The 72,089-nt window shown below is 40.5% G+C and overlaps 1 protein-coding gene and 4 non-coding genes across 5 annotated transcripts; 2 read left to right on the top strand and 3 right to left on the bottom strand.

Moving 5' to 3' along the window:
- Positions 1 to 5,088: 5,088 nt before the first annotated feature.
- Positions 5,089 to 5,199, top strand: LOC112090079. The gene has a single exon (XR_002901438.1). It is a non-coding gene; the product is annotated as a small nucleolar RNA R71 (small nucleolar RNA).
- Positions 5,200 to 20,923: 15,724 nt separating this feature from the next.
- On the bottom strand, positions 20,924 to 21,030 carry LOC112090026. The gene has a single exon (XR_002901385.1). It is a non-coding gene; the product is annotated as a small nucleolar RNA R71 (small nucleolar RNA).
- Positions 21,031 to 39,918: 18,888 nt separating this feature from the next.
- On the bottom strand, positions 39,919 to 40,025 carry LOC112089979. Its single transcript, XR_002901339.1, has one exon. It is a non-coding gene; the product is annotated as a small nucleolar RNA R71 (small nucleolar RNA).
- A 2,048-nt stretch (positions 40,026 to 42,073) lies between these two features.
- LOC112089855 lies at positions 42,074 to 46,690 on the top strand. The gene is made up of 6 exons (XM_024160608.1): positions 42,074 to 43,567; positions 43,847 to 44,099; positions 44,541 to 45,174; positions 45,307 to 46,079; positions 46,233 to 46,358; positions 46,416 to 46,690. The coding sequence occupies exons 1-6, from the start codon at positions 42,074 to 42,076 to the stop codon at positions 46,688 to 46,690; spliced, it is 3,555 nt and encodes a 1,184-aa protein (XP_024016376.1).
- An 8,941-nt stretch (positions 46,691 to 55,631) lies between these two features.
- LOC112090005 lies at positions 55,632 to 55,738 on the bottom strand. Its single transcript, XR_002901364.1, has one exon. It is a non-coding gene; the product is annotated as a small nucleolar RNA R71 (small nucleolar RNA).
- Positions 55,739 to 72,089: the final 16,351 nt, after the last annotated feature.

The following is a 72,089-nucleotide window of genomic DNA, read 5'->3' as shown; positions in this document are numbered from 1 at the left end:
GAAAAGAAAATGATGATAGAACCGTGATGGTAGTGAAGTGCTGATCAATCACTCATCCTCCGATGTGTCTGCTGCGAACTGGTGTTGCTCCTGTAGGAAGGTGACAACGCGCTCAAAGCGTCGTCCCTGTCTCTCAACTCTGCGCTCCAGATCAGAATGTGTGTGCGATGATGTAGATGATGAGGTGTGGCTGGTCGAAACAGATGGCTGAAAGTGAGCATGGGCTGCAGCTGCATCAGGTTTCGCCTTGGCCACTATGTATTGGCCAATGGTGAATGGTAGGTGAGGTACATATGGCAGAAAATCATCGTGTTCTGGAGTCCATCGCGGACATCCTCCGTTACACAATCTCGGGACAGATGCTGAAGGCAAGCTGACTCAGTGCTCCTCAGTGCCAGTGCAATACTTGTAACCAAACCTGTCTGGATCAAAAGCGGCACGAGAGATAGTGTGATCGCGAGAGAGATAAAGTAGGTCATACCAGACATCGGGAAGTGGATCATCAGATGAAAAATCAAATCCTACAGCCTGTAGTATCGCTGTAATAGCACTCCCGTAAGCTGGAGTAGCGTCCTCGCAACCATGTAAGTCATGCTTCACCTTTACCATGTTCTGTGCTATGATCCAGGCAAAGCAGGCAAGTCGTGGGTTGTCCATAAATGGCATCTGAAGTGTAATGAGCTCTGTCTTCAAAACGCATCCCATATTGGCTCTAGAGAAAATCGTGTGTGCTAAGAGTTTGTGCACAACTCTCACTGCTAGATGAGTAAGAAGGGCTGACTTGGATCTCCCGCTATCATAGACTCCAAGACCCATCTCTCTCCACAAGTTAAAATCCGGTTCATCTTCAAGGTAAATGCCATCGGTGTATGGAAGCTTAAGAGCTTTGCAAAGCTCAGAAATGGTGAGCGAGTAAGGCTGTCCGCAGATAGAGAATGACAGGATGCCATCTGATGCTCTGGGGTTCCTCCTCTTCGTGTGGTGCAGTGTAATAGTTGCTAAGAACTCGCGGACTAGCTCATGATAAGTCGGAAGGTTCAGCTCCATGTAGGGTCTCAGCTTAAGTGCATCGATGTACCAGATTACATCTTCTCTGATTCCAAGCATCTCAAGTGTATGATAATCAATGCAAGGCGTGGGTTTGATGTTCAGCTTCTTGAAACGTCTTGCATAGTCCACTCTTTGATTTATCTCCTTGCCAATGTATCGAATCTGTGGTGGTTCAGGAGCTGCTCGTGTTTCTCTTGAGTGCTGGAGCAATCTCATCACATAGTTTCTCCTTCTCGGTCTGGCTTGGTTCAGCATGTACTCTCCTAGAGTAGCATCATCGGGAATGTCCTCAGAGCTGTCAATAGTGCAACTGCTTCTTCGGGATCTGGTTTGTTCCATTTTTCTGCAAAACGAAATGATTCTTGGAAAAAAAGTGAATATGGATGCTGATTTTAACACATTAAGATCAGTTATACTAACATTAGTATAAAGAGATTAATTAAAACCATGAGCAAGCAGAATTGACATTAAATCAAATAAATCAAGTAGTTCATGACTAGATTCGGATTTTTGATGTTCTCAACATAGAAATATTCTAAAAATCGGTTTTTATGAGCAATTTCCATGTAAAATCTAAAGATTACCCAATACTAATCACTAATCACACAAGACTTAATCAGATTCATCAATTTTGCTGTTCCAAATTCGATTTTTATAAAGCATGTAGAATCCGAGTTTCAAAAATCTCAATTCCTCTTAGGCTAGGTGTTAAAAACGATTTTTAGATAACCTAAAAGGATAATCTATTGTTCTTAAGCTATTTCCACCATCAATAAACAGAGATTTGAGCTTTTTAAGAAAACTCTAAGTTCTGAAATTAATTAAAAATGGCGAGTTTGAGGTTCATACCTTGCTGGAAAGAGAGATTTGATGACATAATTGAAATCAGCTTTGAAAAAGAGTGAGGTTAGGGCCAAGAACCTCTTAAAAAGCTTAAGAATTGAAAAATGTGTTCTATCTCCTAAATCTCTAAGTCTTTTGGAAGAGAAGAGGAAAAGGAGTTTTGATCCAAAAAGTGTGTTTCTTTTCTTAAAAAAAAAACGTTTTTGTAGCAAAAACGGAAAATTTCCAGGAATTTTTAAGTTTACGGGAACTTACCTTTCTTGTTTTGCACGAAAGGAAAGTTTAAAACTTACGGAGAATCTTTACGGGTTTTACCGGGAATACTTCAGAAATCACCGGAAAACTTCAAAAAGCGGCGGAAATCCGGGTCGTCACCTCAACGACCAACGGCCGCGGTCAGGAGACGCGCGACCGCGGTGATTGAGGGCTCGGCCGCGGTCACATTCACGGTGCCGCGGTCGATACACCCTTGGCCGCGGGTTCGTCGGTCGCGACCGCGGCTCCTTCTCCTGCGGCCTTTGCCCATCTTTCTGGTCTTTGCTGGGCCGAGCAGCTAAAAACCTACCCTTTTCTTCTTGGTTTTTCTAATTTTCTGATTTTTTTTTGTATTTTTGTTTTATAAAATACCTGAAACTAAAAAAAAAAAGAAAGCATAAATTGTAAAAAGGAAAAGGAAACTAAAAGAAAGAGTACCTAAATGGGTTGCCTCCCATTAAGCGCTTTTGTTTTAAGTCGTTTAGCTCGACGTAGGCATGAAGAATCAGGCTGATTTGAATGGCACTCCACTTGATGTGCCCTTATCATTTCCGGTCGCTGGAGGTTTTACTTCTTCTCTTTCACGGTTCTGGTGGTTTCTTGGAGGAACCTCACCCTCCTCTCCATCTTGTCGAGCATGATCACCTCCTCTGTGATCATTCTCTTCATTTTCTCCATGTTCGGACCCGTCTTGGTCCATATATAAAGCTCGGTTAATAGGATCTCCAGGCTGGTCGTTGTTGGCCATTCCTTGCGTTTGTCTAAGTCTTCGAAGTTCTCTTTCGTGTCCGTCTATCTCGTCTAGAATTGGAATATTTTCTACAGGTCTGCGCCTGGTATTCATGCAATTCAGAGAAAAACAAAAGAAGGGAAAGATAATTCAGCAAAACTTTAAGAAAGAACTAGAGATCAGGTGTCTAGAACAGAAGTTAAAACAAGAAAAATAGCAAAAGGCAGCGAAACAAATCCCCGGCAACGGCGCCAAAAATTTGATGTCGTGTCAACTGCGTGAGGGAACAAGTTTTACCCTTCACAAAACAAATGAAAGCCGCAAGTGCACAGCTAATCAGTTGTAGTATTTAGGGATCGAATCCACAGAGATTTATGTGTCTGGTATTCTTCTACGATTTCTAACTTTATGTCTAGACTAGATTGGTTTTAGAGGTTGGTTTTTTTTCACGGATTAAATTAAGACTAGAATGGGAAGCATGTAAAGCAAGCAAAATATCGAAGTAAAGCAATTTAAATGCAGATCTGAATAAGCAAGTGAAAATCGATTGGTTTGTAAACTATGGCTAAAAACGCTGAGCTTTTAGGAACTCTACAGGGATCATAATTGGTTTTAACACTAGGGTAGATAGATTGGGATTGACGGATATCGATATATAGGCGGTTCTAGAGCTAGAGTACGGCGGTATGACTATGTCACTGTCGTGATCATAACCAACTGTTTCTCGCAACCCTGACCAGTAGGTTTCCACTCTGGCCCTGGAAGGGAGAGAACGAAAGAGCTGCACAAGACTCGTCAATACTCACGATCTCGCCGCAGGAAGGTTTCCACTCCTACGGAAAAATCGCCTGTTTCATTCTAGGGCTGATACTTAATGAAAAATTTCGCAACACTAACTATCTAGATCAGATACTAGGTGATCAATCAAGCATACATGCAATAAGAACAAGAATAAACAGAGAACAGGTCGAAATCCCAGATATACAAACCTAGATGTCTTAATCAATTATGAGAGCCCCTTTCAGGAACCGTAAGCCCAACTCGGGATCTACTCAGACATGGCTGAGGTCGACATCATCATTGGTTTTAATAAAAGTAATGAAAACCAGTAAAGAAAAGAGATGAAGAAAGCTTCTCTATTGAAGAACTCGGACTTGAACAATCTTCTACAAAAATCACATAAAAACGGCTAAAGGAAAAGGGTTTCTGTAAAGTATGAAGGGTTCTCTCTAAAAACGACCTAAATGACAAGTATTTATAATCTTCAATACTCTATGGTCTCTAGGGTTCCGGAATTGAGGCTGAGAATGACTTTGGGCTTCAGAAATATGGGCTTTAGTTCGGAGCTTGATGGCCGCGGTCGGGAGTGATGTGACCGCGGGGATTTGGTGGTTGGCCACGGTCGGGAGAGTTCTGACAGCGGGAAATAGGCCTCGGTCGCGTGACTTGCTGGCCGTCTTCGAGTGGCTTCCGGGCTGATGGAATATCTTGAGATCCAACCGAATGTCTCCAAACCAAGTGCATTTTAAAGCTGGTTGGATAAGTTGTCCAATTTTGAGGGTGATCAGACGGTGAGAAGGTCTTCGTCTCTCCATGAGAGTTCTGACGGTTTGTATTTATCCAAAAGAGTCTTTTTGTTCCAATTTGTGCCTCTTTATCCCAAATTACCTGAAAAGTCTTTTAAAATCCAGAAACATAGAAATCCTTTGAAAACCTTTGAAAATGGAGTAAAAACACCTGTAAAAGATATTAAAGTGATCAATAAAAATGGTCAAAATCCGGTGTTATCACTAATCTTTGCAGCTTCATAAGAAGTGGTTGCACCATAAGCTCGAGCTTATTGTCTTGAGAGGTTGGAGATGATTTTGGAGCAGATTGGAGATTCATATGGGCGTGGTCTTGTGCTCCAAGTTGATTATTAATCTCAGCTGCATTAACTGCTTCGCAGACATTAACAGAACGCTGCTGATTTTGGAGAAACAATTTCACCATGGCTTTAAGTTCTTCAATTATGATCATGGGAAGTAGAACGTGATTTTCTTCCTTGATCAAGACAATTGTTTCTGCTGCTTGCAGCAAGATTATTAATCAAGATGTAAGCTTCTTCCACAGTCCTTGTCATGAAGTTTCCATCGCTTGCTACATTTAGAGGTGCCTTAGATATGCATTCAAGACCGTCGTAGAAAGTGTTCAAGATGCATGTCTCTGTAAAACCGTGGTTAGGACATTCTCTAATGTAGCCTTTATAACGATCCCAAACTTCATGAAAACGTTCGCCTCCTTTTTGTTGGAACCCAAAAATCTTGTCTCTAAAGAAGTTTGATCTAGAGGTAGTGTCGAAATGGTTAAGGAAGGCGGCCTTGCATTCGTCCCATGATCCGAGTGAACCAGGAGACAAAGACTTAAACCATGCACGTGCCTTATCACAAAGAGAAAATGGAAACAACTTGCACTTTATGAAATCTGCAGGAACTCAGATCGATTGCTTGGTGCTGCAGATTTTTTCAAAATCTTCAAGATGATCCATAGGGTTCTCCGATGCATTGCCATGGAAACGATTCTGCTTGACCAATTTTATGAGCTTCGGACTTATCTCATAGTCTACGTTGATGGGTTGTAGACTAATGGGAGAACGGTTCTCATAGAAAGCATATAGATTGTTATAATCTCTTAAAGTTAAGCAAGGAGCGTTTTGAAACCTAACGTGCTGTTCAACGTTTTGTTGGACGTGGTGGTTATCTCTAAGCCTATCTAAACCTTGGAAGTGTCTATTGTTATCGTCCATCTCTAATTTTTTTTTGTGTGTGTGTGTGTGTTTTTTTTTTTAAAAAATTAATTAATTATTTAATTTATGTATATAGAAATATTTTTTTCTTTTTTTTTGTTTTTTTTGTTTTTTTAGTTTATATATATATAATTTTTTTTTAATTTTTTTTAAAGTCAATATATAGATTTATATATCTATATATTTTATATAATAATAAATATTTTTTTAGTTATATATATATATTTATATTTTTCCGTTTTTTATATTAATTTCTATATATGTATATATATTTTTTATATAAAATAATAAATAGTTTTTTTTTTGTTTTCGAAAATGAACAAGAGAACGTCACAAGTGTAAACCATGTTGCAAGATGCATAAGTGTTGGATTCTTCTTTTTCCTTTGATGCTTGTGCAGTGATTGAGAAGACAACTTGATCAAACAACCTAGGTCTGGTCACATTAGGTCGGTTTTCTGATGAACAGGCTTCAAAAAGAGGTTGAAAACTCTCCAGTCTGAGAAGTAGTGCTCCACGGGTGAGGAGCTCGGAGCCGTGGTGGGAGTGGCTCTGGCCGCGGGTGAGGAGCTCGCAGCCGCAGTCAGCTCCCTCTGGCTCTCCATGCTTGCTTCTGCAATCTCTTCTTCTCCATTGTTGCTCTCTTGTTTCTAGTGGTTGTCAGGCTCGTATTGGGTATCCAAATTATGATTCCAGAGTTCAGATCACACTCCTTATGATCTTTAGAAAGTTTTTCAACTTTCTCTTCTACTTCATCCAAAGCATAGACAACTTTGTCTAAAGTAGCATCAAGCTCTTCTGTCTTGTTTTCAACCTTTGCTACGTCTTGCCACAGCTCCAATGTGTAGTCGTAGGTCTGGTTTTTGCTTTCATTCAGCTCCTTATCCAAGTCATCGATCTTGAAGGTTAGAGTTTGCAGCTCCCTTTCGTTTTGCCGAATGCTAAACTGGTTTTTGTCTTGTTCTTCCTGATGTGCTCAGGTTTTAATCCTAGTTTTCTGCAAGCGCACAGATGTACGTTGTAGTACTTAGGGGTCGTTCCACTGATGACCAAGTAACTGCAATACGAGTTTACTTGAGATGAGAACTGAGCTAAGATGAAAATATGGGTTTTTGGTTGGGGGTTGTGAACAGTGAAGAAAATAGAAAATAATAAATTTAAAAACTAGTAAACAATAAGATCAAATCAATACGAGAAGGTGTTGGGCGTTAGAGAATTCACCGGGAATCATAAACTAGCTAACAAGAGAATTAAACATAGAGTTTTCAATAGATTGTTCCTGAAATCAAACCCAGACTAACCTACTCACGTAGTATTAATCACAAATCAATTCACTCAGATTTACTAAACTCCCATTCAGTTCTTGAGTTTCTAGACAAATTCGTTTGATAATTTCACAAAACGCTTTAGATCGACTCACACCGTCTAACAGAATTTGTTCATCTAAATAGGGTTAATCGATTCAACAACACTTTCGATGAGTAAATCAACCTAATCGCAGTAGCTAGATGATCGATCCAAGCCACATAAACGAAACGCAAATTTAGATGAAGAACTCTAAAGATAAACCCTAATCTAACAAACCAGAAATCAATCCATGAATCCCTTTGAAAAATCCCTTAAATCCCAACAAGGGAACTACTCAATCATAGTGTATAAAAACATCACAGAAGTATTGTAGTTTGCTGGAAATTAAATAAGAGAAAGGTAAAGAACGAAGAACGAGGATGAAGATGGAGATCGATGGTGGCTCCTTCGGCGACTCCTTCTTCTCCCGAAGACGGCAACTCCGAAGTTATGCGGCTCCTCTCTACTCTCTCTCCACGACTTGGTCATTAGAATGACCTAAAACGAGTATATATAGTCTTCTAATTCTTTGGAAACGTCTAGGGTTTGAAGAATAAGTAGTAGCCTGAACTTGGGCTTGAATTAGGTCACTTTCAGACGTCAACATTGTCTGGTCGCGGTTGCGGAGTTCCTGACTGCGGGGAATCATGGTCTGGCCGCGGTTGCGGCCTATGCTCTCCTTCGAGACTGCATTTTCTGTCTTTAGTGCATCGGAAATATATGAAGATCTAACCGTTGAACTGTCTCCAAACCAATTGAATTAGAAAGCTGGTTGTCTCCTCTATGTTGTCTCAAATTTTGGGGATGATCAGACGGTGAGAAGGTCTCCATCGAGTACCATACTTCTAACGTTTGCATTTATCCAAAATTGCTCATTTGTTCCAAATTGCACATCTTTAGTCCAAGTTTCCTGAAAAGTCTTTTAAAACTCTAAAACATAGAAATCACTTAAAAACCATTGAAAACAGAGTTAAAACACCTGCATAAGATATTAAAACGATCCATAAAAATGGTCAAAATCCGGTGTTATCACTTCCCTGACAGACTCTATTCTCTGATCTAACACGTCATTAGCTTTGGTTCTCTGATCCTCTAGTGTCTTCACATGCTCAGAGAGTTCATCAAACCTTTTGTTAAGGCCGATGATCACATCATCTATCCTTGTTCGCAGGGCAGCATCGATGAGGGCTTGGGAGGCAAGGAACTGATTCAGCTTGGCTTCCAATCGATTAATCAGGATGTTAAGTCGATTGTTCTCATAGTTCTGGTGCAGAATCTGATGAGGAAGAGGATAAGATGGTCGACGGTTCACCAGGTGTGGCGAATAGGGCTCATCTCGGTGGTGTGGAGGTCGCGAGTCTCCATGGTGGTGGTTCGGATTAGGGTTCCGAAGATGATGATCAAAATCACGCCTGGAGTGTGATTCACATGCGCAGGGAGCTTCACACAGGTCGCAGGACCTTCGCTCGGGGTTAGGGTTTCTTCTTGGATGATCCATGCTTCAAAGTTTCTGAAACTAGGGCAAACAGAAGAAAGAATAAGCTGAAAAAGAAAAAGTTAGGGTGTTTATGAATTTGGTTTAGTTCCTATGTTGCTTTTGTAGAAACTCGACATATATATAGTCGTCTGCGGCTTCAACCTCCCAGGTTTAGACCTCCAGTGATTTCATGCCTCCCCGGCAACGGCGCCAAAAACTTGGTGGGCTTGAGGGCCTAGGGTTGTTTTTTAACAAGCCCGTTGGTCCTCCATAAGTTTTAAATTTATAAAACCTTAGTGTCTGCAAGTGCACAGATGCACGTTTTAGGACTTAGGGTGTCAATCCACATGGAGGATGTCTAATCTGCAAAAAAAAAAACAAACTGGGAAGTAAGCAAACTCATAAACCAATAAAAGATTTAGGATTTTTGGTTAAGATCCGAAACTAAACATAATCTAGTATTCACAAGAAATACAATGCAGGATGAATTGTAAAAAGAACATCTAAAGCATATCGACTGATATATTCATAAATTGCATCATTTAGTGTACATATTTAAGTCCAAATTATGTCTCATTTGCATACATTTTAGGTCTTTAAGCATTCTTTTAGGACTTAGGAGATTGCATTAGGTCCAAGAGAGTTTTGCATGGTTTGGAGTGTTAAACAAGTGCTTTTGGAGCTTATTCGGAGTGGAGGATGTGATTCAGATGAAGAAATAGAGATGAAATGATCAAAATGGTGAAAAAGAGCAATTTTGGGTTTCTCGGCAAAATGCTGTACTGATGGCCGAAGATTCTCGGCCAAAATCCTTCCCGCGGGTAGATCTCTCGGCCAAAAACACGTACCGCGGTTAAGTTTCTCGGCCAAAAATCTCGAGTGCAGATACATCTCGGAAATCACGTTACCGGAAGGTCTTTCCATCCGATTCAGCTATCGGAGTCTTCATGAAAGTTGTAGATAATGGAGTAAAGAGTTCAGAACAGTTTGAATCAATGCATTTAGATCACGGAGCTGAAAGATATGGTAACCGGAAGACGAACAGGTCTCGCACTCATTCCGGAGAAACCCGATACGCCTCAAAGATTGCGAAAGACGATGCACTTCCAGACCGATTCAGCTTCCAGTGCCTTCATCAAGAATCACGATATTTGAGTCCTCTTTCCAGAACGTTTGAGATAATTCAATTTGGAGCTATGGGCAATAATATGACGTTTCCGGAATGAACGCATGTCTAGAAGCCAATTTGGACCCGTGCAATGCACGTCAAAGATCAATCCTCCAGGAACCCTTCCATTCCTTTGAAGCACTTACACTCTTCATCAACATTCTAGATAATTGAGCTGCCTTGCCACAGGAGTTTGAATCAAGCCATTTGGAGTAGTATTCCAGGAGTTATGATGCATCAAACGCGAAGTGCTCCGAGGAAATGAGAAATGATGCGACTTGGGTATGCGACTTGATTAACTCGCACCCATGAATGTTCATACTATGGAAACAACTTTCGACTTTAGAGATGGGTTTAAGGAGTCTCTGAGAAAGGTAGAGACTTCCAGAATCAAATTTTAGTAAGTCCACAATGCTGTGCGAGATAGACCTGCGAGTTGGACATGAACTGGAGCCATGTAGCACATGTGTTTGCAAATTACACCGACTTGGGCATGCGACTTGGACAAGGAAGTGACCATCTCGCACACATATTATCTCCATAATGCGTCCTGTTTGTGCGAGTTGAAGAGAAGGAAGCCTGAGCAGCACAAACATTCGCTGTTTACACCTAGATAGGCATGCGGCTGAGGCTGAGGGATTTATGGCGCACAAGGCTGCTTCTATGGCTGTGCGACTTGGGCCTGCGACTTGGGAAGCACCTGACCATGTCGCACACTTGAGACATGACCCATTTGAAGCCGGGTCAGTACCCAGTTTGTCCTGGGCTGACCCGGTCCGCAAGAGACACTATATATGCTTTATAGGGTTTTTTCCAAGACTTAAGCTTTGTTTTCTCTTGTTTCTCTTTCCCGTTTTGTTAAAAAACGAGTTTGTTAAGAGATATCTCAAGGATTTAATCAATCTAAGTCTGTTTCCTATCATCTCATCTTCTTATCTTTGCTTCTAATCATGATTAACATCACCACTTGCAAAGGAAATGGTGTGTTCATCATGATTAGTGAGTAGTCTTCTTTTAAGCTTCTAGGTGTGTAGATTAGGGTGCTTTGATGTTTGATTTATGATGTTTAGGTTCTAGATTCTCATTTCCTTTCCTTAGTTAGCTGCTCTTAATGCTTGATCTCTCATTATAAGCTTGATCTAGAACTTAGGCATTTCTCCACCCACAAGGTGTTTGATGAAATGTGTGAATGAGCTAACTTAAGGGTTTATGCCTTTTTCATCATGGGAATGATTGTTAAATGCATGAATGACATTTTAGAACTGTTTTTAATGCTCATTGATTCATATTTCACAAATGATGATTTGGTTTGAAAATGGATTAGTGTAGAGGTTAATGCCTTCATGAGAGGATTAATCTAAATTAAAGTTCTAAGTTAATTGGAATTTGAGATCATGTGATGCTTGCTTTATCTTTCTGTAGAAGATTCAGTCTTTCTTAGCTCTTATTTTGATGCACAAAGAGGCTGTCTGGTCATTTTAGACTTGGAACCTTATGCTTGTTGATTGCTTATTCATCTAATGGGAATTAGTATTGATTTGGTAATTAACAAAGGGATTTTTGTCATGAGAATGAATTAATCTTATTTGGAAGTCTAGACTAAAGAATTGCAAGTGTTGCATTGTTTGCTTAGCATCATGAATTCACATTTAAAGCACCCTAATCAATGATCACATCTAGAGGTTTAGCTTTCTCTTTATTTGAATTTGAGTCTTTGTTTGGTTTGTCTTGTTTGCTTGTTTAATTCTTAATTACTGCTTGTACTTGTTTGTTTTATGTTTATAGATCACCTTGTTACCAACTTATCTGCTTATTATACTTGAATTAAGATAGCTCTTCATAATTCTAGTGTCTAGAATCTCTCCATTTGGATTGATACCTCAAGTGCTACAATGACATGAGTAGTTGAGGAATTGATCAAGGATTGAAAAATTCCTACTATCATCGACTCAAACTAAAGACTCTTAAACTCATAGGTGGCGATTTAGAATTTTCCGGTTTACTCTGATTGATGTATGGTGGCATTTCCAATTAGCTTCTGGGTGATTTATCTTCATCTGTTTCTGGGAATCTGCATTGAACTAGAATAGACACATGTATGATTAACCAAGTGTCGTCACCTTAATCAACTAATCTCTTAGATCTAGCAATTAACTCTCGCTCTCATGCTAAACTTAAGATCATGCATTGAACATTGAATTTGTCTGCTTACATCTTCTCTATAGGTAGCTTTCGACTCCTATAGCGACTATGTTCTTCTGAAGCTAGGTATGGATGATCTGATACAGCACTCTCGTGGCTCTGATCGATCCTAGGCTCAGAGAATAGGTCATGAATCTACTCTCATGCTTTACGAATAACTTAGAAGAGATGAGATACAGAATATGGCTAAGAACAATAGAAATCCTAATCGATATATATATATATATATGCTTTTCAATATCTTCAAACAACTTGACTCTCAGGAACTAATCTACATGATGCAATGAATGATGAAAGACAAAGAAGAATGCAAAAGAATGAAACAGAAAAGTTAATAAGATAAAAAGGAGGAAAAACAATGGATCTGGGGAAGAATTCCCATCTCCATCGCCTAACCCTAGAAAAACAAAGTTTGGTGGCTCAAAATCTCATTACAGGAGCACACACTCGTTTAAGGCTTCTAAACAATGTATTTATAGGTCCTAAGGTCTTCCAGGACTCATTTAGGCCTTCTCTAAAGAGAAATGGCGAAGTGGGCTTTGCTGTTGGGCCTTGTGGCTCGTCCTAAAGTCCACCGGGGGTGAGAGTCTTCCAGGGTAGGTAAAACATGTGTTTCCCGCGGGTGAGAGTCTTCCGGGACTGGTGAACTGGGTCAACTTGTTCTCCATGTATCTTTTGATTGCACCGTTGGATATTTTTGATGTAAAGTGCTATGGAAAGCTGGTTGTCTCCTCTTGATTTTCTCCAAATTTGAGCTGGATCGGACGATGAGAAAGTCTTCATTTGAGACTGAACTTCTGACGGTCTGACTCTGAGTTAAAAATGTGGATTTCTTCCATTTTGCCATCATATTCCATAAGTTTTCCTGAAAAGAGCCTTGAAACTACAAATACATGGAAATCATAATAAAAGTTCCTAAAACTAAGTAAAACCTTTGAAAAAGCATTTGAAATCAATGGTGAAAAGTGGTCAAAATCAGGTGTTTCAATTGTCGAAACAAAAGACGCAGCACATCTTGTGATTTTCGGATGGTCTTTTCTAGCAACTTCCGGAGCCATAATAGACTGGCCAAACCGGAGGATCTCATTTGCTAATATCGACAAAGATGTCTTTACAGAAGCTGTCACATACAACAACAAAGCAGGAAAACGTCCTGCAACAGAAGAGTTTGAAGAAGAGATTTAGAGTGACAAAGAACCTGCCAAGTTAAACAAGGAGATGTTGAAAAATACTTGTCTTAGGACAAGATCTTCTTCATTGGACTAAGTCACGTCCTACACCAAAGTCGAGCTAAACGACTTAAAACAAAAGCGCTTAATGGGAGGCAGCCCATTTAGGTATTGTTTTTTTAGGATTTTTCTTTCTTTTTCTATTGATTGTTTTATTTTTCTGAGTTTCAGGTGTTTCTTATAAATAAAAAAAAACCTCAAAAATAAAAAAACCAAAAAAACCAAAAAGAAGGATGGTCCCTGACTGCTCGGCCCAGCAGGAACAAAGGAGAAGCAGGAAACAGGCCGCAGTTAAGCTCCCGCGGTCGCGAGAGTTCGGATCCCGGCAAAGCCCTATTCGACCATGGCCGCATTTTTCTGACCACGGCCGGCACCAGTTTGCCGTGGTCGCGTGACTCCTGACCGCGGCAGATGGTCGTTGAGATGATACCCAACCCCAAACCACCCACTTCACCTCATTCCACCTCATCAAGCCCCACTCCACCTCATTCATCACATCCTACCACCTTCTATCACCACCTATCACCTTTCCAAACCTCTTCGAATCAATCCGGCTCATCTCCACCAGCATCCCGGATCCAGGTAAGTTCTCTTTGGTCTTACCAATTCGATTATTTATGCATTCTTCTCATCCAATCTCGACCTGTTTCACACTGAGGACAGTGTGATTTAAGTCTGGGGGAGGATTTCATCCCTTTCTAACCACTTTTCTTTCATGAGTCTTGCATTATCTACACTTTTTTCATTTTCCTTAAAGTTTTTCAAAATCGGTTTTCAAAACAAAATACGTTTTAAAGGGAATGGTTAACATGAATCAATGATAGTTGACTGTGTGCTTTTAGACTGTTCGTAGTGACATGCTCATTCATGATTTAGGACTAGACTAGGCGGTAGCTAAGCACATTAGAAACGAAGTACTCCAGAAGAATTTGAATGATTTCAATTTAGTTGAATGAATACACTAGCTCTGTTTTATTTGGACTTAACATGGACTTAATTATCTCATTAAAGCATTAGACCAGGGAAACGAATTACATTCAGGACTCCTTTACCCTTTTACCACTCTCTGTTGATCCTGAATGGCTAGTTCATCTTTAGTTAGTTTCCCACCTTAACCAAGCCTCTTTCAAACCACATGCACTCTTGTTTTCTATTGTCTTATATGCAGATATGTGGAAAAACTTTGGAGAGAAAGAGGAAAAACGTAGTTTTCAGTCACCAAGACGAAGAACTGCTATTTTGCCGGAAACTTTACCGGAAGGATTCAACAAAGGAGAAAACTCAGCTTGTCCTAGAAAAATCGCCTAGCATTGATATATTTTCGCCCCTTAGACTTTCTCTCTATCTCTAAAAGGTTATTTCCCCTTTCAAAATAAAATAAAATAAATAAAATGCAAAAAGAAAAGAAAAAAATGAAAGGAAAGGAAATAAAACCTTAAGAGAGTCTAAGAGGATCGATTTTATCTTTGAAGCAAGCTAAAGTTCAAATTAATAGAGTTTTGGAGATCATTTTTCTGACTCCCGGAAAGAATCTAAGTCTGGGGGAAAAGCTGTTCACAACAAAGGAGGAAAGATTATGCAACAACGTTATACAAGAAGAAGTGACTGAAAATTGCGGTCATCAAAAGGTCCTTATCTCTCTTGCAGTTTTTCATAATATCCTGCATCCTCCAGATTCATCAGGTAACCCGAAACACTTTAACTTCACCACTTAAACAACCTTTTAATCCCAAACGCCATCTACCCTGGATGATGTCTTTGATGAGAACTCACTTTTGCACTTAATCAAGATTTGACTGGAATCAAGATTTGGATTGTTTAAGTTTTGCATGATGGAAAAAGTGGACTAGTATCTTTTGTGTCTTGGTGAGAATTTTCTAGATTAAGTTGTGGATTGATGCATGATCTATGGTCCTATTTTAAGAGTTCATGTCTCTGAGATTTGTGCATTTCTTATTTTTGTTTTCACTTAACCAGGTTAGACTTTTGCTTTGTTAGGGGACAAACAAAGGTTTAAGTCTGGGAAAGTTGATAACACCGTATTTTGACCACTATTATGGATCGTTTTGAAATACCTTTTCTATGTTTTTGTATTGCTTTCAAGTACTTTTATTATGTTTTTTTTTAGTATTTGTAGTTCCAAGACTCTTTTCAGGAAACTTAGGGAAAAGCTTAGCAAAATGGATAGAAGACCAGATTTTCAGCTCAGAGTCAAACCGTCAGAAGTTCACCCTCAAATCCAGGTCAAATTTGGAGACCTCAAAGATGGAACTATCAACTTTCCAGCACACTTTACACCTTGGCAATCCAATGGTTTAATCAAAAGTTACGCGAAGAGCAACATGTCACGTAAACCAGCCGGCAAGCATTTCCACCCGCGGCTAACAGCCATTTCACCACGGTCAGAGGCTACACGACCGTGGCCAAGTATCCATTCACCGCGGCCACGTCCCTTTCGACCGCGGCCAGCCATCTCCGATTTAGAAGGCCCATTTCTGAAGTCCAAAATGATTCCCTCATTTGAAGAAACCCTAAGTGACGCCCAGAAATGTCTTGAGCACTATAAATACATGTTTTAGGAACCCTAATTCGTATCATCTCTTATGGTCTTGAACCCTTTTTGTTTCTTCTTCTATTTCGATTATTGCTCAGCTTTTTAATACTATGTTTTTGCTTTATTTAATCATGTCTGAGTAGTTTTATTGTTGGGTGAAAGGGATTTTTGATGGGGTCATATATGTTAGATGAGGATTCCATTAGCTATTGAAGCCAAATCCTAGAACTTTTTCTTCTGAATTTACTTTTAATGCCTGGGAGTAGCCAGATCTAGTTTGGGAGAGCAAAACAAACATAGGAGTGGAAACCTACCAATGGGAGATTTGTGAATGCTGACGAGTCTTAAGCATATTGCATCTTTCCTCTTCCATGGCCAGAGTGGAAACCTACTGGTCAGGGTTGAGAGACATAGTTTTCTATGATCACGACAGCGGCGTATTCCTACGTACGTAACTCGAGTTCTAATATTTTTAGCTAGGATCTTATTAAATTTACTTTTTAGCTATGTTTTGAATCATTATCCCCTGGAGAGAACATCCCGGAAAACCCAGCGTCTCGTTTCTATAGATTTACATAGATTTTCATTTAAGTTTTAGTCTAGTATTTTTACTCTTTCAGCCGATTTTCACACAAGCAATTAGGTCTAGCCATTTTCTCGTTTTTAGTCGATTTCTTTAAGTTTAGTTATATGGTCATTTTAATTCTCGTATTTTCCGTTAAGATTAGTTTTTACGCTTTAAAGACATCACCAAAACCCCTAAAAAAATTGCATGGTTCTAGACTTCCTTACTTTATATTTCTTTCGAGGGATTCGATCCCTAAGTACTACAATCGATCAGCTGTGCACTTGCTGCTATTGATTTCAATTTAGGGTAAAACTTGACACCCTCACGACGCGACACGTCAACTAGTAACTAGGACCATGAGCTTGAACTCTTTTGATGATCAACTCTCTCTCTTTAAAGAAATGTGAACTCCCGAACTCCAACCATCTCTCTCATTTGTTCTAGTTTGCTTGAGGGCAAACAAAAGATAAGTGTGGGGGAGTTGATATATTCATAAACTAACTCATGTAGTGTGCATTTTAGTCCCAAATCATAGTCCCATGTATGCAATTTACTTAGAGTTTAAGTACTTAGGCATCATTTTAGCATTTAGGAGCTTGCACTAGGTCCAAGTAAGTCTTTCATGTTTAGAGTGTCAATTAGGTACTTTGGAGGTCACTTGGATTGGAAAAGGGTGGAACCAGGTGAAGAAATGGTGAAAGAAGGAGCAAAAAATGATGAATATGGAGTTTTGAGGTTTATCGGCCAAAAAACCTAATCGCAGGAAGACAAGCATATCATTTTAGGTTCAAGAGATGCATCTGGTGCTAAGTGTTTTGTTAGGCCTCAGTGTGAACCCCTCGACATGTCTTGATACCAAGGCCTATTTATGAAACTTTTGGTCATTCCCTCAGTCTGACCCCTCGACCATACAACACCGAGGCATGCTTTGTTGAGAAAACTAGTCTCAAAACGACTAAGTATCCAGCTGGGAGCTTCAAAGAGGTTTTATCTGAATTTTGCTAAGTGTTGGATCCAGCCTCGACATAGACCCCTCGGTATGCATGATACCGAGGCCCTCCTGTACATGACCCCTCGGTGTAGACCCCTTGGCCTCGATATACCGAGGCAGCACCTACACGAAAAAAATGTTCATTCCCTCGGTCTAACCCCTCGACCTGATCCATACATAGCTAGGTCTCCCCTACACGTATGACATGTCCACGACCTCAGTCTGACCCCTCAGTGTGACTGATACCGAGGCCTCTTGTCATGAACCCAGATCAAGAACAGAATGCTCCACATGTTCAAGATCAAAGCAAGATCAAAGCCAAAGTTCATACAAGTTCTTGGTGTGTTCTTCATTTCAACCCAGATTCCAAGATCCCTCGGCATCACCCCTCGGCATCACCCCTCGGCATTGACACCCTTCAGCAAGCCGAGGTCTTCACCCAGCAACCCAAGAAGACCGGGTCAGTACCCGATTTGTCCCGGGTTGACCGGTTTGTTGACCTTATCCTTTTATCTACTTTGAGAACTTGCCTCTTTTGTGAAAAACCCATATTTTGTCAAGAGATATCTTTGAGTTAATCTGATTTAAACCAGTTTCTTACAATCTTATCATCTTTTCTCATCATCTAAAACTTATAATCATGATTACAACACATCTTGCAAAGGATTAAGTGTGTTGATAGTGATTAGTGAGTAGTCTTTTCATAAGGTTCTAGATAGGTAGATTATGGTGCAAAGATGTTAGATTAGGGAGTTTCGGAGTTAGATCATGCATTTTCCTTTCTCTAATTAGCTGTTCTTAAAGCTAGATCTCTGATAATCACTTTGGTCTAGATCATAGGCATTTCACCACCCAAAATGTGTTTGATGAAATGCATGAACCAGCTAGCTAGAGGTTTATGCTTTGTTCATCATGGGAATGATTGTTTAGTGCCTAAATGACATATTAGAGCTGATTACTAATGCTTATTGATACATATTTCACAAATGGGAATTTGGTTTGAAAGTGGATTAGTATAGAGATTAATACCTTCATGAGAGGATTAGTCTACATTTGACTTCTAAGTTGATTGGATTTGTTTGATTGTTTGTCATTAGCTCTCTAGTTTAACAATAATGCAACCTAATCAACTATCCTGTCTAGGACCTTTGTTTCATCATATTCATATCTGATAACACCGGATTTTGACCATTTTTATGGATCATTTTAATATATTTTACAGGTGTTTTTACTCCATTTTCAAAGTTTTTCAAAGGATTTCTATGTTTCCGGATTTTAAAAGACTTTTCAGGTAATTTGGGATAAAGAGGCACAAAATGGAACAAAAAGACTCTTTTGGATAAATGCAGACCGTCAGAACTCTCATGGAGAGACGAAGACCTTCTCACCGTCTGATCACCCTCAAAATTGGACAGCTTATAGAAGAATCAACCAGCTTTCAAATGCACTTGGTTTGGAGAAATTCCAACGGTTGGATCTCAAGATATTCCATTAGCCCCGGAGCCACTCGAAGTCGGTCAGCAACTCACGCGACTGCGGCCAACAAGTTATTTGCCGCGGTCAGAAGCTTCCCGACCGCGGCCAACAAGCCCATTGCCGTGGTCACAACACTCCCGACCGCGGTAATCAATCTACGAGTTAAAGCCCACTTATCTGAAGCCCAAAGTCATTCTCAGCCTCAATTCCGGAACCCTAGAGACCATGGAGTATTGGAGACTATAAATACATGTCATTTAGGTCGTTTTCAGCAACAACCCTTCATACTTTACAGAAACCCTTTTCATTTAGCCGTTTTACGAGATTTTTGTAGAAGATTGTTCAAGTCCGAGTTCTTCAATAGAGAAGCTTTCTTTATCTCTTCTGTTTACTGTTTTTCATTACTTTTATTAAAACCAATGATGATGTCGAACTCAGCCATGTCTGAGTAGATCCCGAGTTGGGCTTAGGGTTCCCGAAAGGGGCTCTCATAATCGATTAAGACATCTAGGTTTATAGATCTGGGATTTTGACCTGTTCTCTGTTTATTCTTGTTCTTATTGCATGTATGCTTGATTGATCACCTAGTATCTGATCTCGATAGTTAGTGTTGCGAAAGTTTTCATTAAGTATCAGCCCTAGAATGAAACAGGCGATTTTTCCGTAGGAGTGGAAACTTACCTGCGGCGAGATCGTGAGTATTGACGAGTCTTGTGCAGCTCTTGCGTTCTCTCCCTTCCAGGGCCAGAGTGGAAACCTACTGGTCAGGGTTGCGAGAAACAGTAAGTTATGATCACGACTGTGACGTAGTCATACCGCCGTACTCTAGCTCTAGAACCTATATATCGTTATCCGTCAATCCCAATCTATCTACCTTAGTGTTAAAACCGATTATGATCCCTTAGAGTTCCCAAAACCTCAGCGTTTTTAGCCATAGTTTACAATTCCATCGATTTTTACTTGCTTTCTTAGACCTGCATTTCAATTTCCTTAGTTCATTATTTACTTGCTTTATTTACCTTTCATGCGATATTTTACTTGCCTTATTAGTCTTTCATTCAATATTTGCTTATTCTAATTGCATTTCATTCGATTTTCTTACCTGCTTTTTAGGATAGATTTATTTGCTTTCTTTTGTTTTAGTTTAATTCGCAAGAAAAACAACCAATCTTTAAAACCAATCTAGTCTAGACATAAAGTTAAAAACCGTAGAAGAATACCAGGCACACAAATCTCTGTGGATTTGATCCCTAAATACTACAACTGATTAGCTGTGCACTTTCGGCTTTCATTTGTTTTGTTAAGGGTAAAACTTGTTCCCTCACGCAGTTGACACAACCATCAAGTTTTTGGCGCCGTTGCCAGGGATTTGTTTCGCTGCCTTTTGCTATTTTTCTTGTTTTAACTTCTGTTCTAGACACCTGATCTCTAGTTCTTTCTTAAAGTTTTTCTGAACTATCTTTCCTTTCTTTTGTTTTTCTCTGAATTGCATGAATACCAGGCGTAGACCTGCAGGAGACATTCCAATTCTAGACGAGATAGACAGACACGAAAGAGAACTTTGAAGACTTAGACGAACGCAAGGAATGGCCAACGACGACCAGCCTGGAGGTCCTATTAATCGAAATTTAAATATGGAACAAGACAGGTCCCAACATGGAGAAAACGAAGAGAATGATCACATAGAAGGTGATCATGCTCGACAAGATGGAGAGGAGGATAAGGTTCTTCCAAGAAACCACCAGAACCGAGAGAGAGAAGGACATGAAGACGTTGATCCACCCATCAATGCAGCCGATGGTGACCACCCAGCAATGCAGCCGAATGAACGGATTCACCGCCCCATTCCGCCAGCAAATCAACACCGAAGACAAGCCAGGAACCATCGCATAGCTGATTTTGATGCACCTACTCAAAATTTTCAGAATCGATCTGCAATTCCAGTACCATTTCCAAACCGGAATGAGTTTGAAGTCAAGCCTCAAATCATCTCATTGCTGAAGCAAAACCAGTTCCATGGAGTTCCTTCTGAGCACCCAATGGACCATATCGAGCTTTTTGAAGAAATTTGCAGCATGATGAGAACAAACCAAGTTCCACCTGACTATTTAAAGTGTAAGTTGTTCCCTTTTTCATTATCAGATAAAGCTCACCGTTGGTTGAAGTCTTTGCCTGCAGGATCGATTACCAATTGGGAAGAATGTAGAACTGCTTTCCTAAACCACTTCTACACTAAGTCAAGGTCGAACAATTTGAGAACGAAGATCTCAACCTTTCAACAAGGGCCAACTGAATCTTTCTATGAAGCTTGGGAACGTTTTAAGGAGTATGAACGTGATTGCCCTCACCATGGATTTCATGGATCAAGCCTGCTGAGCACATTTTACCGAGGTTTGCAACCAAAATACAAACTTCCACTTGATACAGGTAGCAATGGAGATTTTGGACAAAAGACGATAACCCAAGGAAGAGCTCTCATCGAAAATTTGGCTCAAGCCAATAGCAATGACTGTCCTGAATATGATTGATCGATGAAGCAAGCCGGAACAGACAACAAGGAGATAACCGAGTTGAAGAACATGGTGAGCCAGCTTCTGAAGAGCAACAATCGCCCGATCCATGCCTGTGAAACCAACAATGGCGCAGAAGATGAAGGACCTAGTGATATCGATCACATTAATCAAGCATTTCAAGAAGAAGATGTGAACTACGTAGGAGCATTGGGGCCATACCAAAATCGCTCCAACAACAACTTCAACAACAACTTCCGGAATGCAAATTACAACAATCTCTCTTACCGCAATCCAAATGTGGAGAATCCTCAAGATCAGTACTACCCACCTCAGCAAAAATCCTTCCAAAACAAGGTTTAAGGTGGAAACTTTGGGGGAATAGTACCATATCAACCGCGACAGCCATATAACTACCAAGGTACGGGTTTTAACAATCAATTTGTACAACAGCAGAGAGTCACGACGAACCAGCTAGCTTCACAAATCGGTAGACTTGAACAGTCAATCCAACAGCTTGTTATGACGAACGGAAAAACATCTAAAGACGTGAACGTGAAAGTGGACTGCATGTACAATGATCTGAATGGTAAGTTTGAATCTTTATCTTCGCACGTAAAAAAGTTAGATGTGCAAGTCGCCCAAACAGCCGACTCTATGAAGAGGAAAAGTGGAGTTCTTCCAGGAAGAGTTGAAGATAACCCTAAGAAGTTTTGCAACGCCATAACCACATTGCCCGAAGAAGAGGCCGGAACCGATGGAAAGAAAGAAGAAGCCCCAATCTTTGTACCACTGTACAAGGATATCGATCCCAAGCAGCCACCGTTTAAGGTACCTGAACGATCACCGTTTCAAAGGCTTACCAAAGCCGATGATCCGGGACGTTTTGTTTTCCAGTGTTTCATTTCAGGAATCAAGTTTACAGACTGCTTGTGCGATTCCGGAGCCAATGTCAACATCATGTCTAAGGCATTTGCTGAAAAATTGGGCATAAAAACCTTAAGGACATCGACGGTTAAGGTTATCTTTGGAGATTCATCTCAAAAAGATACTGAAGGGGCGATTCATGATCTACAAGTTCTAGTGGGAGATAAGATTGTTCCAGCAGATTTCCAAGTCCTGGAGATGGATAAAGACAAGGAGAGGCCACTCATTTTCGGGAGACCATTCCTAGCTACAGTAGGAGCAATTATCGGTCACGCAAACCGGCATGCTGTTTTCCTCAATGTGGACAGAAAAAGGTACTATCCTACTATCTTAGATGAATTTCCAAGCAAAGGAAACATGCCAAAAGAGAAAGAAAAGGAGAAGCCGAAAGCTTTTGCAAAGATCAAGATCATCATTCCACCAGATGCAACAGAAACTAGTGAGGACCAAATCCAGGAGCTGATCGAAAATACAAAAAGGGTTTTGAATAACATTAAAGTCCAAAAGAAGAATAAAGGGAAGAAGACGGCTCCTCAAGGAGAAGAAGTAAAACCTCCAGCAACCGGAAGTAATAAAGGCACATCAAGTGGAGTGCCATTTAAATCAGCTTGATTCCTAATGCTTACGTCGAGCTAAACGACTTAAAACAAAAGCACTTAATGGGAGGCAACCCATTTAGGTACTCTTTCTTTTAGTTTTCTTTTCCTTTTTACAATTTATGCTTTCTTTTTCTTTTTAAGTTTTACGTATGTTATAAAACAAAAACACAAAAAATCAGAAAATTAGAAAAACCAAGAAGAAAATGTAGGTTTTTAGCTGCTCGGCCCGGCAAAAACGAGAAGATTGGACAATAGGCCGCAGGAGGAAGAGCCGCGGTCGCGACCGTTCGACCCACGGCCAAGGGTTCATCGACCGCGGCACCGTGAACGTGACCGCGGCCAAGCCCTCAATCACCGCGGTCGCGCGTCTCCTGACCGCGGCCGTTGGTCGTTGAGGTGTCGCCGCGGATTTCTGCCGCTTTTCGGTGTTGCCTGGTGTTTACCTGGTGATTCGCGGTGATTCCCGGTGATTCCCGGTGTTTCCCGAAATATTCCCGGTAAAACCCGAAAAGATCCTCCGTAAGTTTTAAACTTTTCTAATGTGCAAACAAGAAAAGGTAAGTTTCCGTAAACTTAAAAATTTCCAGAAATTTTAAGTTTTTGCTTCAAAAACGCTTTTTAAAGAAAGGAAACAAACTTTTTGGATCAAAAATATTTCTTCTCTACTCATCCAAAAGACTTAGAGATTTAGGAGAAAGAACACATTTTTCAATTCTTAAGCTTTCTAAGAGATTTTTGGCTCAAACCTCACTCTTTTTCAAAGCTGATTTCAATTCTGCCATCAATTCTCTCTTTCCAGCAAGGTATGAACCTCAAACTCACCATTCTTACTCGATTTTGAACTTAGGGTTTTCTTTAAAAACCCAAAATCTTGGTCTATTGATGGTGGAGATAGCTTAAGAATGATAGATTATCCATTTAGATTATCTAAAAATTGATTTTAGCACCTAGCTTAAGAGAAATTGAGATTTTCGAAATTTGGATTCTACATGCTTAATAAAAATCAAATTTGGAACAGCAAAATTGATGAATTTGATTTAGTCTTGTGTGATTAGTGATTAGTATTGGGTAATCTTTAAAATTTACATGGAAATTGCTCATCAAAACCGATTTTTAGAAGATTTCTATGTTAAGAACATCAAAAATCCGAATTTAGTCATGAACTACTTGATTTCTCTGATTCAATATAAATTTTGCTTGCTCATGGTTTTAATTAATCTCTTTATACTAGTATTAGTATAACAGATCTTAATGTGTTAAAATCAGCATCCATATTCACTCTTTTTCCAAGAATCATTTCATTTTGCAGAAAATAGACGAAACCAGATCCCGAAGGAGCCGTCGAACTGGTGGCAGCTCCGAGGACATTCCCGATGATGCTACTCTAGGAGAGTACATGCTGAACCAAGCCAGACCGAGAAGAAGAAGCTATGTGATGAGATTGCTCCAGCACTCAAGAGAAACACGAGCAGCTCCTGAGCCACCACAAATTCGATACATTGGGAGGGAGACAAAAAACGAGAGTGGACTATGCAAGGCGTTTCAAGAAGCTGAACATCAAACCCACGCCTTGCATTGATTATCATACACTCGAGATGCTTGGAATCAGAGAGGATGTGATCTGGTACATCGATGCACTTAAGCTGAGACCCTACATGGAGCTGAACCTTCCGACTTATCCTGAGCTAGTCCGTGAGCTTTTAGCGACTATTACACTCCACCACACGAAGAGGAGGAACCCCAGAGCATCAGATGGCATCTTGTCATTCTCTATCCGCGGACAGCCTTATTCTCTCACCATTTCTGAGGTTTGTGAAGCTCTTAAGCTTCCATACACTGATGGCATTTACCTTGAAGATGAACCTGATCTTAACCTGTGGAGAGAGATGGGTCATGGAACCTATGATAGTGGGAGATCGAAGTCAGCCCTTCTTAGCCACCCAGCAGTGAGAGTTGTGCACAAACTCTTAGCACACACGATATTCTCTAGAGCCAACATGGGAAGTGTTTTGAAGACTGAGCTCATCACACTTCAGATTCCGTTTATGGATGATCCACGACTTGCCTGCTTCGCATGGATCATAGTGCAGAATATGGTAAAGGTGAAGCATGATTTACATGGTTGCGAGGACGCTACTCCAGCTTTCGGGAGTGCTATTACAGCGGTACTACAGGCTGTAGGATTCGATTTCTCATCTGATGATCCACTTCCTGATGTCTGGTATGATCTACTTTATCTCTCTCGCGATCAAACTATCTCTCGTGCCGCTTTCGATCCAGACAGGTTTGGTTACAAGTATTGCACTGGCACCGAGGAGCACCGAGTCCGCTTACCTTCAGCATCTATCCCGAGATTGTGCAACGGAGGACGCCCACGATGGACTCCGGTATCCGATGATTTTCTGCCATCTGTACCTCGTCTACCATTCACCATTTGCCAATACATAGTGGCCAAGGCGAAGCGTGATGCAGTTGCGGCCCGTGCTCATTTTCAGCCATCTATTTCGACTGGCCACACCTCATCATCTACATCATCACACACTCATTCCGATCTGGAGCGCAGAGTTGAGAGACAGGGACGACGCTTTGAGCGCGTTGTCACATTCTTACAGGACCACCACCAGTTCGCAGACGACACTTCGGAGGATGAGTGATTGATCAGCACTTCACTACCATCACGGTTCTATCATCATTTTCTTTTCTTTTATCTTATTTTATTTTATTTTGCTTTTATTCACCATCTTCTCACCAACTTTTTCACATTGGGGACAGTGTGATTTAAGTCTGGGGGAGGATGTCTATCCGTACTAATCATTTCCCTGCTTTGCTTTTAAATTTCAAGTACTTTTTAAATTTTAATATGTAACCTATTCGACATTAAGTATTTTTCAGGAATGTTTGACGCAAAACTATGATGATTTAGACCTGCACACTTCTACACTATGCATGATAGCTCATTTGTGGTTAGCACTAGACTAGGCGGTAGCTAGAGTACTTGCACTACGAACTCCCACCAGAGGACTTCTATTCATGGAGATTGTTTCTGACAGGATATACTAGCTCATTTGATTTGGACTTAATATTGATATCTAATTTTCTCATCATTGATTTTAGGCAGGCATCGACATACACATCTAGGACGTCTTTTACCATCACTTTTACCACTATTTGTCGTCCTAGATGACCAGCTTATCTTTATCTGGTACCATACCCTAAACCCAAAACCCTTGTTTTCAATCCTCATGCATTCTCTCTTTAGTTTATATCAGCAGATATGTGCAAAATCGTCGGAGAGAAGAGGAGCGACGCAGTTTTCAGTCACTCACAAAGAAGACTGAATGGAATTGGGAAGGAAGAGTATCAGAGACATCATGAAGCTTTACAAGACAGATATTGACTGGTAAATTCGTGCTCTCTAAGACTCTATATCTAAAGGTGTTTCTTTTCTCTAAAAATATAAAAAAAAAAAAAAAAAAAAACGTGAAAAGAGAAAGGGAAACAAAAAGCCTAATGAGTCTTAGATTGTCGAAATTTGTGGAGCAATGAGCAACCACTATTCGTTTAAGGAGCTATTGTTTTGAAAGATTTACAAAAATCTAAGTTTGGGGGAGTTTGGAGAGAACCTGAGGAAGATGACCATGAATCCATGTCAAGAAGAAAGTGACTGAAAACTGTGGATACCAACATCATCACTCTCTCTTGCGGTTTTGCATAATTTCCTGCATCCTCCAAATCTTCAGGTAACCCGTAAACACTTTAAGCCTTACCCCCCAAAATAATCCTTCTTGACACCTAGCCTAGATCGCCTTGCCTAGATTTTCTTTGATGAGAACCACCGAGATTTTTAATGAATGTTAAGAGCTAGTTGACTGGAAGTTAGATCTTAGTGCATAGATTTCTGCATTACGGATTAACGGACTAGTTATGCCTGTATTTCTAGTGAGAATTTTCTAGGCTATTCCCGATTGATGCATACTGATTGATATTGGTCTAGAAGTTTGGTCTCTGAGTTTTGTTTAGTTCCTGCGTTTTCAAACCTCTCGCTGAGATTTAGCCTTGTTTTGTTTGAGGACAAACAAAAGACTAAGTCTGGGGGAGTTGATAACACCGGATTTTGACCATTTTTATGGATCATTTTAATATCTTTTACATGTGTTTTTACTCCATTTTCAAAGTTTTTCAAAGGATTTCTATGTTTCCGGATTTTAAAAGACTTTTCAGGTAATTTGGGATAAAGAGGCACAAAATGGAACAAAAAGACTCTTTTGGATAAATGCAGACCGTCAGAACTCTCATGGAGAGACGAAGACCTTCTCACCGTCTGATCACCCTCAAAATTGGACAACTTATAGAAGAATCAACCAGCTTTCAAATGCACTTGGTTTGGAGACATTCCAGCGGTTGGATCTCAAGATATTCCATTAGCCCCGGAGACACTCGAAGTCGGTCAGCAACTCACGCGACCGCGGCCAACAAGTTATTTGCCGCGGTCAGAAGCTTCCCAACCGCGGCCAACAAGCCAATTGCCGCGGTCACAACACTCCCGACCGCGGCAATCAATCTCCGAGTTAAAGCCCACTTATCTGAAGCCCAAAGTCATTCTCAGCCTCAATTCCGGAACCCTAGAGACCATGGAGTATTGGAGAATATAAATACATATCATTTAGGTCGTTTTTAGCAACAACCTTTCATACTTTACAGAAACCCTTTTCCTTTAGCCGTTTTTAAGAGATTTTTGTAGAAGATTGTTCAAGTCCGAGTTCTTCAATAGAGAAGCTTTCTTTATCTCTTTTCTTTACTGTTTTTCATTACTTTTATTAAAACCAATGATGATGTCGAACTCAGCCATGTCTGAGTAGATCCCGAGTTGGGCTTAGGGTTCCCGAAAGGGGCTCTCATAATCGATTAAGACATCTAGGTTTATAGATCTGGGATTTCGACCTGTTCTCTGTTTATTCTTGTTCTTATTGCATGTATGCTTGATTGATCACCTAGTATCTGATCTAGATAGTTAGTGTTGCGAAAGTTTTCATTAAGTATTAGCCCTAGAATGAAACAGGCGATTTTTCCGTAGGAGTGGAAACCTACCTGCGGCGAGATCGTGAGTATTGACGAGTCTTGTGCAGCTCTTGCTTTCTCTCCCTTCCAGGGCCAGAGTGGAAACCTACTGGTCAGGGTTGCGAAAAACAGTTAGTTATGTTCACGACAGTGACGTAGTCATACCGCCGTACTCTAGCTCTAGAACCCATATATCGTTATCCGTCAATCCCAATCTATCTACCTTAGTGTTAAAACCGATTATGATCCCTTCGAGTTCCCAAAAGCTCAGCGTTTTTAGCCATAGTTTACAATTCCATCGATTTTTATTTGCTTTCTTAGACCTGCATTTCAATTTCCTTAGTTCATTATTTACTTGCTTTATTTACCTTTCATGCGATATTTTACTTGCTTTATTAGTCTTTCATTCAATATTTGCTTATTCTAATTGCATTTCATTCGATTTTCTTACCTGCTTTTTAGGATAGATTTATTTGCTTTCTTTTGTTTTAGTTTAATTCGCAAGAAAAATACCAGACACACAAATCTCTGTGGATTCGATCCCTAAATACTACAACTGATTAGCAGTGCACTTGCGGCTTTCATTTGTTTTGTTAAGGGTAAAACTTGTTCCCTCACGCAGTTGACACAACCATCAATATCATCATCATCATTTTGCTATTTACTTTTTTTATTTCTTAGTTTAAGTCTTTAATCTTGTTTGAAATTTTTTTAGTGTCTCTTGTTACCAAACCTATCTTTTTTTAGCTTGGATTAAGTCTGAATTCTCATGAACTAGTGTCTCTCTTCACACTTTTGGATTGACTACCTTTTCTGCTCTGCTTAATGGGATTGATACCCACAAGAACCTAAAAACCTTGTTTATCACGTTACCATGCAAGATTTAGTCAAGAAATATTATGCAACTCGGGCCGAACCACCAGGCGACTTGGAAATCACCAACAATGGTAATTTCTCTCGACCAAGTCCCTATTCTAAGACTAATGCACGTGGAATTTTTTTTTTGGGCATAAAGATTCGGAGATGCTTCACAACCCACCAATTGGATCCGATAAAGACCAAGTGGGAAGCAAGACAACACTGGAGCACCAAGAGGGCTTAGAACTTAAAGACGAAGACTCTTCTGGACTTGAAGACCCTTTAGAAGACATCTTCAACGCTTGTCAATGTCAAGACACGACAACAACACCAACGGCCACGCCAGGAGCCAACCTGAACTTGCTGCATCAATGTAAGTGTTTCAATTATTTTATTGTTCTTGCAGGTGGAACCAACTTCTCCAGCGACTAAATATGAAAGTTAAACGACTCAAGTCATGTCGTTTAAGTGTTTGATTTCAACATTTCCATTTCTGTATTAAATGAAACGATGAGCTTTGTCTCGTAGACTAGGTTTTGTTACTTTGTAGTTTTACTTTAAGAGTCATGTCGTTTTGAGTCAAGAGTCGAACCCTAGAAAGTTCAAGCTGACGAACCAATGTATAAGGTTCCCTTGCAGCATTGTAGTCCGCCGACTTTTTTCCCCATATCAATAAAATATCGAACTTTCTTCAAAGTTTACCTGAGAAGCTTATTCTCTTCGTTGCTGGTTTGTTTGTGCGATTCAAGCAAGCTCGGATCCTTCACCGTATCAGAGGTTCACCATCCCTCTGTGTTGTGAACTCACGCCGTCATCACATCCCTACTAAATTCCACACGAGAGGGCGACCGCCTGCGTGTCAGATCACCCACCTTCGATCATCAACCGAGCCAAGGAGAGGACGAACGCCTGTCGTAGTTCCACCTATGTCATCAGTGTGAGAGCCACCACCGGTTCTTACATCACCCTTTGATGTAGTGGGCCTCCATATTTCCGTTTTGTAAACATCTATCCATTAGTTGGGTGTAATTGTTCAGTGCTTGTAATGGATGCATGGCCAGTGGCTTGAGATTCAGGTTTTTGTAAACGTGTTTGTCATGGCCACCTTTGCTAGCTCTGGAGATGCTTCCATGGTATGAAAGACATTTCTACGTTAAAACCGCACCACTTTTGAAATAATATCACCTAGGAGATCATTTGGGTGTTTTTTAGTGAGCGGCAATGGGACATTTGTAAAATATAAAGACATATTCTGGCCATGTTCTGAAGATGAAGTATTCATAAACACATCATAATCCATGAGAAGAAGATGAATTAAGATTCTGATGCTAAGGGAAATTAAAGACGGAGTCATCATGGAGTAGAGAAGAGGAGTCATGCTTAGGGAGAAGATCAAGAAAGCATGCGAAGAGTTGGGAAGTTGAAGTGGGTCACTGTTGGACATAATTATTATTGGGTTTTAACAATCATTTGTTGCTGAATATAGTTGGGCCATGATTGGGTAGAAATCAATGTCAATAATAGAATTGTTTGAGAGAGATTATAAGAAAATTGATAGTGCTGATGTGTCACAAAATAGAGAAAGAATTGATGACATGGCAAGAAGAGATAATATTTACTTTTTATATCTTCTATTATTAATTGACAAGGACAATTTATAAAAAACCTTGGTCTAGAAATTACAAATTTGCCATGTTGATGTGTCACTTCCAGAAAGCTTCTCAAAGGTTTTAAAAAAAAGACTTAACTTACAAGACTAATTACAACCATTGCCACTCATATTAATTTAGATAGAGAATCAAATATATCTTATTAAACTAATTATTAAAAATTAATTATTCAAAAGATATCTTTCTTTCCTTAGTTAGACACACGAAAACTAGTAAATAATTTCAAAACATATTTATTAACCAATCAATTAAAATAAAAATATTAATATTTGAATATATTAATTATTTTTTTTATATTCAAATCCTTATTCAATTATATAATATGAATTAGTTTGAAATCATTATATTTCTTTCATTTTCTTTGTTCTCTTTTCTTTTCTGAATTAATTATCTCAAACATATAATAAATTTATATTTTTATACATATGCGATAATTTGAATTATAAAAACAAAACCAAATAAATCACTAAAGTTTTTATTAATAAGATATATTGATTTTTCAGTTAAACTATTAACTATAGAATTACATTCACATTTAAAAAAAACAAGATGAAAATAATTAATAAAATCTTATAATCATTATATATTTGTTATTGCAATACTAATACAAAATCATATTATTACTCACCAAAATATTAACATACATACAAAATCAATTAAATTATTTATATTTTAAATAAATTAATTCATATTTAGTAAAATATTTTATAGATATATCACACGACATATGACACAAAAACTATTTGTTTATAATTGAAAAAAAAAACTAAAACTATGCATTCAATATTTCTATCAATTATTTTCTGATTTTATACTTTTGGAAACATTATTGTAGTTTAACCATCTAAAAAAAACATTCAAGACAAAAAAAAAAATCCTATTTTTTGCAAAAATACCAGTTACAAATTTTTCAAATATAATGCAGGTGGAATTTAGGTTGTTACCTAATATAGTTATCAAACATATTTTGCAGTTATTTTTGTTTATTATTGATTATTTTTAAAAAATCAAATTTTTGAAAATCTATATAACATAATTTGGAATCTCTACGATTAGCCTCTATATAAAAAGAAATGTCTTCTATAACATTTTACTCATTATTTTTTTAAAAATAGCATTTTTACCTAATTATAATTTTTCTTTTCCATAATTCTTTTTTTCCCAACTCAATCATGATTTAAAATTTTTCAAGAATATTTAAAAAAATAAAAGTGAATATTTTAAGACTTTACAAAAAAATACTAAGTTGTTGTTGGTCTTAACAAGCGAGATTGTTGTACTCAAAAGTTTTAGTTATTTGTTTCATTTAGTTTTATCTTATTCATACGTAATTTTTTTCATCACTGTTAGTGTTAATTTAATTATTTTCATAGTAAAATATACTATATGTAATATTATATATTATAATTTTATCTCTATATTATTATCAAAATTGCTTATTTCTATATAGCAATATAGTTCACATCAATATAATATATTTTTTTAGAATTTTAAATTTTTATTATTAATATTTTTTTCAAACTTGGATATTATAAGCTTGGATATCTCGTCTAGTCCTTTGTTTTAGACAGGCAGCGTCAGTTTCCTTTTTTGCTTTTCCTTATTCCATCGTCAAGTTTAAAAAAAAAAAACAAAGAAGAAAGCATAAGTGCATTTTAACATTTTGAAATTGTCTTTGCTTCTTTAACTTTGTACGGAAAACCAATTCCTTTTCTCTTACCTTTGTTTTGCGATGGGAGACGAGAGTAGCAATGCTCAAGACGCCCTTCACCAACTAATAGCCTCCATGAGAGATGAGATCAAAGCTCTAAGACAAGACTTTGGAGACCAACTCAACCGTGTGGAGCAAGCACCAAGAGTGACCTTGCAACCAACTCAAAACCCTGGAGGTTTGGAAATCGGATTCACCACTGCTCAACACGCTGGAACCAACTCGAGGCACAATGGAATCCGCATCAATGAGCCTAACAATGCAACGCCAACTGATGATGACTCTTCTCAAGACAAAGGACCAAACCCTAGGCATCAAAGAAACTGAGACACAAGGAGACGTGTGCAATAAGACGACTATGGAGACCAAGATGATGATGAGTTCTACCCTCCTGTAAGGAAAAATCAACACCATATCAAGTTGACCACACCAAGTTTTGCAGGAAAAGTAGACCTGAAGGCATACTTGGATTGGGGAAAGATGATGGATCACATCTTCGAATATTATAACCATCCTGGTCCAAAAAGAGTAGCATTGGCGGTAGCACAACTCACGGATAACGCACTTATCTGGTGGGACAGAGTTCTGTCAGACCGGAAAAGAAACCGGCAAAATCGCAGGTCTCTGTCTTTGGTGACTGAAAACTGTGTCGTTCCTCTTTCTCTGCAACGTTTTTACACATATCTGCATATAAGACAATAGAAAACAAGAGTGCATGTGGTTTGAAAGAGGATCGGTTAAGGTGGGGAACTAGCTAAAGATGAACTAGCCATTCAGGATCAACAGAGAGTGGTAAAAAGGGTAAAGGAGTCTTGAAAGTATGATTCGTTTCCCTGGTCTAATGCTTTAATGAGAGAATTAAGTCCAAGTTAAGTCCAAATAAAACAGAGCTAGTGTATTCCTTCATCTAAATCGAAATCATTCAAATTCCTCTGGGTACTTCGTTTCAAATGTGCTTAGCTACCGCCTGGTCTAGTCCTAAATCATGAATGAGCATGTCACTAGGAATAGTGTAAAAGCACACAGTCAACTATCATTGATTCATGTTAACCATTCCCTTTAAAACATATTTTGTTTTGAAAACCGATTTTGAAAAACTTTAAGGAAAATGCAAAAAGTGTAGATAATGCAAGACTCATGAAAGAAAAGTGGTTAGAAAGGGATGAAATCCTCCCCCAGACTTAAATCACACTGTCCTCAGTGTGAAACAGGTCGAGATTGGATGAGAAGAATGCATAGATAATCGAATCGGTAAGACCAAAGAGAACTTACCTGGATCCGGGATGCTGGTGGAGATGGGCCGGATTGATTCGAAGTGGTTTGGGAATGTGATAGGTGGTGATAGAAGGTGGTGGGAAGTGATGAATGAGGTGGAGTGGGGCTTGATGAGGTGGAATGAGGTGAAGTGGGTGGTTTGGGGTCGGGTATCATCTCAATGACCATCTGCCGCGGTCAGGAGTCACGCGACAGCGGCAAACTGGTGCTCGGCCACGGTAAGAAAGACGCGGCCGCGGTCGAAGTGGTGTTTCCTGCGGTCAGAAAGCCGCGGTCGCAGGCTTTCTGACCGCGGGGGCTTAAATGCGGCCTGTTTCCTGCTTCTCCTTGGTTCCTGCTGGGCAGAGCAGTTAGAGACCATCCTTCTTTTTGGTTTTTTTAATTTTTTTTTGATTTTTTTGGTTTTTTTGTTTTATAAGAAACACCTGAAACTAAAAAAAAAAAAAAAGATCAATAGAAAAACAAAGAAAAATCCTAAAGAAAACAATACCTAAATGGGTTGCCTCCCATTAAGCGCTTTTGTTTTAAGTCGTTTAGCTTGACTTTGGTGTTGGACGTGGTTTAGTACAATGAAGAAGATCTTTTCCTGAGACAAGTCTTTTTCGACATTTCCTTGCTTTGCCTAGCAGGTTCTTCGTGACTCTAAAGTTCTTCTTCAAACTCTTCTGTTGCAGAACGTTTTCCTGCTTTGGTGTTGTATGGGGAAGCTTCTGTGAAGATATCTTTGTCGATATTAGCAAACGAAATCCTTTGGTTTGGCCAGTCCATTATAGCTCCGGAAGTTGCTAGAAAAGACCATCCGAGAATCACTGGATGTGTTGCGTCTCTTTTTTTGACAATGTAGAAGTCGACATGCACGATGCAATCTCCAATTCTCAAAGGAATGTCATGAGCTATTCCTTGGAATCATCAGCTAGACTAATTCTTGCTCTAGTCCTGCGCAGGTGCTTAATACCAAGTCTCAAAGCAATTGCCTTGGACATCATGTTAAGACAAGCTCCAGAATCACTAATTATGTCTTTAAACATTTCACCTCGAATAGAAGAAGAGATGAGAAATTGACTTGCACCTTCGATTTTGTGAAGTGTTCGAACAAGTTTACCTCTTCTGGCATGATTGAACAAGTCTTCTATTTCAGGGATTGATTCCTTGCTCTCACGAAGTAGTGGCCTATCATGAAGTCCTTGCAAGCTCTGGTAAAGGTGATTCCTTCAGGTAAATTTTGAACTACATCATTGAACTCATCAAGCTTCTCTTTGCTGATTTTGTTGGAGTAGTGGCTACATTCTTCAGGTTTTTGAAGGTGGATCGCATAGACAGCTGCTTCTGGTGATGTCATGTATCGAGCTCGCATAAAGTATCTATGTATATCCTCTTTAGACTCCTTGCAATACCTGAAATAGACTTGCAAACGACCAAGCTTCCAGAATTCATCAAAGCTTAGTTGAGCAGGGAATGTCCTGACCATATTGTTAAACTCTATGAGCTTCTCCCTACTGATGTTGTTGGTGATCCATTGAATTTCCCCTGTACTGTCTTCTGAGGAATATCCTGCATCTGGATCTTCTACAAACAACCCATACTCTTCATCTTCAGAGTATTGTTCTTCATACTCATCTTCACAAGACAAGGCCATGTTGCAAGGCAATGGCTTATCTTCGTCTTCGGATCGTTGGGTGCTGATGGAGCAAAGTAGTTGCTGATGGAGGGGTCTAGTCATTCCAGGAGGCGTATCAGACACATGACTACTTGTATGAGCTGAACGGGGCTGTTTTGGAACGTTTTTTTGGTTGGCCTTGACTGCAGGAGACTCGACCGCGAGAAAACGTCCATGGGTCACGGGTAGGCCAAGGACGACCGTGGGGTAGGCCTTCTTGCCGCGGTCGCAGGTGACGCGAACGCGGGAGAGAGTCTCCGAGTTGATTTTCTGTGATTGCTTGCTCGTTTGCTTCCTGGATGATCCCTGGGTCTTCTGGGTTGGTGTACTCCCTCTCTGGACTTATGTCTTTAGTTTTGGCTGCTGGAATCTGCTCTCCAAGTCCTTGTATGATCTCCTCAACCTTTTCTTCAACTTCATGAAGAGCATAGACTACTTTATCCATGGTTGAGTCAAGCTCTTTGTTTTTTTCAATGATTTTGTATACCTTCTCTGAAACTTTGACTGTGAAGTCATAGGACTCGTTCTTAGCTTCGTTGAGGGCTTTTGTCCACATCATCGAGTTTGAAATCCAGGTCCATGACTTTGTTTTTGGTGTTGCGAAGCTCGTAGTTGTGCTTTGCTTGTTCTTCCTCCATGTTGTCAAACCTGGTGATATGTCTATTTTTTGAATCATTTAGGCTGCATTTTAGAGTCCAAATCATGTGTTTTCTCATTCATTTTAGGTCTTTAGGCATCAAAGTAGGCTTTAGGATTTGCATTAGGTCCGAAAGAGTTTTGCATGGTATGAAGTCTTTATCAGGTGCTTTAAAGGATATTTGGAGCTGAAGAGGAAGATCAGGAGTGGAAACGGTGAAGAAGAGGGTCAAAAATGGTGAAAACCGATTGGAGGAATTTCTCGGTGAAAACTCGTACCGGCTAGATCAGAACATCGGCCAAAATCGCTATCGGGTGGTCTTTACCGGCTAAAAATCATTGCCGAGTGAAAATTCCATCAGTGAAATTCTATGCCAAGGCGAGAAGTTTTTATCGCCTAAAAAGCTTACCGCGGTACATGTTTCTCGGACATTTTCCTTACCGCGGGAAATGTTTATCGGCTAAAGTCCATTTTCACCTGCGCCCCTCAAAGATCTAAAATCCGGGGAATATTCCAGTCCGAATCAGTTGACGGGGTCTTAATCAAAGTTGGAGATAATCAAGCCAAGATCCCAGAACAGTTGGAATCACGTAATTCGGACCAGTGAGTAGAGAGATATCACCACCGGAAGACACGCCCGTCTCGCATGCATTCAAGAGCCAATCCGAAAGGACAATGCCTTTCTAGCTCGAATCAGTTCACAGGGCCTGCATCACTATTCGAGGTCTGTGAATTCTATTTCCGGAACACCTAAGGTCGCCCAATTTGGCACAACGGTTTGGAAGATATCGTCTCCGGAATAGACATTGGTCTAAAAGATGGTTTTTCCGGTCATTCCAATGCGGTGCAAAAATGAGCAATCCAGGGAGCCTTCCACTTCCCAAGCTCCGATGGTTTTTTCACCAAAGTTTGAGCTGAATGAGTTATCTTGATTATGGAACTGGTTTCAAGGCATTTTGAGTCGTGTGCTGAAAGTTATCGCCTTCGGAAGACGAGTTGATCGGTATGAGCCCAAAGAGTTGCGATACGCACTAAGTGTTTTTACAGACCTCGGCATCGTTACCTCGACATTGCTTAGGCCGAGGCTCATCCCCTGAAGCTCTTTGGATTAGATCTCGTACTAACACCTTGGCATGCCAAGATAGAAGCATGCATGCAAGAGAAGCGAAGCTGAAAACGCCTTAGTGTTGAACATGAACCTCGGCTTAAGGACCTCGGTATTTGATATATTCGTAAATTGCATCATTCAAATAATGTCTCATTTGCATACATTTTAGGTCTTTACGCATTGTTTTAGGACTTTAGAGATTTCATTAGGTCCAAAAGAGTTTTGCATGGTTTGGAGTGTTAAACAGGTGCTTATGGAGCTTATTTGGAGTGGAGAATGTGATTCAGATGAAGAAATGGAGTTGAAATAATCAAAAATGGTGTAGAGGAGCAATTTTGAGGTTCTGGGAAAAATGTTGTACTGATGGTCGAGGATTCTCGGCCAAAATCCTTCCTGCGGGTAGTTCTCTTGGCCAAAAACACGTACTGGCGGTTAAGTTTCTCGGCCAACAATCTCGGGTCCAGATACATCTCAGAAATCACGTTACTGGAAGGTCTTTCCGTCCGATTCAGCTCTCGAATTCTTCATGAAGGTTGTAGATAATTGAGTCAAGAACCCAGAACAGTTCGAATCAGGGCATTTGGAGCACTGAGCTGAACGATATGGCTACCGGAAGACGAATATGTCTCGCCACCGTTTTAGACCGACCCGATGAGCTCCAAAGATTGTGAGGGACGATGCACTTACAGACCGATTCAGTTTACAAGACGTTCATCAAGATTCAAGATATTTTACTCCTATTTTCAGAACGTTTGAGATCATACAATTTGGAGCTATGAGCAAGAAGATAACGTTTCCGGAATGGACACATGTCTAGAAGCCAATTTGGACCTGTGCAATGCACGTCAAAGGTCAACCCTCCGGGAACCCTTCCATCCCTTTGAAGCACTTGTACTCTTAATAAACATTCTAGATAATTGAGCTGCCTTTCCACTGCAGTTTGAATCAAGGCATTTGGACCAGTATTCCAGGAGTTATGATGCATCAAACGCGGAGTGCTCTGAGAAAATGAGAAATGATGCGACTTGGGTGTGCAACTTGATTAACTCGCACCCATGAATGTTCATACTCTGGAAACAAGTTGCGACTTTAGAGATGAGTGTAAGGAGTCTCTGAGCAAGGCAGAGACTTCCAGAATCAATTTTGACTAAGTCCACAATACTGTGCGAGATAGGCCTGCGAGTTGGACATGAAGTGGAACCATGTAGCACATGTGTTCGCAAATTACACCGACTTGGGCCTGCGACTTGGGACTAAAGGAGGACCAACTAGCACACATATTATCTCCAGAATGCGTCTTGTTTGTGCGAGTTGAAGAGAAGAAAGCCTGAACAGCACATACACTCGCAGTTTACACCTAGATAGGCATGCGGCTGGGGCTGAAGGATTTAAGGTGCACAAACCTGTTTCTATAGCTGTGCGACTTGGGCCTACGACTTGGGAAGCACCTGACCATGTCGCACACTTGAGACATGACCCATTTGAAGCCAGGTCAGTACCCAGTTTGTCGTGGGCTGACCCGGTCCGCAAGAGACACTATATATGCGTTTTAGGGTTTTTTCAAAGACTTAAGCTTTGTTTTCTCTTGTTTCTCTTGTCCCTTTTGTTAAAAAACGAGTTTGTTAAGAGATATCTCAAGGATTTAATCAATCTAAGTCTGTTTCTTATCATCTCATCTTCTTATCTTTGCTTCTAATCATGATTAACATCACCTCTTGCAAAGGAAATGGTGTGTTTATCATGATTAGTGAGTAGTCTTCTTTTAAGCTTCTAGGTGTGTAGATTAGGGTGTTTAGATGTATACTAATGATTTTTTAAGCTTAGATTCTCTTCTCCTTTCCTTAGTTAGCTGATTCTAATGCTAGATCTCTCATTATAAGCTTGATCTTGAACTTAGGCATTTCTCCACCCACAAGGTGTTTGATGAAATGCCTGAATGAGCTAACTTAAGGGTTTATGCCTTTGTCATCATGGGAATGATTGTTAAATGCATGAATGAAATATTAGAACTGTTTCTTAATGCTCATTGATTCATATTTCACAAATGATGATTTGGTTTGAAAATGGATTAGTGTAGAGGTTAGTGCCTTCATGAGAGGATTAATCTAGATTAGAAATCTAAGTTAATTGGAATTTGAGATCATGTGATGCTTGCTTTATCTTTCTGTATAAGATTCAGTCTTTATTAGCTCTTATTTTGATGCAAAAAGAGGCTGTCTAGTCATTTTAGACTTGGAACCTCATGCTTGTTGATTGTTTATTCATCTAATGGGAATTAGTCTTGAACTGGTAATTAACAAAGGGATTTTTTTCATGAGAATGAATTAATCTGATTTGGAAGTCTGGACTAAAGAATTGCAAGTGTTGCATTGTTTGCTTAGCATTATGAATTCACATTTAAAGCGCCCTGATCAATGATCACATCTCTTGTTTGCTTGTTCTTGTTTGTTATATGTTTTAGATCACTTAATCACCAACCTTTTTCTTTAGACTTGGATTAAGGATAGTTCCATATAGTCTTAGTGCCTAGATAATCTCCATTTGGATTAACCCTCAAGTGCTACAACACAAGAGGTTAATTGACCTTAGTAAGCTTAAAAAACCTACTATCAATTTGGCGCCGTTGCCAATTGGAGATTCATTCTAGCATTAGGACTTTGGATCTTCTTGAGATCAAGTCATTTTCTTTTGTTTACTGATTATCTTTCAAGTGCTGTCTTTGTTTTCAGGTGTATGAACACTAGAAGTCAAGCAAGAAGACAAAGAGAAATAGCTGTGCACATTGAGAGGTTGGGTATGGATCATGGGCAACAGGCTCATGGTGGTAATGGAAACCACTAGAATCAGGAAGAGCCACCACCTCCACGTCCAAGACAACTTGTGGGAGCTAGTGATGAGGCTAATTCTCAGGGTCAAAGACATGGGATTCAAGCCCCAACACCTGAAAACGATTTTGAGATCAAATCTGGCCTGATCAACATGGTGCAATCAAACAAGTTCCATGGCTTGGCATTAGAAGAACCATTAGATCACATTGACAACTTTGATAGAGTTTCTGATCTAACTAAGATGAATGGAGTGAGTGAGGACAGTTTCAAGTTGAGGCTATTTCCTTTTTCTCTAGGAGACAAAGCTCATCAATGGGAAAAGTCTCTACCTCAAGGATCAGTCACAACATGGGAGCAATGCAAAAGAGCATTTCTAACCAAGTTCTTCACTTCATCAAGAACAGCAAGGTTAAGAAATGAAATCTCAAGTTTCATTCAGAAGAACCATGAATCCTTTTGTGAGGCTTGGGAAAGATATAGAGGGTATACCATGCAATGCCCTCACCATGGATTCTCATATTGTCAGCTGCTAAGTACCTTCTACAGAGGTGCTTTACCAAAGGTCAGACTCCTCTTGGACACAGCTTCAAATGGTAATTTCATGACCAAGGAAGTCAATGATGCCATGACCCTAGTGGAGAATGTAGCTCAGAGTGATGAGCTTTATGGATCAGACTTTGAAAGGAATTCAAGAGGAGCTGTGAGTGCTGAAGAGGAAAGGACAAGGAAAGACATCAAGTCTCTCAATGAGAAGCTAGACACACTTCTCTTAGCTTCTCATCAGTCAGCCAACTTTGTTAGAGATGTGAATCATGTGTTTCAAGACACATTTCAAAGGGAAGACATCACAACTGAGGTGAACTTTGTAGGTGGCCAACAAGGTTACCAAAAGGGCTTTACCTACTACAAGAATCCCCCAAACCAGAACTTCTTTCCTCAAAACACTCAACAACAAGGTTTTGTCCCTCCCCAACAACAAAGTCTCCAACAGAACTCAGAGAATAAGGATCAAGAAGTGCAGAACCTGCTCCAGCAAATCCTCAAAGGTCAAGCAAATGGTGCCATAGACTTCAACAAGAAAATGGCAGAGATTAACAACAAGGTGGATTGCACTTATTATGATCTTCTAACTCAACTTTCAACCTTGGCTTCCAAAGTCAAGACTCTAGAGAACAACAAGGGCAACTGCAGTTCTCAAGCTCAAAGATCTTTACCAGGGACATCAGTTGCACGTCAAACAGAATACTGCAATGTAATCCTCTCAAATGCTGAGAATCATGCTGCTGTCCAAGAAATTGAGGATCTTCTCCATAGCAATGTCTCAAGTGGAAAGTGCCTGACACAAGATTCTTAATTCTTCTAGCACCTAAACCGCAGAGCTTGGAGCATGGAACTAAACCGCAGCTTGAACCCGCGGAGCTTGGAGCTGAAGAGGATGAAGCATTGATCGTCCCCAATGGTCCCATGACAAGGTCTAAAGCAAAAGAGTTCAATAAAGTCATCAACAACCATCTACTTACCATTCAGGCCAGCCTTAGAAGTGAAGCTTGTCCAGCCACATTGGTTGTGATTCAAGCCGTCTAAGCAATGACAATGGAGGTGTGTGGACTTGTGCTCTTTTTCCCTCCTCTTGGTTTTGTCCCAATGGGTTTTCCAAGAGAGGTTTTTAACGAGGCTTGGCCACATACTTCTTACCTCAGCCCATTGTCATCATTCGGCCCTCTTCTCTTCTTGTTTCAGTTTGAATTTCCTTAGTGTTATTTCTATCTTCTTTCTATTCAAACTTGGTCTTTATGTGCATGAATTTTCGAGGCATGTCTCTTAAATTCTATGCTTGACCGAAATGACTCTTCTCCTTCTTCCCCCTTCTCTTTATATTCTGTACTTGACTCTTCATTCTATTTTCATCAAACTTCTTATTTCTAAAACTCTCTCTAGTTGTTTGATCCGAATAGTGTGTAATATCTATTCAACTTGATTCTTCTCTTGGTGTGTAATATCCTAGAAGAATTAAGAATCGAAAGTCTAAGGAACATCCGCAATCCTTAGAAGTTTCACTTCACCCCCATCGTTCAGATCATTCACCAAACCAAATCATCACTTCCGCATCACCAATTCAACCACACGAAGAGCATCAAGGGGCAGGACTCATTCATCACGATCAGGAGTCTATCAGGTGGTATCAGAGCTGCTTCGTGCAGGTTGTGTCGATCTGAATCAAAAAGATTTCGTTTGTGACTTTTCATTATCAATCAAAACGTTTTTGAGAAAACTGTGTTATTATCTGTTTCCGAGCACCAGGTTGTTAGAATTGTTTAAATCGAATACTGATCCAGAAATCGTGAAACCAGTTGTGTTCGAACCTAGATTGAGTCTAGTTTCTGTTAAAATTGAAATCGGAATTTTTGGATGTGTTTTGATATTTTTCCCGAGTCGATTTCTCTGAACAGTCGCTAGTAGGTTCTTGTCGTAGTTGAAGAGTTATTCCTTTGTTTGATCCATTGTGTTGCGATTTCTTCCAAAGAACACTTGACTGGGGTTCTTTTTTGTTGATTTTCAGGATGGTAACGCCACCATTGGAAGAAGATGAAAGAGGAAGCAATAGCGTCAACCAAAAGCAAATGATTGAGACTATCGTAACCGAGGTAGCCAGACTAGTGGCTCAGCAGTTAGAGGCCTTTAAACTTGATCAGGAAAATTCGAGAAGAGCACGTAAGGAACGTGATAAGCAAAGTCAGGCAGATGCTAGCCATCACTCCGACTACTACAGTCATTCTTCTAAGACAAGTAGTCACCGACGAAGAAGAAGTGCTAGAGATGAGCGAGTGATTCCTAGGGATAATCTAGCTGGAGTGAAAGTTCGTATTCCTTCTTTCCAAGGCAGCAACGACCCTGAGGAGTATCTTGAATGGGAAAAGAATATGGAACTCGTCTTCAATTGTCATGAGTACACTGAAGAGAACAAAGTCAAAGTTGCACCTACCGAGTTCACCGGGTATGCACTAAGTTGGTGGGATCAGCTAACTCTCACTAGGAAGCGTGTAGGAGATTTTCCAGTAGAGACTTGGAATCAGATGAAGCATCTTATGAGGAAAAGATTCGTGCCAAGTCACTATCATAGAGAGCTACACCATCGGCTGAGAAACTTGGTACAAGGCAATAGGACCGTTGAAGAGTATTTCAAGGAGATGGAAACTTTGTTGATAAGAGCTGATATTCAAGAAGATCCAGAAGCCGCCATGTCTAGATTCATGGGAGGATTAAACCGAGATATTTCTGACAAATTGGAGGTTCAAAATTATGAGGAGCTAGAGGAAATGATGCACAAGGCAATTATGTTCGAAAAACAACTTAAAAGGAGAAGCTCCAAGTCGAGTTTTGTTCCAGAAAAATCTAGCTATCACCGAGAAGTGAAGTCTGGAACTTCAAGAGATTACAAGCCGTTTGTCAAGCCCAAGGTTGAGAGTGTGGATCTTAAAGGAAAAAGTACTAACGTTGCACCAAGGACAAGAGACATTAAGTGCTTTAAGTGTCACGGCATTGGACATTATGCTAGTGAATGCTCCAACAAGAGGGTTATGATCATCATGGCAAATGGGGAAGTTGAATCTGCAGATGAGAAGCCTAAGGAAAGACAACTTGAGGATGAATCATCGGAGGAAGAGTATGAATCAGCCGCTAAAGGACAAATGATGGTGGGAGTCACCATGAGAGCTTTGAGTGTCATCACGAAATCTGATGAGCAAGAACCAAGAGAGAACATGTTCCATACAAGGTGTCTGGTTAGGGATCAGATTTGCAGCGTGATCATTGACGGTGGAAGCTGTACAAACGTTGCTAGCGAGACTATGGTTGCGAGACTTGGGTTGCAAGTAATCAAGCATCCGAAACCATACAAGCTGCAGTGGCTGAATGAAAATGGCGAAATGGCTGTGGATAATCAAGTCAAGGTACCTCTATCAATTGGAAAATATGAGGATGAGGTCTTATGTGATATTTTGCCAATGGAAGCTAGCCATATACTGTTGGGAAGACCATGGCAATCGGATAGGCAGGTTATGCATGATGGTTTCACGAATCGGCATAAGTTTGAGTTCAAAGGAAGAAAAACCGTGTTGCTACCTATGACCCCTCATGAGGTTTACCAGGATCAGTTGGTCATGAAGATGGGTAGAAAGAAAGCTATCAAACCATCTAACCTTGCTATTGTGCCGAATATCCCAAAGGGAAGTGATCTCCATAAACCGAACTTACTTTTTGTTTATAAAGAAACGCTTATGAGTATCACTAACCCTGAGCAGGAAATCCCTAGCACTTTTAAACATGTATTACATGAATATAGGGATGTGTTTCCTGGGGAGAATCCGGAGGGATTACCACCCATTAGAGGCATAGAACATCAAATCGATTTTATCCCGGGAGCCTCATTGCCAAACAAACCAGCTTATAGAACTAATCCCGTGGATACTAAGGAACTAGAAAAGCAAGTCACGGAACTCATGAAGAAAGGACACATCCGTGAAAGCATGAGTCCATGTGCTGTGCCCGTACTACTAGTACCTAAAAAGGACGGAAGCTGGAGGATGTGCGTCGATTGCAGAGCCATCAATAATATAACGGTTAAGTATCTCCATCCCATACCTAGATTAGATGATATGCTAGATGAGTTACATGGGTCTTGCATCTTTTCTAAGGTTGACTTAAAAAGCGGGTATCATCAGATTAGGATGAAGGAAGGGGATGAGTGGAAAACCGCATTTAAAACTAAGCAAGGGTTGTATGAATGGTTAGTGATGCCATTCGGGCTTACAAATGCACCTAGTACATTCATGTGATTAATGAACCATGTTCTTAGAGCATACATAGGGCATTTTGTGGTTGTTTACTTTGATGACATCTTAGTTTATAGCAAAAACTTAGAAGATCATGTTCAGCATTTGCGTAAGGTGTTAGATGTGCTTAGAACGGAGAAACTCTATGCCAACATGAACAAGTGTACTTTTGGAACGGATAACTTGGTCTTCCTAGGTTTTGTTGTGAGTGCAGATGGTGTTAAAGTGGATGAAGAGAAGGTAAAAGCAATTAAAGAATGGCCTAGTCCAACCTCCGTAGGAGAAGTGAGGAGCTTTCATGGACTTGCGGGATTTTACCGAAGATTCGTTAAGGACTTTAGCACCTTGGCTGCTCCGCTTACTGAAGTTATCAAGAAGGACGTTGGATTTAAGTGGGAAACGGCTCAAGAAGAAGCATTTCAAACCTTGAAAGAGAAACTTACTCAGGCTCCTATCCTTTCCCTACCTGATTTTGTTAAAACTTTTGAAATCGAATGTGATGCATCGGGTGTTGGTATTGGTGCTGTGTTGATGCAGGACAAGAAGCCTATAGCTTATTTCAGTGAAAAGCTAGGAGGAGCGACACTTAACTATCCAACCTACGACAAGGAACTCTACGCTTTGGTGAGGGCTTTACAAACGTGGCAACACTATCTCTGGCCAAAGGAGTTCGTGATCCACACCGACCATGAGTCTCTAAAACATCTCAAGGGACAACAAAAGCTTAACAAGAGGCATGCTCGGTGGGTAGAGTTCATTGAGACATTTCCCTATGTCATCAAATACAAAAAAGGTAAGGACAATGTCGTGGCCGACGCATTGTCCCGGAGGTATGTGTTACTTTCATCTTTGGATGCCAAGTTACTTGGTTTTGAACACATTAAAACTCTCTATGAGAATGATTCTGATTTTGGAAAAATATTTGCTGCTTGTGAGAGATTTGCATTTGGGAAATATTATAGGCATGAAGGATACTTGTTCTATGATAACCGTTTGTGTGTTCCTAACTCGTCTTTGAGAGATTTGTTTCTAAGGGAAGCACACGGTGGAGGATTAATGGGACACTTTGGTGTGTCTAAAACTTTACAAGTCATGCAAGATCACTTTCATTGGCCACATATGAGGCGAGATGTTGAGAAAATGTGTGAGAAATGTTCAACTTGTAAACAAGCGAAAGCTAAGTCGCAACCCCACGGTTTGTATACTCCTCTCCCTATTCCTTTGCATCCTTGGAATGACATTTCAATGGACTTTGTAGTAGGATTGCCTAGAACTAGAACGGGTAAGGATTCAATCTTTGTGGTGGTGGATAGATTCTCTAAGATGGCGCATTTCATTCCATGTCATAAAACCGATGATGCTAAGCATGTAGCCGAACTGTTCTTTAGGGAAGTTATACGTCTACATGGCATGCCTAGGACCATCGTATCTGATAGAGACACCAAGTTTCTTAGCTATTTTTGGAAAACGCTTTGGTCTAAGCTAGGAACTAAGTTGTTATTCTCCACTACTTGCCACCCCCAAACTGATGGTCAAACCGAGATAGTTAATAGAACCCTATCCACACTTTTGCGTGTGTTGATCAAGAAGAACCTAAAGGCTTGGGAAGATTGTTTACCACATGTAGAATTCGCTTATAATCATTCCATACATTCTGCTTCTAAACTTTCACCATTTCAAATTGTTTATGGGTTTAATCCCACCACTCCTTTGGATTTGATGCCTTTGCCTCTGAGTGAAAGGAGTAGTACAGATGGAAAAAAGAAAGCAGAGTTGGTTCAGCGAATCCATGAGGCGGCAAGGAAGAATATAGAGGACAAGACAAAACAATATGCCAAGTATGCTAACAAGGGCCGCAAGGAACTTATCTTCGAGGAAGGAGACTTAGTTTGGATTCATCTCCGGAAAGACCGTTTTCCCAACGAAAGAAAGTCTAAACTAATGCCAAGAATGGATGGACCTTTTAAAGTGCTTCAAAGGATCAACAATAACGCCTACATACTGGATTTGCAAGGTAAGTATAACGTGAGTAATACTTTCAACATTATTGATCTTGTTCCTTTTATTGCAGATGAGTCGGATTTGAGGACAAATCCTTTTCAAGTGGGAGAGCCTGATGTGAGCATGGAAAGCATGGAGAGCTTGGAGCATGGAACTAAACCGCAGCTTGAACCCGTGGAGCTTGGAGCTGAAGATGATGAAGCATTGATCGTCCCCAATGGTCCCATGACAAGGTCTAGAGCAAAAGAGTTCAATAAAGTCATCAACAACCATCTACTTACCATTCAGGCCAGCCTTAGAAGTGAAGCTTTTCCAGCCACATTGGTTGTGATTCAAGCCGTCTAAGCGATGACAATGGAGGTGTGTGGACTTGTGCTCTTTTTCCCTCCTCTTGGTTTTGTCCCAATGGGTTTTCCAAGAGAGGTTTTTAACGAGGCTTGGCCACATACTTCTTACCTCAGCCCATTGTCATCATTCGGCCCTCTTCTCTTCTTGTTTCAATTTGAATTTCCTTAGTGTTATTTCTATCTTCTTTCTATTCAAACTTGGTCTTTATGTGCATGAATTTTCGAGGCATGTCTCTTAAATTCTATGCTTGACCGAAATGACTCTTCTCCTTCTTCCCCCTTCTCTTTATATTCTGTACTTGACTCTTCATTCTATTTTCATCAAACTTCTTATTTCTAAAACTCTCTCTAGTTGTTTGATCCGAATAGTGTGTAATATCTATTCAACTTGATTCTTCTCTTGGTGTGTAATATCCTAGAAGAATTAAGAATCGAAAGTCTAAGGAACATCCGCAATCCTTAGAAGTTTCACTTCACCCCCATCGTTCAGATCATTCACCAAACCAAATCATCACTTCCGCATCACCAATTCAACCACACGAAGAGCATCAAGGGGCAGGACTCATTCATCACGATCAGGAGTCTATCACCCAACAACAAAGTCTCCAACATAACTCAGAGAATAAGGATCAAGAAGTGCAGAACCTGCTCCAGCAAATCCTCAAAGGTCAAGCAAGTGGTGCCATAGACTTCAACAAGAAAATGGCAGAGATTAACAACAAGGTGGACTGCACTTATTCTGATCTTCTAACTCAACTTTCAACCTTGGCTTCCAAAGTCAAGACTCTAGAGAACAACAAGGGCCACTGCAGTTCTCAAGCTCAAAGATCTTTACCAGGGACATCAATTGCACATCAAACAGAATACTGCAATGCAATCCTCTCAAATGATGAGAATTATGCTGCTGTCCAAGAAATTGAGGATCTTCTCCATAGCAATGTCTCAAGTGGAAAGTGCCTGACACAAGATGATGAGGACGCCATCATAGAGGAGCTTGACTTCCTGTTCTGTGATCTCAATGAGGACATTGAGAAAGAAGGTGGGGAGGCAGCTTCTGAGATTACTGAAAGAAAGGATCAGAGAATGGTTCAAGGAAGGACATCTGATGGAGTCTCTAGCACTGGTTCAACAAGGGTGAAACCCAAATCAATTCCCAAGCTAGGTAATCCAGGAAAGTTCTCCATCTCATGCTCTCTTGGAAGTTTGAAAGTGGACAATGCTTTATGTGATTCTGGATCAAGGATCAGTGTAATGTCTTTAGACATGGTGGAGAGACTAGGGATCAAGAGTCTTAAGTATCACCCCATGTCAATTACCTTTGGAGATTCATCCTCAAAGAAGCCATATGGAATCCTTGAAGACTACCCATTAAAGATTGGTGAATGCACAGTTCCAACTGATTTTGTAGTGATGAAAATGAAAAAAGACAAAAGAGCTACCTCTTCTGCTTGGAACTCCATTTCTGAACACCACAGGAGCAAGGATGGACTTTGATACTCAAAGAGTGGTGCTTACTAAGGTAGATGATGAAGTATCTTATCCCCTTAAACCTCCTCTTGCTGGATTTTGTGGGGTTATATCTGATGATTCTGATAAATTGAAACACTATGAGATGAAGTATGTGGGGAGTATTGGAACTATAGAAGAAGCTCAACCCCTTGCATCTGTTGAGAAGAAGAAAGAATCCTTAGTAGGACCTGATCTTGAGTTTGAAGGAGATTTCTTTAGTGATGATGAAGCTTGCTTGGAATCTTTTTCTCCTACACCAAGTGAGAAGGAGGTCAGCAGCAACAAAAGCAATGGTTCAGGGTCTCAAGACAAGAACCCAACAAGCACCAAATCATTCACTCTTGGGTCCTCTTCTCAAGTCTTAACTCTCACTCCATGGAAGTTCGATGGTGGAGCTGTGGAATACAAGGTTAAAGGCATTGGAGGATCAAAACCTTTTGCAAAAGTCAGGGCAATCCTCACACAAGAGCTCATAGACAAAGGGTCATCTGGTGTTCAAGAGCTGATGAACAAGGACCTAATGCTTGAATTCATGGACAAGACAAGGAGCATCAAAGCTCCTCCTCTCCCTCACTAAGTAAAGAGTATGAAAAGTCAAACTTAGTGACTTAAAACAAAGTGCTCTTGGGGGACACCCCAAGCTTATCCTTGTATATAATATTTTTAATCTTTTCTCTTCTTTTTCATGTTTTAGGATATTTTGATGGGTTTTGTGAAGTGTTTTCAGGTCTAAGGTGACTTAGGAATGCTGTGGTCCAAGGATAAAGTAAAAAGGAGTCTGTGAACAAGTTGAGGAATGACTTAAGGCATGAAAACTGGTGAGGCGCCTGGAGTGCTACATGGGTGTGCGAGTTGGACAAGGCCAAGTCCCATCTAGCACACCTGTTCTCAAATCACACCTACATGGGTGTGCGAGTCAGTTCTCCCCTGATTCAAGTAGCACACATGCTCGCAATTCACAGCTACTTGGGTGTGCGGGTTGGTGTCTTCTAGGACCATGTAGCAGCAGCTAAGAAGGCCAGAACTTTCAAGAAGCTTTATGTGCGACTTGGGTGTGCGAGTCGGTCCAAGACAAGTCCATGTCGCACAAGGGAGTACAGGCCAAGCTAAACCCAACTCCAGTAATGTCTAGCCTCACCTGGTGCAGCTACTCACTCCACCTTTGCGTAAAAACCACACCAGGTATCACTCCAAACACTTGTAAATGAGCATTCAGCATTTTTCATTTGTCATTTGCATTTTTGAATTTGATTTTCCCTCTTTCTCATGCTTTTATAACACAGGGGACTGTGTTATTTAAGTGTGGGGGATGGGCTTTGTGTTTACTAACCATGTTTTCTCTTGTTCTTATTTTGATTTGCATCTTGAGTCTGCATCTAGTGCATATAAAAACCAAAAAAATTGAAAAATAAAAAATTTTCGCAAAAAATGTTCATTCTAGTTGCATTTCACATTTTTAGGATTGAGTCTAGCTGCATCATATAGGTTTCATTGTGCATGGGAGTAATGATAGGTTATTTCCTTGAGAGTACATCACTTTGAGAATTTGGATTAAATATGCTTGTGAAATGATTTATGTGCTTGCAAGGCTTGAAATGATATGAATCTGAGAAGCAAGTTTGAATTGAACTCAACTCTAATAAGTGAAAACCTTGAACTTGACTTGAAAATATCTTATGGTGCATTGTCTGAATAAGCTTGTGGATAGCAATATACATATTTGAGCTAGAATCCTGATTTTACCATCCTCTTCCTTAGCTCAAACAGCTGAATACGCATATGGATCAGTTTTCCTCACCCTGAACCCATCCTCCCTTCAAGCCAAATGTTTGTGTGTGATTGAAAGGCCACCTTGGATCAAACTTAGCAGAAAGTGTTAGGTTAAGAGCGACAAGGGCTAGTCTCATTGAGTGTTAAGTTCCATCATCAAGGAGCTAAGTGTGGGGGAATACTTGATGGTGAGTGGAAAACGGAGGGATGAGTGGAAAAAGGAGAGTGGTGAGAACTAGGGGATAGAAAAAAGAAAAGAAATCAGTCTTGGAGTTTTGAGTCAAACAAAGTGAGCTCTAGTGTTTTGAAAAGAAAGAGTCTAGCCTCTAAGTGAAAGGAAAAGAAAAGAAGCCAAAGAGCTCAAATATTTTTAAAAAGAAAGAAAAAGAGGCTAGAGGTTACAAAAGAAAGTGAAAAAGAGCTTTGTAAAGTTTGAACTCCAAGACTTGAATGTGAAAATGAAAAGTGAGTCCCCTAGTGAGAGGAAAATGAGTGTAGAAAGTGAGGTTCTTGAGAGAGTGAGCAAGTGAGAAAGCTTTGAGTAGAGTGTGGGGTGGGATGAGTCCTTGCCCTTGTATGCATAGGTTGCTTTTTACCTTTAGCATTCTGCCAAAGTTTGATCATTTTATAGAGAGATCCCCTTGCTGCATTGAACCCACTCAGACATTGATGAGATCATTTTAATCTCATATCCTCTCCCTAGCCAAACCTGCTTGTTTACACATAGCATCATTTGATCCACTTGGTTGAAAGCTTAATGAATGTCAAAGAGTTGAGGAATAGGAGAACTTGGGGAGATTACTGTTGAGTTGATACATCAGAGTATGGTCTTGCATTGCATATTGAGCATGAATTTGAATTCTCTTAGTGGTCACTTCTCTCTTTCAAAGGAAATATGAACTCCCAATGCATTCAACCTCTTTCTGTCATTTGTTCCTTTTGCTTGAGGACAAGCAAAGGACAAGTGTGGGGGAGTTAATATATTCATAAATTGCATCATTTAGTGTACAGATTTAAGTCCAAATCATGTCTCATTTGAATACATTTTAGGTCTTTAGGCATTGTTTTAGGACTTTAGGGATTTCATTAGGTCCAAAAGAGTTTTTCATGGTTTGGAGTGTTAAACAGGTGCTTATGGAGCTTATTTGGAGTGGAGAATGTGATTCAGATGAAGAAATGGAGTTGAAATAATCAAAAATGGTGTAGAGGAGCAATTTTGAGGTTCTGGGCAAAATTCTGTACTGATGGTCGAGGATTCTCGGCCAAAATCCTTCCTGCGGGTAGTTCTCTTGGCAAAAAACACGTACTGGCGGTTAAGTTTCTCGGCCAAAAATCTCGGCTGCAGATACATCTCAGAAATCACGTTATCGGAAGGTCTTTCCGTCCGATTCAGCTCTCAAATTCTTCATGCAAGTTGTATATAATTGAGTCAAGAACCAAGAACAGTTCGAATCCGGGCATTTGGAGCACTGAGCTGAAATATATGGCTAACAGAAGACGAACATGTCTCGCCACCGTTTTAGACCGACCCGATGAGCTCCAAAGATTGCGAGGGACGATGCACTTCCAGACCGATTCAGTTTACAAGACCTTCATAAAGATTGAAGATATTTTAGTCCTATTTCCAGAACGTTTGAGATCATACAATTTGGAGCTATGAGCAATAAGATAACATTTTCGGAATGGACACATGTCTAGAAGCCAATTTGGACCCGTGCAATGCACGTCAAAGATCAACCCTCCAGGAACCCTTCCATCCCTTTGAAGCACTTGAACTCTTCATCAACAATCTAGATAATTGAGCTACCTTGCCACTGGAGTTTGAGTAAAGGCATTTGGACCAGTATTCCAGGAGTTATGATGCATCAAACGCGGAGTGCTCCGAAAAAATGAGAAATGATGCGACTTGGGTGTGCGACTTGATTAACTCGCACCCATGAATCTTCATACTCTGGAAACAATTTGAAACTTTAGAGTTGAGTGTAAGGAGTCTCTGAGCAAGGCAGAGACTTCCAGAATAAAATTTGACTAAGTCCACAATGCTGTGCGAGATAGGCCTGCGAGTTGGACATGAAGTGGAACCATGTAGCACATGTGTTCGCAGATTACACCGACTTGGGCCTGAGACTTGGGACTAAAGGAGGACAAACTCGCACACATATTATCTCCAGAATGCGTCTTGGTTATGCGAGTTGAAGAGAAGAAAGCCTGAACAGCACATACACTCGCAGTTTACACCTAGATAGGCATGCGGCTGGGGCTGAAGGATTTAAGGTGCACAAACCTGTTTCTATAGCTGTGCGACTTGGTCCTACGACTTGGGAAGCACCTGACCATGTCGCACACTTGAGACATGACCCATTTGAAGCCAGGTCAGTACCCAGTTTGTCGTGGGCTGACCCGGTCCGCAAGAGACACTATATATGCGTTTTAGGGTTTTTTTAAAGACTTAAGCTTTGTTTTCTCTTGTTTCTCTTGTCCCTTTTGTTAAAAAACGAGTTTGTTAAGAGATATCTCAAGGATTTAATCAATCTAAGTCTGTTTCTTATCATCTCATCTTCTTATCTTTGCTTCTAATCATGATTAACATCACCTCTTGCAAAGGAAATGGTGTGTTTATCATGATTAGTGAGTAGTCTTCTTTTAAGCTTCTAGGTGTGTAGATTATGGTGTTTAGATGTATACTAATGATTTTTTAAGCTTAGATTCTCTTCTCCTTTCCTTAGTTAGCTGATTCTAATGCTAGATCTCTCATTATAAGCTTGATCTAGAATTTAGGCATTTCTCCACCCACAAGGTGTTTGATGAAATGCCTGAATGAGCTAACTTAAGGGTTTATGCCTTTGTCATCATGGGAATGATTGTTAAATGCATGAATGACATATTAGAACTGTTTCTTAATACTCATTGATTCAGATTTCACAAATGATGATTTGGTTTGAAAATGGATTAGTGTAGAGGTTAGTGCCTTCATGAGAGGATTAATCTAGATTAGAGTTCTAAGTTAATTGGAATTTGAGATCATGTGATGCTTGCTTTATCTTTCTGTATAAGATTCAGTCTTTCTTAGCTCTTATTTTGATGCAAAAAGAGGTTGTCTGGTCATTTTAGACTTGGAACCTTATGCTTGTTGATTGTTTATTCATCTAATGGGAATTAGTCTTGAATTGGTAATTAACAAAGGGATTTTTGTAATGAGAATGAATTTGGAAGTCTAGAATAAAGAATTGCAAGTGTTGCATTTTTTGCTTAGCATTATGAATTCACATTTAAAGCACCCTGATCAATGATCACATCTAGAGGTTTAGTTTTCTCTTTATTTGAATTTGAGTGTTTGTTTAGTTTCTCTTGTTTGCTTGTTCTTAATTACTGCTTGTTCTTGTTTGTTATATATTTAAGATCACCTAATCACCAACCTATTTCTTTAGACTTGGATTAAGGATAGTTCCATATAGTCTTAGTGCCTAGATAATCTCCATTTGGATTGACCCTCAAGTGCTACAACACAAGAGGTTAATTGATCTTAGTAGGCTTAAAAAACCTACTATCAGTATTGCATGCCGGACTCCATATTCCTGAACCCCTCGACTACCAAGCACCTCGGCATTGTATGCCGAGGTCCCTTGTCACGAACCCAGATTCAAGAACAGGTTGACTCGGAGGATGCACGTGAAGATGGATTGAAGACTAGGGTTTATGCATGTTCTTGACGTGTTATTCATGGGATCTTCATCTTGATCTTTGCTCACGTGCACCCCTCGTCATCAAGACCTTGGCTTCACTCTCTCACACACTGTGGTGCTCACCCGACGACCCAAGAAGAGCGTTCAGTACGAGGTTTGTCCGGGGCTGACCCGTGACACTTACCCTTCACTATAAATATAATTTACGACCAGAAACCTAATCATCTTTAATCTTATCTTATTTCCTGCCTATTTTAGCTCTAAGAACTTGCCTCTTTTGTGAAACTTGATTTATCTTATCCGACATCTCGTTTTTACGTAAAAATCTTGTTCTTGTTCATCTCTTTTATTCACCAGCATCAAACTCCTAATCATGACCAGCTACACGTCTTGCAAAGGACTTAGTGAGCTCGTTATGATCAGTGAGTAGTCCATTTAAGAGGCGTTCAAAGGTAGATTAGGGTGTTTCCAAGTTAGATTAGTGAGTTTAGGGGTCTAAGCTTACATGTTTCATTCCTTAGCCAATCTTGTACTCTAAGCTGGATCCAAGCACATCAGTTGCGGTTCAGATCTGAGACTTTCTTTGCATAAAAGGTGTTTGAGGAAATGTCTGAACCAACCGGCTAAGGGTTTAAGAGTCTTTCATCGCGAGAGCGACAGTTTGTTCTCTTAAACAACTTATTGAACTGGATCCTAAAGCTGACTGATTCATGCTTCTCAAAAGGGATTTTGGTATGAAAGAGGATCAGTTTAGATGTTAAATACTTTCATGAGAAGATTACCATATTGTGAGTTCATGTTAAAAGAAAATGTTTGTTAATATGGATTCAGTAACTCGCTAGTTTAGCTTGGAGACACCCGAAATCCTTAATCCTGTCTAAAGCCTCTACCTTTATCATCTATTATCATCATCCGAACATTAGCTCATTAACTAGTTATCATTTGCATCTTCATCTAGTTTAAACACTATCGCTAGTTTCATTTTTAGGCTTATTTGCTTGTTAAGTAGATTAGATACCAAAAACTCTTGCTTGATCATTTTGACTTAAGATTACAAGTAACATAGATTAGTGCCTCTCCACAAGTTTGGTTTGATAACCCCTTGTACTACAAGACAGGGGATTGATAACCTCTACAAATAGTGAAAACTCTTAGTTATCAATTGGCGCCGTTGCCAACTTGTGGGAGCATTTGTCTCTTATTTGTTCTTGAGATCAAGACTTTACTTTATTTTGTTTTACTAACTCTTTTACAAGTTCTGGCTTTGCTTTCAGGTGTATCAAAACCAGATCTCGCAGCACAGAACCGCCTGTCCCTTACGATAACAACATCAACAGAATCGAAAGGAGAGCTCGCGAGAGAGAAAGGCACTTTGAAAGGCTTGGAATGGCAGAACAGCAAAGAATCGAGCAGCATGCTCAAGATGCCGAGCACCAGGCTCAGGCAAATCAAGCGCAGGCCGAGAGGAACGAGCAACAGGCCTACGTTAACCAACAACAGGCTCAAAGAAATGAAAGGTTTGCTCAGCAAAACCAACATCAAGCAAACCGAAATGAGCAGCAAGCCCATCATGTTCCTCCGCCTCCACCACAAGCTCAGAGACAACCTCCTCTGGTCTTTGTTGGAGAAAATGACCGAGCAAACGCGCATCAGTATAAGGCCGGGATTCAGGCACCACCTGTCCAAAACAACAACTTTGATGTTAAAGCTTCCCTGCTCAATATGGTGCAGAACACCAAGTTTCACGGTCTACCCGAAGAAGACCCTCTAGAGCATCGAGATCAATTTGATCGAGTTTGCGACCTGACGAAGATAAACAGCGTGTCAGAAGACAGTTTCCAGCTACGCCTGTTCCCATTCAGCCTCTGTGACAAAGCTCACCAATGGGAAAAGAACCTCCCAAGGGGTTCCATCCAAACGTGGGAACAGTGTAAATTGGCGTTCTTAGCAAAGTCCTTCTCCACTTCACGCACGGCCAAGCTGAGGAACCAAATATCTAGCTTCACACAACACACCAACGAGAGTTTTAGTGAAGCTTGGGAACGGTTCAGGAGCTATACCAACAATTGCCTGCACCACGGCTTCTCGAAGGCCTCCCTCCTAAGTACTCTATACCGAGGTGCCCTCCCCAAGATCAGAAACCAACTAGATACAGCCTCCAACGGAAATTTTCTTGGGAAAGAAATAAATGCGGCAATGGAACTAGTGGAGAACCTTGCAATGTCCAATGACACGTATGGCGAAGACTTTGATAGAGCAAACTGTTCCGAGGGATCTAGTAAAGAACAGCAAATGGAGAAGGATATAAGAGAGCTACAGAGCAAGCTTGACAAGGTCCTCATGGCTACACAGAAGCCAATACACTTTGTAGGCAAGTTTGATGAGCAAGGACCAAGCTTTGATAACGTCAACGAAGATGGTCTAACTCAAGAGGAGATAAACTACATAGGGAATCAACAAAGGTATCAGAGCTTTAACAACTTTGGGAACAATCCAAATCTCTCATACCAAAACCCAAATGTAGCTAATCATCAAGACCAAGTGTACTCTGCTCAACAACACCAATATAGATATGCTCCAAATGCTCCATTTCAGAACAGCTTTCAGCCCAAGCAACAATTCGGTGGGCAACAACAAAGGTACAGTCAGCAGAATCAACCGGCACAGAGCAACAACTTCAGCAGCCAACAGCAGCAGCACAAGTTTCCACCAGAGCTCAATCCGCAGCCGATGGGGAATCCGCAACAAAATCAGGGAACGGCTCAGAATCAGATGGGTCCTGACTTCTGTGGGCTTCTACAGCAGCTTTTACAAGGTCAGCAACGAGTTGAGAGCCAGCACGCAACAATGCAACAAGATATCCAGGAGCTTAAGCAGAATCAAGCTTCTACAACTTCAAGAGGTCCGGCTTTACCAGGTAAACCGGAGCCTAACCCCAAGGAGTATGTGAACGCCATCACATTGAGGAGTGGAAAAGAATTACAAGCTCCAGCACCTAAGACAAAGCTCATTGAGGAAAATGAGCAAATTGGTGGGGACGCAGCCTCAGATGATGCGCAAGAAGAAGAGATTTTGGAGAAAGAACCGATCAAAGACAAAGGTAAAGAGGTGGAGAAAACACCTGAGCTTGAAAAGCCATACGTTCCACCACCACCCTATCAGCCCAAGATACCATTTCCAGGGCGTTTCAAGAAGCAAATCCTAGAGAAAGCTTAGTGGTCTTTAAGAAGCATTTGGAGGATACACAAATAACCTTACCTATCATAGATGCTTTCTTAGCTATACCTCAGCTCGGAAAGTTTCTTAAAGATGCTATTCTCAACAAGACAAAGGAGCTCCAGGGTATGGTGATATTGAGTCACGAATGCAGCGCCATCATTCAAAGGAGGTCTATACCAAGAAAGCTATCCGATCCGGGCAGCTTTACTTTACCGTGTGCAATAGGTCACTTGAAGTTCTCAAATTGCTTGTTTGATCTAGGAACTTCTGTGAGCTTAATGCCCTACACGGTGGCCAAGAGATTGGGGTTTAAAAGCTATAAGCCGGCCAAGATCTCCCTTGTATTAGCTGATAGATCGGTAAAATTACTGGTGGGTTTGCTTGAAGACCTGCCTTTGAAAATTCGTGAAATAGAGATCCCCACTTATTTTATAGTTCTTGAGATGGATAAGGAGCCTGTTGATCCCATCATCTTAGGAAGATCGTTCTTAGCTACAGCAGGAGCGATCATCGACGTGAGATGAGGCATGATCGAGCTGCACATCGGTTCCGAGACTATGAAATTTGACGAGAAGGAAATGTGAAGAAACCGACCATTGGAGGTCAGGTTTTCTATGTGGAAACCATGGAGGAGTGATATACTCATATTTTTTCATGTTTAGGATTGCATTTTTGTCCAAATATTGAGTCTCATGCATACATTTAGGTAGTTTTACATATATATGTCTTTGCTTTTGTCTTTAGTTAGGAATTCCATTAGGTCCTAGAGTGTCCTGCATTTTTGGAGTGTTCTCAGGTCATTTGGAGACTTTTGGGAGCAACTTGGAGCTGGGATCATGGAGGAACCCTCACCTGTGTACAGCAACTCGGACAGATGGTTTGGTGCAGACAAAACCCTCTATTTGATCGCGTGGGACGAAGGACTTGCAATGAGATTCAACCTCCGGTGTCTGCATAAAGAATCAAAAAGAATGAGTCTAGTTTCTGGAACACTTAGAATCAGACGATTTGGAGCCGTTAACTGGGAGATATTGCCATCGGAAGGAACACATGTCTCGCGGCCCGATCAGGTCTTATGCGATGCGCCTCAAAGAACCGGTGTAACGGAGCCCTTGCAGACGTCACCCGAACCCAAACCCTTCCCCAAAGTTCGAGATATTTGAGTTTTCTTTCCAATTCAGTTAAAATCATGCCATTTCGAGCCATATCCTTGAAGTTACTCTCCCCTCAATGCAAAGTGGTCTGAGAAGGCTTAGGTTGTGCGATACGGTACTGCGACTTGATTAACTCGCACCCATGAATGTTCAACGCTCTGGAAACAAGTTGAGAGTTTAGAGATGAGTGTAAGAAGACTCTGAGCAAGGTAGAGACTTCCAGAATCAAATTTGAGTAAGTCCACAATGCTGTGCGAGATAGACCTGCGAGTTGGACATGAAGTGGAACCATGTAGCACATGTGTTCGCAAATTACACCGACTTGGGCATGCGACTTGGGCAAGGAAGTGACCGTCTTTCACACATATTATCTCCATAATGCGTCTTGGTAGTGCGAGTTGAAGAGAAGGAAGCCTGAGCAGCACAAACATTCGCTGTTTACACCTAGATAGGCATGCAGCTGAGGCTGAGGGATTTATGGCGCACAAGGCTGCTTCTATAGCTGTGCGACTTGGGCCTGCGACTTGGGAAGCACCTGACCATGTCGCACCAGCCACCAGACCCAACTGAGCCGGGTCAGTACCCAGTTTGTCCTGGGCTGATCCGGTCCATTAGCACTTAGTATATATAGCTTTTTGGAGAAAATCCTAAAAATCTTATAATCTACTTAGTTTTCTCTCTAGTTTTTTTTTCCTTTTTAGTGTAAAACGTTTTTGATTAAGAGATATCTGAAGGGATTTGATCATTCCAAGTCTGTTTCTTATCATCTCATCATCTCATTTCTGCTTCTAATCATGATTAACATCATCTCTTGCAAAAGATTAGATGTGTTCTTCATGATAGTGAGTAGTCATTTTTTAAGCTTCTAGGTGTGTAGATTAGGGTGCTTAGATGTTTGATTTATGATGTTTAGGGACTAGATTCTCATTTCATTTCCTTAGTTAGCTGTTCCTAATGCTAGATCTTTGCACATCACTCTGGTCTAGAGCTTAGGCAAATCTCCACTCACAAGGTGTTTGATGAAATGCCTGAATGAAAGCTAACTAAGGGTTTATGCATTAATGCCATGGGAATGTTTGTTAATTGCATAAATGACATATTAGAACTGTTTCTTAATGCTCATTACTTCATATTTCACAAATGGGAATTTGGTTTGAAAGTGGATTAGTGTAGAGATTAATGCCTTCATGAGAGGATTAGTCTAGATTAGAGTTCTAAGTTGAAATGTTTGAGATCATGTGATTACTTGCTATGTCTTTTTGTGTAAGATTCAGTCTTCTTGGTTGAGACATTGTTTGGTCACTTATTAGGCTTGATGCATTATGCTTGTTGATTGCTTGATTATATCTAATGGTTGTTAGACTTGATTAAGTGATTAGCAAAGGGATTATTGTCATGGGAATGAATTAATCTGCTTTTGAAGTCTAGACTAAAGAGTAACTTGCATTGCATTATTGTTCTTAGCATCATGAATTGATATCTACAGCACCCTAATCAATGATCACATCTAGAGGTTTATCTTTTATCATTTGCTTTATCACCACATTCTTGTTTAGTTTGCTTGCTTTGTTTAGTTCATTCATCATTGCTTGTTTGTTCCTTGTTTATATTTTCACTTGTTACTTGTCACCAAATCTTTCTTGTTTCACTTGACTTAAGAACTTGTCACATAAAACACACATTTGGATTGACACCCCTTATACTACTTTGATAAGGGGATTGATAACCCATCTAAGACCTGAAAAATCTTAGTTATCAATTGGCGCCGTTGCCATGTTGTGTGGACATTGTTAGCATTAGTTTCTGATATAGTTTTTGAGATCAAGTTTCTTTTGTTTTACTGATCACCTTTCAAGCTCTATCTTTGTTTTCAGGTTTATGATCACAAGAAGCCAAGCCAGAAGACAAAGAGAAAGAGCTGTTCACTTGGAGAGGTTAGGAATGGATCAGCAAGTTGGGAATGAGCAATCAGGCTCAAGAAGCTGATCACGGTCAAAGAGCTGGTAATGGGATTGGAATTCAGGTTCAACAAGCTCCGGTCCGTCAGGGACAAGCTCAGGGTAACCAGCACCAAGACCGACCTCAGGTTAATCCACCACAGCCCCAACCAAACCCACCCATACGTCATCAGTCTCCACCAGTCTTTGTTGGTGAGAATGACCGAGCTTATGCACACCAGTATGGAGCAGGAATCAGGCCACCTCCTGTCCAAAACAACAACTTTGAGGTGAAGGCCTCTTTGATCAATATGGTTCAGAATCAGAAGTTCTATGGCTTACCTATGGAGGATCCCTTGGAGCATCTAGATCAGTTTGACAGAGTTTGTGATCTCACTAAGATCAATGGGGTATCTGAAGACAGCTTCAAACTGAGATTGTTCCCATTCAGCCTTGGAGATAAGGCACATCATTGGGAAAAGAACCTCCCAAGAGGATCCATCCACACATGGGAGAAATGCAAGATTGCCTTTCTATCCAAGTTCTTCTCAAGCTCAAGGACTGCAAAGCTAAGGAACCAGATTCCAGCTTCACTCAACATTCTAATGAGACCTTTGGAGAAGCTTTGGACAGGTTTAGAAGCTAACAAATAAGCATCCACATCATGGCTTTTCAGAAGCCTCTCTCCTTAGCACTTTGTATAGAGGAGCTGTTCCTAAGATCATGATTCAGTTGGACACAGCATCAAATGGAAATTTCTTGGCAAAAGAAATCAATGCAGCTATGGAACTTGTTGAGAACTTAGCTATGAGCCAAGAAACTTATGGGGAAGATTATGATAGAAGCTATAGAGGAGAAGATTCTGGTAGACACCAAGGACTGGAAGAGAAGATCAAAGTGCTGAATATCAAGCTTGACAAAGCCCTAGCTGCCACTCAAAAGCCTATAAACTATGTGAGTGAGGAAAAGAGATGCTTCACAAATACAAATGAAGAGGGTCTCACTCAAGAGGAGTTGCACTTCATTGGGAATCAAAACAAGTTCTATGGTTACAACAACTTCAATAAACACCAGAACTTGTCCTATAGGAGCAACAATGTGGCCAACCCCCAAGACCAAATATACCCTCCTCAAAGCTTTGTTCAACAGAATCAGTACCAAGGTAACTCCCAAGGTCAACAGAGTTTTCAGCAACCAGCGGTTCAGAATCAAGGGAATAGCTTCACAAATCAAGTCAGCCTACAACAAAGGCCCCCACCTCCTAGTTTTGCCCCACCACCTGTTCAACAAAGTCCTGATTTCAATGTTGTTTTCCAACAGCTCTTAATAGGACAACAAAAGATGGTATCGACCTGGAGACACTAGGAGCTGAAATAAAGGCTATTAAAAAGAACAAGAGCATCTGCACTTCTGAACCACAAGTCACTCTTTCTGGTAAAACTGTTCAAACCTCAAAAGATTATTGCAATGCCATCTACTCCAATGATGACCATTCAGCTGCTGTGCAAGAGATTGAAGAACTCCTTTATGGTCAAGTTTGTAATGAGAATGCACACACTCATGTGGATGAGGACGCCATTATAGATGATTTCATGGGTTTCCTACATGAACTCAATGAGGACATTGAGAAAGAAAGTGTGGGGGCAGCCGGTTCAGTTTTTTCTGTTCAGAAAGGGAATGATTCAGAGTCTCTTGAAACAATGGAGCTGCCAACTGATCAAGCAATGCCAAAAGATAGTGCCTCCACCTCTGAAAAAACTCAGATGAAGCCCACCTCCCTCCCAAAACTAGGCAACCCAGGGAAGTTCACCATCTCTTGCACTCTTGGCAACTTTAAAGTGGAGAATACTTTGTGTGACTCAGGGTGAAGTGTTAGCATAATGTCTAAGGACATGATGGAGAAGCTAAAGGTCAAGTCTATAACGTCCTACCCTTCTTCTATCACCTTTGGAGATTCCTACTCCAAGAAACCATATGGGTTTCTGGAAAACTATCCACTACAGGTTGGTGAATGCATAATTCCCACTGATTTTGTCATCATGAAAATGAAGAAGACCAAAGAGCTCCCCCTATTGCTTGGAACTTCATTTCTAAATACCACTGGTGCAATGGTTGACTTTGATACTCAAAGAGTGGTGCTTTGAAAAGTGGATAAGGATGTCTTGTACCCTGTTACACCTCCTTTAGCTGAGTTCTGTGGATCAGTTGTCCAAGAGATAGAACCGCCTAAGGTACTTGAGATGAAATATGTGGGCAGTGCTGGAATTCTGGGTGGATCCCAATCTCTCTCAGCTGTGGAAATGGAAAAAGAACCTCACACCAACTCTGTTTACAAGGATGGGACTGAACAGCCATTGATCAGAGAAGAAGACATCTTGCTCTCATGGTCTCCTACACTTAGTGATCTAAGGATGATTAACACCACAAGTGATGGCTCAGCATAAGAAGACAAGAGTATTAAACCTGATCTTTCTTCTCAAGACTTTGATCTCACTCCTTGGGTTGATGATGATGGATCTCTTAAGTATAAGCTGGATTGCAATGGGAAACCAGGTCTGTTTGCTAAAGTGAGGGCATGTCTCACAAAGGCCATCTTTGATAAAGACCCAGATGGTGTTCAAGAGCTGGTGGACAAAGGTCTCAAGATGGGATCTCAAGGACAAGGGTCTAATGGTTCCCAAAGGCAGCAAACCAACTCAGCTTTCTTGCTCAGGACCATTGAAGTTCTGAAAAGCATCAGTGCTCAACCTCACCCCAGCTAAAAATAGGTTTTTCAAAGTCAAATTTAGTGACTTTAAACAAAGTGCTCTTGGGAGACACCCAAATCTTATCCTTGTATATAATCTTTTTAATCTTTTCTCTCCTTTCTTTTTATGTTTTGGGATCTTTTGATGGGTTTTGTGAGCTATTCTCAGGTCCCAGGTAACTTTTGGAGGCTATGGCTCAGGGAAAAAGTGGAATGAAGCATGTGAGAAGGCTGAGAAAAGGGTTTAAGGCATGGAAACTTGATAGACGCCTGTGTGCTACTTGGGTGTGCGGCTCAGTCAGGCCATATACCAACTTGCACAAGAACTCGCTGTTAACACCTACTTGGTCTTGCGAGTTATTCACCTAGCAGCAGAAGATTTGAGCAAGAAAAATGCTAAGTGTTGCTGTTCTGCGAGTTGGGTCTGCGAGTTGGATGCATGAGAGACCAAGCCGCACTAATGTTTGCTGTTTACACCGGCTTGGGTCTGCGAGACAGACCAAAAGGAGACCAGGCCGCACACCAGGAGAAAGAGTCCAAGGCGTTTAAGGATGGATCAGTGCGAGATGAGCATGCGGCTTGAACAAAGGAGGAACCAAGTCGCAGGAACACTCGCTGTTTACACCTACTTGGTCCTGCGAGTTGATTCAATAGGATGCCAGGCCGCACGGTGAGAAGAAGCAAACAGGTCGACCAAGGTTTAGAAAAGTGCGACCTGAGCGTGCGAGTTGGTCCAAGACAAGTCCATGCCGCACAAGGGAGTTCAGGCCAAGCCAAACCCATCTCCAGTGATGTCTGGCCTCATCTGGTGCAGATACTCACTTCCCTTTTGCATAAAAACCACACTAGGTATCACTCCAAACCTTTGTAAATATGCATCTAGCTTAGCTTATTTTTCTCTTTGCATTTTGTGATTTTGCTTTGCACTTCTCCTTCATGCTTTTATAACACAAGGGACTGTGTTATCTAAGTGTGGGGGAGGGGTTTTGTGTTTACTAATCATGTTTATTCTGCTCTTATTTTCCTTTCACTTTGAGTCTCATTTTGCATTCATCTAAGTGCATATAAAAACCAAAAAAATGCTCATGTAGTTACATTCACATTTTAGGTTGAGTCTAGTTTGCATTTTCATATAAGTTGCATCATATGCAAATGGGAGTAATGATAGATTTTTTCTTGAAGAGAGCATCATTTTAAGAGCTTGGTCCCTTAAGGCATTGCAAAACTGGTATGAAATCAAGTGTGAACCATGCTTTGAACTGGTGTCTCAATACTTCTGTGCTAGCTGAGTCAAGTCGTGAATAGCCTCAACCTTGCTTAAGTGAAAACCCTTGAATTTGACATCTAATTATCATGTTTATGCATATCATTGTGAATTCATGGGTACCACATACATATTTGAGCTTTCTTATCCCTTTTTATCACTCTTGCTAGCTCAAATAGCTAATCTCTCATCTTGAGACAGTTCCCTGCCTTTAGCCAAACTTTTCTTTGAAACCTAAACACCCTTCCTGTGTGCATGATTTGTGAGGCCTTGTTTCTAGTAGACTTGGTAAAAAGTGTTGGGTTTAGAGCGACAAAGATAGTGCTGCATGTAGATACTAGTCCAACATCAAGGGCTAGTCTAGGTTTAGGTGAAAGTGAGAGCATTGATTTTGAGTGTGTGAGCTGAAAAGAAAAAAAATCTGAGTGATGAAAGTTGATGTGAGCATGGAAAGCATGGAGAGCTTGGAGCATGGAACTAAACCGCAGCTTGAACCCGTGGAGCTTGGAGCTGAAGATGATGAAGCATTGATCGTCCCCAATGGTCCCATGACAAAGTCTAGAGCAAAAGAGTTCAATAAAGTCATCAACAACCATCTACTTACCATTCAGGCCAGCCTTAGAAGTGAAGCTTGTCCAGCCACATTGGTTGTGATTCAAGCCGTCTAAGCGATGACAATGGAGGTGTGTGGACTTGTGCTCTTTTTCCCTCCTCTTGATTTTGTCCCAATGGGTTTTCCAAGAGAGGTTTTTAACGAGGCTTGGCCACATACTTCTTACCTCAGCCCATTGTCATCAGTCGGCCCTCTTCTCTTCTTGTTTCAATTTGAATTTCCTTAGTGTTATTTCTATCTTCTTTCTATTCAAACTTGGTCTTTATGTGCATGAATTTTCGAGGCATGTCTCTTAAATTCTATGCTTGACCGAAATGACTCTTCTCCTTCTTCCCCCTTCTCTTTATATTCTGTACTTGACTCTTCATTCTATTTTCATCAAACTTCTTATTTCTAAAACTCTCTCTAGTTGTTTGATCCGAATAGTGTGTAATATCTATTCAACTTGATTCTTCTCTTGGTGTGTAATATCCTAGAAGAATTAAGAATCGAAAGTCTAAGGAACATCCGCAATCCTTAGAAGTTTCACTTCACCCCCATCGTTCAGATCATTCACCAAACCAAATCATCACTTCCGCGTCACCAATTCAACCACACGAAGAGCATCAAGGGGCAGGACTCATTCATCACGATCAGGAGTCTATCAAAAGTGGAAAGAACCGGATTGGTTAGGGGAATGAATGTTTAAATGAAAGATAGTGAGTGTGTGCTGAAATGTAAAGCTCATGTGTTGAAATGAAAAGAGTCTCATAAAAAGAAAAAAAAAAGAAAAAAAGATTCAAAAAGAGGCTGAATTAAAGCAGAGCTTGTGTGTTAAAGAAAAGAAACTCACTAAGTGGTTGTTAAAGAAAGCATTCCCCTAAGAGATGAAATGAAGAGAGTGATGAGAGCTGATTGAGTGTCAAGGATAAAATGCCATTTGGGGTGAGTATACTAGAGAAAGAATCTTGAGAGGTTTAAAGTTGAGTGTAAAAAGCATTTTGGGTGTGGGGTAGATGCAGTTCTATCTTTGTATGCATCCATTGCTTTTTACCCTTAGCATTTTACTAAAGTCTACTAATTTTTGAGTGATCCCCTTGCATGGAATACCAGTTACTTGATTGAGATCATTTTAATCTCAAAACCCAGTCCCAAGCCAAATGAATTCACTTTATTTGCATGAACATGATTGATAACACCGGATTATGACCATTTTTATGGATCATTTTAATATCTTTTACAGGTGTTTTTACTCCATTTTCAAAGGTTCAAAGGATTTCTATGTTTCCGGATTTTAAAAGACTTTTCAAGTAATTTGGGATAAAGAGGCACAAAATGGAACAAAAAGACTCTTTTGGATAAATGCAGACCGTCAGAACTCTCATGGAGAGACGAAGACCTTCTCACCGCCTGATCACCCTCAAAATTGGACAACTTATAGAAGAATCAACCAGCTTTCAAATGCACTTGGTTTGGAGACATTCCAACGGTTGGATCTCAAGATATTCCATTAGCCCCGGAGCCACTCGAAGTCGGTCAGCAACTCACGCGACCGCGGCCAACAAGCTATTTGCCGCGGTCAGAAGCTTCCCGACCGAGGCCAACAAGCCAATTGCCGCGGTCACAACACTCCCGACCGCGGCAATCAATCTCCGAGTTAAAGCCCACTTATCTGAAGCCCAAAGTCATTCTCAGCCTCAATTCCGGAACCCTAGAGACCATGGAGTATTGGAGACTATAAATACATGTCATTCAGGTCGTTTTCAGCAACAACCCTTCATACTTTACAAAAACCCTTTTTCTTTAGCCGTTTTTATGAGATTTTTGTAGAAGATTGTTCAAGTCCGAGTTCTTCAATATAGAAGCTTTCTTTATCTCTTTTCTTTACTGTTTTTCATTACTTTTAGTAAAACCAATGATGATGTCGAACTCAGCCATGTCTGAGTAGATCCCGAGTTGGGCTTAGGGTTCCCGAAAGGGGCTCTCATAATCGATTAAGACATCTAGGTTTATAGATCTGGGATTTCGACCTGTTCTCTGTTTATTCTTGTTCTTCTTGCATGTATGCTTGATTGATCACCTAGTATCTGATCTAGATAGTTAGTGTTGCGAAAGTTCTCATTAAGTATCAGCCCTAGAATGAAACAGGCGATTTTTCCGTAGGAGTGGAAACCTACCTGCGGCGAGATCGTGAGTATTGACGAGTCTTGTGCAGCTCTTGCGTTCTCTCCCTTCCAGGACCAGAGTGGAAACCTACTGGTCAGGGTTGCGAGAAACAGTTGGTTATGATCACGACAGTGACGTAGTCATACCGCCGTACTCTAGCTCTAGAACCCATATATTGTTATCCGTCAATCGCAATCTATCTACCTTAGTGTTAAAACCGATTATGATCCCTTAGAGTTCCCAAAAGCTCAGCGTTTTTAGCCATAGTTTACAATTCCATCGATTTTTACTTGCTTTCTTAGACCTGCATTTCAATTTCCTTAGTTCATTATTTACCTGCTTTATTTACCTTTCATGCGATATTTTACTTGCCTTATTAGTCTTTCATTCGATATTTGCTTATTCTAATTGCATTTCATTCGATTTTCTTACCTGCTTTTTAGGATAGATTTATTTGCTTTCTTTTGTTTTAGTTTAATTCGCAAGAAAAACAACCAACCTTTAAAACCAATTTAGTCTAGACATAAAGTTAAAAACCGTAGAAGAATACCAGGCACACAAATCCCTGTGGATTCGATCCCTAAATACTGCAACTTATTAGCTGTGCACTTGCGGCTTTCATTTGTTTTGTTAAGGGTAAAACTTGTTCCCTCACGCAGTTGACACAACCATCACTGATCCACTTGAAACTTTAAATGAATGTCAAAAGATTGAGGTTAGGAATGCTTGTGAAGGTTTGTGCTTGAGTTTGGTTCATTTGGTAACAAGTATGGCTAATTTTTATGAGTAAACCAGTTTGCATTGCAGTCTAGAATTGGTAACTTGAACAATGAGCTTGGAATTCTTTTAATGATGATCTCTCTTTAAAGAAATATGAACTCCCATGCATTCAACCTCTCTCGCTCATTTGTTCTTGTTTGCTTGAGGACAAGCAAAGGACAAGTGTGGGGGAGTTGATATACTCATATTTTGTCATGTTTAGGATTGCATTTTTGTCCAAATATTGAGTCTCATGCATACATTTAGGTAGTTTTACATATATTTGTCTTTGCTTTTGTCTTTAGTTAGGAATTCCATTAGGTCCTAGAGTGTCCTGCATTTTTGGAGTGTTCTCAGGTCATTTGGAGACTTTTGGGAGCAACTTGGAGCTGGGATCATGGAGGAACCCTCACCTGTGTACAGCAACTCGGACAGATGGTTTGGTGCAGACAAAACCCTCTCTTTGATCGCGTGGGACGAAGGACTTGCAATGAGATTCAACCTCCGGTGCCTTCATCAAGAATAAAGAACAATGAGTCTAGTTTCCGTAAAAATTGGAATCAGACGATTTAGAGCCGTGAACTGGGAGATATCGCCATCGGAAGGAACACATGTCTCCCGGCCCGATCAGGTCTTATGCGATGCGCCTCAAAGAACCGGTGGAACGGAGCCCTTTCAGACGTCACCCGAACACAAACCCTTCACCAAAGTTCGAGATGTTTAAGTTTTCTTTCCAATGCAGTTGACATCATGCCATTTGGAGCCATATCCTGGAAGTTACTCTCCCCTCAATGCAAAGTGGTGTGAGAAGGCTTAGGTTGTGCGATACGGTACTGCGACTTGATTAACTCGCACCCATGAAAGTTCAACGCTCTTGAAACAAGTTGAGACTTTAGAGATGAGTGTAAGGAGACTCTGAGCAAGGTAGAGACTTCCAGAATCAAATTTGAGTAAGTCCACAATGCTGTGCGAGATAGACCTGCGAGTTGGACATGAAGTGGAACCATGTAGCACATGTGTTCGCAAATTACACCGACTTGGGCATGCGACTTGGACAAGGAAGTGACCATCTCGCACACATATTATCTCCATGATGCGTCCTGGTTGTGCGAGTTGAAGAGAAGGAAACCTGAGCAGCACAAAGATTCACTGTTTACACCTAGATAGGCATGCAGCTGAGGCTGAGGGATTTATGGTGCACAAGGCTGCTTCTATAGCTGTGCGACTTGGGCCTGCGACTTGGGAAGCACCTGACCATGTCACACACCAGCCACCAGACCCAACTGAGCCGGGTCAGTACCCAGTTTTTCCTGGGCTGACCCGGTCCATTAGCACTTAGTATATATAGCTTTTTGGAGAAAACCCTAAAAATCGTATCTTCTACTTAGTTTTCTCTCTAGTTTTCTTTCCTTTTTAGTGTAAAACGTTTTTGATTAAGAGATATCTGAAGGGATTTGATCATTCCAAGTCTGTTTCTTATCATCTCATCATCTCATTTCTGCTTCTAATCATGATTAACATCGTCTCTTGCAAAAGATTAGATGTGTTCTTCATGATTAGTGAGTAGTCATCTTTTAAGCTTCTAGGTATGTAGATTAGGGTGCTTAGATGTTTGATTTATGATGTTTAGAAACTAGATTCTCATTTCATTTCCTTAGTTAGCTGTTCCTATACTCTGGTCTAGAGCTTAGGCAAATCTCCACCCACAAGGTGTTTGATGAAATGCCTGAATGAAAGTTAACTAAGGGTTTATGCATTAATGCCATGGGAATATTTGTTAATTGCATAAATGACATATTAGAACTGTTTCTTAATGCTCATTAGTTCATATTTCACAAATGGGAATTTGGTTTGAAAGTGGATTAGTGTAGAGATTAATGCCTTCATGAGAGGATTAGTCTAGATTAGAGTTCTAAGTTGAAATGTTTGAGATCATGTGATTGCTTGCTATGTCTTTCTGTGTAAGATTCAGTCTTCTTGGTTGAGAGATTGTTTGGTCACTTATTAGGCTTAATGCATTATGCTTGTTGATTGCTTGATTATATTTAATGGTTGTTAGACTTGATTACGTGATTAGCAAAGGGATTATTGTCATGGGAATGAATTAATCTGCTTTTGAAGTCTAGACTAAAGAGTAACTTGCATTGCATTATTGTTCTTAGCATCATGAATTGATATCTACAGCACCCTAATCAATGATCACATCTAGAGGTTTATCTTTTATCATTTGCTTTATCACCACATACTTGTTTAGCTTTCTTGCTTTGTTTAGTTTATTCATCATTGCTTGTTTGTTCCTTGTTTATATTTTCACTTGTTACTTGTCACCAAATCTTTCTTGTTTCACTTGACTTAAGAACTTGTCACATAAACTAGTGTCTAGCAAACACACATTTGGATTGACACCCCTTATACTACTTTGACAAGGGGATTGATAACCCATCTAAGACCTGAAAAATCTTATTCTTCAAGGAGCTAGCTGACGAGCTCCTAGAGAAGTTAAACGCAGAAGACCCATTACAAGTGGTCTTAAACACGGGAATAAAGCGAGCACGGGTACTTAAACGAGGAAAGCAAGGTATACAAGCGTCTCTGGACCAGCCGAGGGAACTTGGAGCTGAGACGAGGTTTTTGGAGCTCAGGAAGAGTGGCCTCGGCATTTTAGACATCGAGGAGTCCAAGACTGTTTGGGAGACACCTCGGGATATCATGGCCGCAACATCTTATGCCGAGGTCAGTGGTAAACCGCGCGAGAAAGAAAAGGCCGTGGAAGCTGTTCCAAGGCGATGCAGCTTCGAAGCTGATTGGAATGAGGCTGATGCACCCCCTGTTGAGCTCAAGCCTCTACCAACAGGGCTAAGGTACGCTTTCTTAGGCTCAAACTCCTCATATCCCGTGATTATCAATGATAATTTATTAGAGCATGAAGAGAGTGCATTGCTTAGCGAGCTTAGAAAGTTCAGGAGAGCAATAGGGTATTCTTTGGCAGATATTAGAGGGATCTCTCCTGACATATGCACCCACAGGATACACCTAGAAGACCAGGCTATGTCTTGTATTGAGCATCAACGAAGTCTTAACCCGAACCTCAAGGAGGTGGTTAAGAAGGAGATACTCAAACTCCTTGAGGCAGGGATAATATACCCAATCTCTGACTCGAGGTGGGTATCTCCTGTTCACGTTGTGCCCAAGAAAGGTGGGATCACTGTGGTTAAAAACGACAAGGATGAGCTTATAGCCCAAAGAACTATAACCGGTCATCGTATGTGCATAAACTATAGAAAATTGAATTCTGCTTCTAGGAAAGATCATTTCCCTTTGCCATTCATTGATCAAATGCTTGAAAGGCTAGCTAATCATCCTTATTTTTGTTTTCTTGATGGGTACTCGTGTTTCTTTCAAATCCCCATAGATCCCCGAGATCAAGAGAAAACAACATTTACATGCCCTTATGGTACTTATGCATATAGAAGAATGCCTTTTGGTCTTTGTAATGCACCTGCGACTTTTCAAAGGTGTATGATGCATATTTTCTCTTACCTCATTGAAGAGGAAGTGGAGGTGTTCATGGACGATTTTTCTGTCTACGTAGCCTCTTTCTCTGATTGTCTTTGTAACTTGTCTCGGGTTTTAAAGCAATAAGAGGAGCACAGGCTCGTCTTGAACTGGGAGAAATGCCATTTCATGGTTCAAGAAGGGATTGTCTTGGGTCACAAGGTATCAGAGAAAGGCTTAGAGGTGGACAAAGCCAAGATCAAGGTTATGGTGAATCTGCAAGCTCCGAACTCGGTGAAAGGAATAAGAAGCTTCCTTGGTCACGCAGGGTTCTACAGAAGATTCATCAAAGATTTCTCTAAAATAGCTCGACCCTTGACGAGGCTATTGTGCAAAGAGGTTGAGTTTATCTTTGATGATGAGTCTGAGGAAGCTTTCAAGAAGATCAAAGAGGCATTGATCAGTGCACCGATTGTCCAGGCCCCTGATTGGTCATTACCCTTTGAAGTGATGACGGATGCATCGGATTATGCTGTGGGAGCTGTCTTGGGGCAAAAGAAAGATAAGAAGCTCCGTGTGATCTATTACGCAAGCCGCACTTTGGACTCAGCTCAAGAGAAATATGCTACCACCGAGAAAGAAATGCTGGCCATTGTGTTTGCGTTTGATAAATTCAGGGCATAGTCTATACTGATCACGCGGCTTTAAGGTACCTCATGACTAAGAAAGATGCTAAGCCGAGGCTTCTCAGATGGGTTTTGTTGCTCCAAGAGTTCGATATGGAGGTTCTTGATAAGAAGGGTATTGAGAATGGAGCTGCCGACCATCTCTCAAGGCTGAGGATTGAAGAACAAGTGCCCATACACGATGCTTTGCCCAAGGAACATCTTATGCTAGTCAAGTCTTATCTAGAAATAGAGGAGGCCAACACAATCATGGAAAGAAGCCTCCCATGGTTTGCGGATCTTGTGAACTACTTGTCATGCGGATTAGAGCCACCAGAGCTAGATTCCTATCAGAGGAAGAAGTTCTTTAGAGATGTGATGAGGTATCATTGGGACGAGCCGTATCTATACGTGCTTAACAAGGACCATCTCTATAGA

The sequence above is a fragment of the Eutrema salsugineum genome, unplaced genomic scaffold, assembly GCF_000478725.1.
Source record: "Eutrema salsugineum unplaced genomic scaffold, Eutsalg1_0 scaffold_11, whole genome shotgun sequence".
Lineage (NCBI taxonomy): Eukaryota > Viridiplantae > Streptophyta > Magnoliopsida > Brassicales > Brassicaceae > Eutrema > Eutrema salsugineum.
The sequence above is the reverse complement of the archived record's forward strand: the minus strand, read 5'-3'. Positions and strand labels throughout refer to the sequence as shown.

Excerpts from the sequence above, each read along its gene's own strand:
- LOC112089855 (XM_024160608.1), top strand. The coding sequence starts at position 42,074 with ATGGTAACGCCACCATTGGAAGAAGATGAAAGAGGAAGCAATAGCGTC. Across the intron at positions 44,100-44,540 it reads GGACGGAAGCTGGAGGATGT|GTTTTGTTGTGAGTGCAGAT; the intron begins GCGTCGATTGCA and ends TGGTCTTCCTAG. Across the intron at positions 45,175-45,306 it reads GCCGACGCATTGTCCCGGAG|GCATGAAGGATACTTGTTCT; the intron begins GTATGTGTTACT and ends GAAATATTATAG.